Raw genomic sequence first — 68,059 nt, 5'->3', positions numbered from 1 at the left:
CGTCAAACTATAACAGCTTCGCCTGAACATTACGGGCGAATTATGTGAGTGCGCGGCCGCCGGCGTGATCGTGTCGAGGCGCAATTTATAAATCAATAACCCGAGTGGCGGCACAAAAGAAAGAGAAAAATCAGAGAGCAGAGATTCGTCCGCGGCACAAGTGGAAACACAAAGAGGCCATTGTGCGTGTGATTGGCCGCGGCTCTCCACCATGTTGGTTTCCATGTGAACACAAGACCCAGTGAGCGGGAAAACCTCAGAGAGCACAGCAACACGTCCCGCTGCAAACACACAACCGGAGCCTTCACACAAACACACACACACACACACAAACAGACACACACCATCACTATCTGTCCGTCACTGCTGGCGAGAGCACACCTGAAAGTTTAGGTTGTAAGAGAAGCATAAAAAAACGACATTATGGAAACTAAATACATAGAGAATCAGCGTAAACTCATCAGAGACACCTGAACAACCATCAGTGTGATGAGAATGAACTAAAAGTACATAATAACAAATTGGTCTTCGATGCCAAAATAGGGAAATTCAAATTACTGTATTTTCATGATGTCGCATTTCCAGTTACTTTTCAAATTGGAGGACACAGAAGCAAACTTCAGTGACCCGGTGCACATGATGATTTGTATTCTGTAAAAGAAGGAGAGTTAATAACACTGTGACATTCTTCCCTCTCCTTCCGTACTCAGCCAAATGAAGCCTGTGGGTCGCTGCTGGAGCTCTGGAGTTTTAAGTATCAGGTGAAAGGGCACTTCACTAAATCTTGGAGGACGCGTGGATTTGAATTAAGGACCGAACCACGTCGCTGCTGCAGAGCAACACAACCTCAGTGAAGCCGGGAGAGTGAACATTTGAATGCAGGGAAACGCGTCACAGTTAAAACGAAGAGAAAGCCTGAACCAGCGAGTTTCTCTAATCACGTCTTTGCAGAGTTCACACAGCGACTGACGATCGACTGACGGTTTGGATCTGATCTGGGGCTTTTGTCTGTGACTTCAAAAACTTGTCTGCAACTGTAAAAAGTACAAAACACCAGTATTTGTCGTTGTCAGTCGTTGATAGAAACTCGTACAAAAAACAAGACAGAAGACGGTTCGACATCTGAGTCACCGTGACTTCACACCTCAAACCTAAAAGCTCCTTATGTTTCCTGCAGTTAGACGGCGGCTGTCAGATTTGTGAGCAGGCGCGTGTTTCTGTTTGAACGAGCAGACGGTGAATCATCCGGTGGAGAAGCTGGAAATCCCTCAAACACACACCTTGAATATTTTTAACAGCCACAAAATTAAATCTCTGAACGGAATATTGTCAAAAACATCCGCTGCGTGAAGTCGCTCTCTGTCTGGGGCTGAATCTGTAAAGCAGAACGACGCGCTGCTCGATGAAACTCTTCAAATTATACTTTTAATGTTTCAGAGTGAGCAGCAGTAGGTGTAATAAATGTGATGCATCTGTGTTATCTAACCGTGGAAAGTGTGCATGTAGGTGTGTGTGTGTGTGTGTGTGTGAGTGTGTAACATCCACCAATCACACACACCAATTAGCCGAGTGAGGAAGCTGATAATTAAAGCAAAACAGATACAGCGTCCACCGCAGGAACAGCTGGTCTGTTATGCAAGCAGTTACTGCTTTGTTATTCTAACAGTGTGTGTGTGTGTGTGTGTGTGTGTGTGTGTGTGTGTAGGTGCACAAAGGCATGTGTGACACAGAGCAGCAAAACTGTGTGAGATCACACCTTCCTACACACAGACACACACTCACTCTGGGCCACAGTTATACAGGGAGAGCGATGAAGAGGTGGAGAGGAACAAAATGTAAAAGATCAGATCCTGGACCTCGGCCACTTATTGATGAATTTATTGACGAATCGTTGGTTAATATTTCAGTTCATATGTTGTTGGCTGAGGTTCATTTCTTTATTGGATGAACTTATATCTGCATGAGTGACAATCGATGATTCCCTGTGAAATCAGTGAAAATCTCTAAAAAATACCCAGAAAAAAGCAGTATTCACTTCTCTCTTGGCCAATCGGTGGTTTTTAAAAGTGGACGTAATCATAGGATGTATGTAAATGAGAAACCTGAGGTCGTATTCTGTCTGAAAACCCATGTGGATGTTATATATCTTTATTGCAGGCTCCCTCTTGCTGTGTTTCCAGCGTCAGCACAGTGTGTGCGATTGCAGCCAAGTCCGCGGGCTTCAGGCCGACACCGCTGCAGCTGTCACAGCAGCTGCGGGAGGATATTTGTTGTCACTGCATTATCCATTGTGTAGTGGTGAGACTCAGTGGGAAGCTCCAGTGCTTCAAACCCTTTAATGTGCATGAACCTTCCAACGAGACAGTGTGTTCCAACCCGTCACTGTGTCTGTGTGAGGCCGTGGCAGTGCGTCAGACGGCGAAATGTAAAAAAACACTATTTCAGTTTCCCCGATGTCAAGGCGATGACTGAGAACATGACGGTTGTCTGTTGAGGACGAGGCGACGCAGCGTCGGGCTTTGTGTTGAGGGCGATAACTGTCACTCTCACTGAAGAGCATCCAGAAGAACACACCATAAAGTGGAATAAGGTGAATGATTTTAGACGATCAAGTAAATCACAAAGCAGCAGCACTAGCACATATCTCCACCAGGCTCCAACAGGCCTAAACATAATGTCTTCTTCTTATAGTCATAATATTAAAGAAAAGAATTAGATGCAAAGACCTCCTGTCACCAGAAACTCAGAGAACTGTGTGTGCCGTGATGCTCCACCTGTTACTACAATATGTTTCCCAGGGTAAAAGCATCAGAGTGAACCAGAGTCTGACCTTTGGGAATCGATGACTCTATAAATAGCAGCTGCAGGAACATTGATTAGCAGCAAACAGAAAAAAATCCCCTGATTGAAACGAAACCAAATGAACCAATAACAGAATGAATGGTTTTTGAGGTGGAATTGATTTAACAGTTTAAAAAAAAAAGATCTGAAGGAATTGATTTTTGTTAACTATCTGACGAGACCTCTGTCAAACAATTTGATTTAATAGATGACGCGTGAAGCTGTTGAGTGTTTTCTGAATTTAAAAAGGTCAGATGTGGACGGAGAGAAGAATGACCAGAGCGGAATGGAGGCGTTTCTACGAATAATTTAGCGTCCGATCTGCTAACATGGAGGAGGCTGGGTTTATGTGCTATAATACAGTCAACCACCAGGGGGCGATCCGGATAATCAAGCGTCACTTTAGTGAGCTGTCATGTCGTCTAACTTCAGACGAACTACAGCCATGTCAGAGCATGTGCACACCGGGCGACACGGATTAATGTCACCTGACACACAACTTTGAATTTGAAGGGAATACGAAGACAGAGACACACAAACACACACACACACAAACACACACACACACGACACATACGCACACTGTCCTCGTCCATCAGCATCAAAGCTGCTCATTCTATGAATAAGAGGAAGACTCTATTTTCACCTGACGTCCAAGTGTTAACAGTAATAAAGACTGACGTGTGCGTGTGTGTGTGTGTGTGTGTGTGTCTCAGTGGGGTTCTAACCCACAGCTGCTCACTGTGTCAACAGCCTGTCTGAGTGCATCTTCACCACACACACACACACACACACACACACACACACACACACACACACGCAAACGCACACACACGCACATATCACGTGCAGATTGTCAGACTGCAGTCGGTTGCTTGGTTACAGAAAATGCTACGAAGGAAGAAGAACGATGGTGGAAAGTAGGAGCAGGGATTTCTCTTCTGACGGGAAGTGTTGGCAACGCTTTCCATGAACTGAAGGTGATCGACCCACTGGGACGTCCAAATGATCAGAATCTACTAGATGAACATCAGCTGTATTACAGAAGACTTGAAACTAGAGATTGAGACGTAAACTTCTTCTGGAAAACTTTTCCTGACGTTATAAAGTGAGAAGTAGAGTCATTTACTCAAAGACTTCTGTAGAAACAACCAGTGGAGTCGCCCCCTGCTGGTTATCGCCCTCTGCCATTTGTATTTAGAGACTTATGAGAACCAATCAGGAAGCGAATGCAACAAATGTTTTGCCCGTTCATTCTAAAACGCAGTTCTCAAACTAAAATGGGCTCCACGTTGTTTTCAAGCTCTGTTCTCAAAACACCCCAGAACGCTGCGGACGGCGTAAACAACAGTAAAGCATTTTCAAAGTAAACCCTCGTAGTGTGGCTGCAGCCTCCGAGAGCCGAGTCCTCTCCCGGTTACACAACTGCTCTGTAAACACGGATGCACTCACTTTTATTTATAGGTCCCTCCTCCTCTGTTTACCTCTGTTTGTGTCCGTCTTTGTGCTGTTTCGTTCCTCGACGTCCATTTGTCTTGTGATGGAGTTTTTCTCCCTCCAGAGCGACACCGTTCTCAATAACTCAGTTTTATATCTCAGGCTTTTTTCAGCCCCTTCCTATTGTCAGTGTGTCCTGCTGTGTATCTCTCTATCAAACACAAACACACACACAAACACACACACTGTATGGTTCCTTGCAGCATCTCGGCTGGTGACAAAACACCACTGCAGCTCTCTGCAGGTGACGCCTTCAGACACATCACTCACAACAGGGGCCCCACACACACACACACACAATCATGCTATTTGTCTCAACGGGAACTGACTGGAATAGTAGTACCTCTAGGCAAGAAGATGTGTGTGTTTGTGTGTGTGTGTGTTTGTGTGCCTGTTAACATACAGTATGTCACTGGGCTTTGTGTGAGTTCCTTTGTTTCTGCTCACTGACCCTTGTTTGACTTCACATCCTTAAATCCCCTCGACAAAATAAAGCTGTGCCATGTTTTCTGTGTCTGTGTGTGTCTGTGTGTGTGTGTGTGTGTTCATGGTTACAGCCCTCTGGTGAAACTGGCAGTGTCAGTCCATCAGCAGTTGTCGCTGACACATCTGGATTCAGTCAAACGCTTCATTTTGCTTATTTTCCTCCTCGACTATTCACTGCAGATAATATTCACTTTAATGAAGATACCTGTCGATGTTTTATTTTGTTAAGTAAATCTTTGGTTTAATGTCACTTTTGTGAAACGCCTCGGTTTCCATATGTGTAATGAACAGTTTTATTCATTTAACTAAAATATTGGCATTTATTGTTGTAAAGATGAACATCACAATATAGAAAAAACTAAAAGTTGTAACAGTGAAGATCTGATCTTTTCTTTGACATCAGCTCTTTCTCCCTGAATCATTCCAACGTGCTCTCGTGGGAATGATTCAGACGTAGGACACGAACCCTGAGTAAATACCTACTCAATGAAATGAGGGTGATTACAGCGAGCAGGAAATGAAAATACTACGAGGAGATCAAAGCGAGACCATTGATCGTGTTGCTCATCGCAGCTGCTCAAAAGGTTAAAGTAACAAACGGTCATCGCGTCAAGTGCGTGGATATTTTTCTCCGGCGTGATTCACTGTCGACTCGTCACATTACACAAGGTTAATATATCGATTGCCGCTTCGCTGCCTCCTAATGGTGGAGGTGTGAAGGACAGCGTGGTGACCAGGAAGCGGCGTACGAACACAAACATTAGATACACTTCCTCATTGTCAGGAACTAGAACGTCTGAATTATTTTTCTAACCGATAACGATAACTCATTAACTTTGGTTTTGATTGGTTATTTGATTCTGTAAAAAGCTATTGGAATGTCTTACACTCGCTTTGCACTCAGTCACGTTGTTAAATGTAATAAAACCGGTATTTTCAAAGTTTTGAAGAACAGTCAGTCCAACTCATCAGCACCAGAACACACACACACACACACACACACACACACACATTTCAAGCTTCACTTCGACAGCGAACGGTGACATTTTACGTTTCCCTCAACCAAAGCCTCTGTAGTCCATCAATTTGCTCCCTGCCTCTCTCCCTCTCTCCCTCTCGACCTTTCACCGAGACCTTTAATCAAAGCAGAGTTATTGCTCCCCGGAGCCGTCGCTAACCACCGGATCACACGTCCCGACAGCGCTGCAGGGATTTGGTGCGTCTGAAAAGTCGGTGTCCTCCTCTTAATCCTGCACTGAATAATGCATGTTTCTTTCTCTCTCTCTCTGCCCGGGAGAGACGGCAGCGTCACTGGTGATTCAGCGTGTGATCCCATCTGAAACTCGGCTCTTTAAGAAACAGTGTTCCGGGGAAGAGAAGGAGAACCGCACCCTGTGAATGATGCAGGATCCCCTCGGTGTGACGAGACCAGCGTCACCCAGGACCCGCGTCGAGATGTGTCTCCGCACCAAGTTCTGTTAAAACTAGTCTGGTGATGATGCAGTTTAAAACTTTCAAAGACATTTTTATTAATTTAATCTATTTTGGTGAAGATTTGGGACCTAATCGTGTAAATTTAAAACTTCTTTAGCCGCTCAGAGGGACAAACCTGCAGAGAATCATCTCAACTCTACAGCGTCTTAACTCCTTTCAGCTCGTTGTTTGGATTCTACTTCCTGTTTGGTTCACTCTCACAGCTCTCAGCCGTTACCTCCGCCACGGACGCCATGTTTTCACTGCTGTTGTGTGTTACGCAAATCAGATTTTCTTGTGACTGGGTGGAAGGAGGTGGTGTTTGGGGCAAAGGACGAACCCGTTAACCTTTGGAGCAGATCCAGGATTTAGAGTGATTTTGTGAGATCGAGCAGTTTCTCAAGAAATAATCTCCAGGAGGAAAATAGGCAAACGTCTAGTGCCAATATCTACAAACAGGAAATTAACATTTATCTGATCTCAGCTTGGCGGTGGTATGCCGTCTCTCTGGGTGCGGACAAAATTAGCAAGTAGCTGGCGAACAGGATTAAGATTCAAAAGAGCCAGAGACTCTGCTCAGAGGAGTTCGGGGAAAAGAAAGTCCACAACTAACCAAACTCAGCACAAGCACAGAATCACAATGTAGTTCGGCCATTACGTCACCGCATCCAGCAAATCAGCAGCACAATAACCTTTCCACCGCTGGGATATATAACATATAACAGTATATAACAGTATATCCAGCTATACGTCCTGGTATTAGTGCACCGCTCGTTTTCACTGTACAGTGCAAACAATGAGTAACAGTAAACATCGATGTGAGGCTTCGTAGGTGGATTTTCTTTTGAGCATCTTACTCAAGGGAAACCCGGTGGTTGTTAGGAGCTGGAGTGTGTGAGTGGGTGTGTGTTTGAGTGTTGAGGGAGAGGAGGGAGGGGGTGCGAAGGTGGGAGTCGTATTAGTCATCCACTGTCACTGCTGCGATGTTCCCAGCCGATGTGCATGTGGGGATTAAACCCAGCAGCAACTCAAATATCCTGTTTTCTATAATATTTCTTCATTTATTTCTAACACATTTGTTTCCTGCACGAGGAATCAGATGTTAAACAACGGCGCATCATGACATCGTCTATAGGACGGGAAGCGTAACGCACGCACCACTGCCCTAAATATGAGGTCGTTACACAACGGCGTCTCCTCAATGTGAAACGTTTGTCCTCCAGTGACTTTCACCACGGAGGAGGCGAGAGAACCGAGGCTCGTGTTGGAAGTGATGTAATACAGTTTGACTTTGGCGTGCGTTGTCGTCGCTGTATGAAGAAGAGCAGTGTGTGTGTGTGTCTGTGTGTTTGTGTAGTAGTAGAAGTAGAGTCAGATGGAGACAGAGAAAGAGAGAGAGACAAGTGCGACGGGCCAGCTTTCTGCCACAAAGCATACCAAACACAGCAAGATGATGTAACGGCTCCCAATTACCCATGGTGCTTTGCTGGAAAGATGAATGAAGTTGGACACGGAGAGGGCGTCAATGGAAACGCACGCGCGCTCACAGGCATTTCATCTGTATTCTCCTCATGTGGTGCGATTCACACATCGTCCACAGTACAAGAAACGGAGGAAAGATGCTTCAACTTTCTGTCCTTCTTCCATTTATCCTTTTTGGCTCGTGGGCTTTAACAATGAATAAAATAAAGGAGATGAAGAAAATGAGACAAAGGAACGAGAAGGGCTGGCGGAGCAGAGCGAGGGGGGCGTGGGCCGACTCGGGAGTTTCCTGCTCTGAAGGTGTGATGATGTAACGGAGCTGCGGAGAGAGAGAGAAACGTGTGTTCGTCCTTTTACACACAAGAGGAGGTGGTTCACAGCTGCTGTCACGCACACATTCAGTGGGAAGTTAAAAAATAAAACACATCCAGGACTGTGCCGGATCGTATCGCATCATTAGAGTCTGAATATCTTAATGTGTGTAAAGTTTACATTCATGTAGTAATACTCAGAAATCAAACTTCGGCGTGTGGAGGTGTTTTAATGACGCAACCCGATGAGATGAACTGACGAGTCAGGGTCTGATTCACTTCACGTGACAACACTGGTTTCATTACGACAATTACGGCAATCCCAGCGTCACCAGAGCAAAACGTCACGGGAAAAAACAATCATGCTGAATTCATGAGTTCTATATATTTTCTTATTGCTAAAATATAAATCATAATTAAGTATAAAAGCTTGTAGATTGTATTTTGGGAGGATTATCATTTAAAAGTAGAAATGTCTGATAATAGGTGTATTCTGCTCACATGTATATAAACAATATATTATTTCTATTACACCATCACCATCAGGCTTTCTGGAAAATTACAATAACAAAATGAAAAAGTGCCATTTGAATCAACTTTGGCTAATTTCCGATATCACCACTGTAATTTCCACTTGGGACTCGTTTTTACATGTGATTATCTTTGTTTTATAGAGTTCTGAGGATTAATTTGGAATCTTATCAGACAACAAATGAATTAATCATTATAACTTCAGCCTCGTGCAGTTCCACAGAGAGCACAGACGATGATGATGAACAGCGCTGGTGTTCTGATCCGTACAGCCGCTCTGTCTTCATGCATGGCGACAGATGTGGGGCCTATGTGTGTGTATGTGTGTGCGTGAGTAATGCAGTGTGATACCCAGCAGTGCAGCGAGATTGTATAACCACAATGCTGACCATATAGCTGGTCCCACACACACACTCAAGATGAAGCTTTTAAAGACGCTGTCACGCTCTATACTCTACTATACAAGCTGTCCCTTGTGTGTAGTCCTGCGACCTTGTGCGTCTCTGTGAGTGAGTGTGTGTGTCTGTGTGTGTGTGTGTGGTGCTATTTTCAGCCCAATACACTACTTACACCTGACCACTACAATAACAATCATAACAAGAGATTTCAAAATATAGATACAAATATATATTGTTTGAGTAATATATATTTATATTTAGATATATAATGTATATATACACAATATATATAAATAAAAACTATAGTTTAAGTCATGTAAATATGTATATATAATGTGTAGACCTATATAACAAACTATATAGGTATGTAAATAAAAATACATGTATAAACTAAATAAGAACTATTTATATTTATAGACCTTTATTGTTTGTATTACTGTATCCGTATACATGTATTAAATAAATATCTCATCTATAATAAATACACTCCTCCTTAACTCCTCCCGTGATTCACACACCGGCCGCGATGACGGAAACCGGAGGAGCGGAGACTTTGTGACGTCACGCCGGGAGAATGACACGCGCGGCCAATGAGCGGCTGAGGATGCGCAGCGCGAGGACGGAGCCGCCGACAGAAGGATGATAACCATGCCAACCGGGGGATGTAGCGCGCGCTGCTGACTGGGGGAGAAAAGAGAAGAGAGAGAGAGAGAGAGAGAGAGGGAGAAAGAGAAGAGAGAGAGAGAGAGAGAGAGAAGAGAGAGAGAGAGAGGGGGGGGGGAACCCGCAGCAGAAGAAAATATAAAGATTCACTCTCTCATTTAAAAAGTGGAGGATAACGGAGAACATTCCCTGCAGGAGGAAGAAGACGACAAGGAGCTGGTAATTCTCTCTCTTCTTTTATTTCCATCTGTGTGGCGTGGTCCTCCTTCATCCTTCCATCCCTCCTTCTCCCAGTCCCCCCCCCTCTCTGTCTCTCACGCGCCGGATCAGGGACCGCACTGCTGCAGATGAATGAAACTGAACAAGCTGTTTATTGTTCTGCTACACACACACGCACACAAACACACACACGCGCACACACTCTGAACAGTTCGTGACATAAAAAAAAAAAATGGGGGTGGGGGGCGTGATGTGGTTGCGGGATCGGGACTGAAGCCGGTTCCGCAGCGATGTGCCCCCCTCAGCTGCGGGACCGCTGCTGGTGACCTTCCCCCGGCTGCTTGCAGTCATTGACGGCGTGTGCGCGTGCGTGTGCATAAGCATGCATGAACGAGAGAAGAGGGAGATAGAGGGGGAAAAAAAGGGGGCGGTGGGGGGGGAGGGGGGTGTTGAGGTGGGAGGTGTGAGAGATGGGAGTTTTTTTTATTTTTTTTATGAATGGAGCTCCACATTCCTTTTGGCGCGCGCGTGCTGGCAGCTCGAGCTGGCTGAGCTAAAATTAGCCTCGTGCTGGATTTTCTGATCGTCCGCGTGCACGCGGGAGCAAATGTGGATGCGTATTAACGAAGTTCTAATAAACGCGGGCGCACACGCAGAAACGCACGCAGCAATGACTGGTCCGTGCACGCGCCACCGGTGAATAGGACAGCAGCTACCGCCGCCGCCGCCATGCCCCAGGACGTCATGCACCATTTTTAGAGATGCTCTAAAAATAGAATTTCTTGATGATGGTTTTGACTGGGAGGAGGTTGGAGCCGTTCTTCTGGTTCTGGCATCTTCTCGGTAGGAACGCACCAAATTTACGCTTCTCTATTTTTACCTTATTTATCTGTCGTGTATTTTAGGCTGCTCCGTCTGTCACGATGCTTTCAAGACAAAAACGGAGGGAACGTTACTATTTATATTCGGAGCCCTTTCTGGTCTTTGTGTGTTAATCAGTGTCAGCGTTGTGCGTTGGAGCCGCTGTGACGTGCGTGATCGGGGTCAAGTGCATGTTTGCTTTGGTGAATGAATGAATGGGCAGACGCAGGAGTGAATGAATGTCTCCTTTGCTCCTTTATCAAAAAGGGACGGACGTTAACATCTTCCTCTTCGCTCTTTTCTCCTCCTCCATCACGGTTTTGTTTTCCTTCACCTCCTTTTACTCACGCTCTCCTCTTCCACTTCTCCTCCTCCCATCATTTTCCTCCTTGACCTCCTTTTGCTTTTTTCTGATTTGTTGTCTTCTTTCTGGTTTGATCTTCCGTCCTCTCACATTACTCTCGTCCCTCGATGACGACCTTTGTGTCAACACACACTCGCATGATCTCTTCCACCTACTTTCACCTCTGTTATCCATCATTCCTTCCCTCTTACTCCCCCTTTCATCATTCTCCTCCTCCTCCTCCTTTCTCCCTTCTCCAGCTATGATTCTCTCTCTGGCCGCAGTGACAGCCATGAGCAGCGGCGGCGGAAGCAGCCTCAACTCCTCCTCCGCCCTCGACCCCTTTGACTCCTCCACCTCCTGGAGCCTGGCCGAGGACCCGTCCAACTCCTCCTCTGAGCCTGTCGTGCGAACTCTGACCCCCGATCTCCAGCCAGCGACCACTTCCGTTGCTGTCCAGGAAGTCAGCCCCTGGGATGTTGCGCTTTGCGTGACCGGGACGCTCATCTCCTGTGAGAACGCTCTGGTGATAGCCGTGCTGTTCTACACGCCGACGCTCCGGGCTCCGATGTTCATCTTGATTGGATCGCTGGCGGTGGCAGATCTCCTGGCCGGCCTGGGCCTCATCTTGAACTTTGTCTTCACCTATCTGGTCGACAACTCGCTGGAATACGTGACACTGTTGTCAGTCGCTCTGCTCATCTCGGCCTTTTCGGCGTCCGTCCTCAACATTCTCGCCATCACAGTGGACCGGTACCTGTCGCTTTACAACGCCCTGACTTACCACACTGAGCGGACGGTCACCTTCACCTACGTGCTGGTGGGTTTGATCTGGGTGTTGTCCCTCACGCTTGGCTTGCTGCCGGCGTTTGGCTGGAACTGCTTGAAAGACGAGTCGTCGTGCAGCATCTGCAGGCCCGTCACCAAAATCAACGCGGTGGCGCTCGCCGTCACCTTCCTCCTGGTTTTCGCCCTGATGATGCAGCTCTACCTTCAAATTTGCAAGATTGCCTTTCGCCATGCGCAACAGATTGCGGTGCAGCACCAGTTTGTGGCCATCTCCACCACCAAAGGTGTCTCCACGCTGTCGGCCATCCTGTGTGCCTTCGGGGCGTGCTGGCTGCCGTTTGCCATGTACTCCATCGTGGCGGACTCCAGTTACCCGGCGATATACACCTACGCCACGGTCCTCCCCGCCACCTGCTGCTCTGTGATCAACCCCATCATCTATGCGTTTCGAAACCCGGACATCCAGAAGTCACTGTGGTTGGCCTGTTGTGGGTGTGTCCCGTCCAACCTCTCGCTCCGACCCAGGACCTCCAGTGACGTGTAGCAGGGAAGGTTGGTTTCTGTTTGGCATGACGCTAGATGCTGAGTCAGGGCTGCATGAGGGAGAGGATGGCATGGGGAAGACGAGATCAAGGGGAGGAAGGTGGAAGGGTATGGCGGAGGAAAGAGATTTCCTCTACCCCTCATATCAGGGCGGATAGGCTGATGGTGAACGCACGTCTGGCCACGGTGGCGCTGGCACACGGAGAAGGGAGGACAGTGCATGGTCCACAAAGAGATGAGAGCTAACAAGATCATGTCCTGCCTGCTTGGAGAAACACCAACAGAGGCGACGGAGGTGGCGTGAAACCGACTGCAAAACAAAGACTAAGGTACCATCATCGTGGTTTAGTGGAAGCCGCAGGTGATGTGTCAGGTGACGCTTTCAACTGGCCTTCAGGGTGCGAGAGGCCACGCCCACTTCTCAAAGGGTAGCATACACGTCAGATGTGTTCTGAATCTCCATAGGACCTGAGTTTGGGGCGACGCTGCATGGTTATGCAATCAGAAGGAGAGAAGCGGTCTCAAAAGCCTGTTTGTGTTTTCACTGATGTGTTTTGAAATTAGTGTTGTGTGGATAAAAATACAATGAGCTAAATATACACAATGAATGACCTTGAGTTTTCTCAGTGAGCTTCCTTTGCAGTGCTCAGAGAGGAAAACAAGAATATCTCCTCCCGTGAAACGTCCATGTTCCCTTGATCTGATGCAAATCAAGTAATTAACGAGTTTATAGGTACAGTGTGAGAATAATTGGTTATTTAAGTGCCGAGGTTTTAACTAGATGGCATCATTGTTATAGGCAAAAAGGTGCCTTGAAGAAACGTATTCAGAAGAAGCTGGAGACAAAATGTGTTTGAGGAAAAACAACCAATCGTACGTCATCCCTCGTCAAGCGTTCGAATCCAAACAGGGATCTGATCTACCAGGCTCCCGATGCAAAGGCAGACACCGCCACGGTTGGAGGAAACCTAGAGAGGCAGCTCCATATTTAGGCCGGCGTGTGTTGTTGTCCTTGGCGTGATGAAATCAAATCTGCTCCCTGTCGGAGAGAAAAACCAGCTTCTCCGCCAGCTCCTGCGCCGTGACTGTGAAGCGGAGAGAGCAGGATTCAGCACCAAGGACAGCGCCACTGCAGAGCGCCGCTACCCTGGGAACGCTCTCTGCTGCGGGGGGGCGGGGGGGGGATGGAAAGTAGGCTACGCTGTTCTCTATGTACACCATCTTGACAGGGAGAGGAAGGGGGGGGGGGGATCGGAGCTTGATTGGAGTCTATTTTGGTCATTTAACTGCTGAAGTGATGGTTAAAGGTGGTTAAATTCCTTTCGGGGTCGTTTGGCCTCAGTCAGAGCGGCGAAGGTAAACGTGGTGACGTTCGTTAAATGTCTAATTTGGTCATAAAAGTTATCTAAGCAGAGGACATTCTACTTTCTGCTCGAACACCAGACGACCAAGGACAATTTCTGGTTTTCTCACTATTCTTCTCAAAAAGAGAAGCTCTGTCAGAAGATCTCAATGGAGCCAGAACAAAAAAATGAATTGATGGCTTTTTTTTTATACTTTCATGGCTTTAACGAGCCAATTGAAGAGATTTACTTCAGAGAGAACGGTCTCCTTATATTCTGTCATGTTCGTTTGGATGTACAAAAACACTGAAAATCCTTCAGCAATGTCGTAAAATGCAGAAACAGACTCCAACCATGCACACGACGTCCGTTAGCGTGACTACGACCTCGTCCCGTCTCTCCTCTCCTGCATCTCAGCGGCAGAAATTATGCATGAGAAAATAAATGTATGGCCCCGTGACTTCGAGCAAGAAGGTGAGAGCAGCCGATGTTTGTCAGAGTCTCACAGGATCTCGACGTTTATCTGCATCTGCACAACGCTGTCTCTAAATTTAGAGACAGCGTTCAAACTCCATCGCCTGATTGATTCTCCATTAGCCAGAGCTGAGCACAGTCTTTACTGAGCCGCTCATTTTTCATCCAGATGGCTTCAGTTGGCTAAAACCAAGATTTACTCAAAAAACAAAAACAATTCTAAAAGGAAATATTCATATTATTTTCATGGCATCAAAATAAATGTCCCATGTTTATATTCGGTGTCAGGAACACAGATTCAGAGATAATCAGATGGTCTTCGTCGCTCTGGCTCGAGTTCTACGCCTTCCAGTTTCTCTCCAAGCAGCCTGAATATTCACAACACACACACACACACACACAGACACACACACGGCGCCTTGGAGAAGCAGCACAGCTCTGCCCAGGGGCCCCTCGGAAGGCTCGGCAGGTTAATGAAAAGCGAGGTGACGTGGCGTGAAATAGAAACGCCAGGCGAGACGCGCTCCAACGCAACCTCAGGTCACGTCTACCACACACCCAATCAGGATGAAGTTATTTCCCACTGAAAGGCCATCGTGTAAGTTAAATCCAGCTAATGTTAATAGCATCTGGGTAATAATAGCGGCAGGAGTCGGCCCGGTGCACAGAGGATGTAGTGGAAGCTGGAGAGGGGGATTTATTGCCAACCTCCGTCAGCATTTCAATGATCCACTGAGATAGTTTTCACGCTGCACAACCTCACAGAGAGGTTCCGTGACTAAGCTATTGGCATGCTGCTAATATACGTGTGTGGGAGGTGTACTGGGAAAACAGTTCAAACTATAAAACTCATTGTTTTGTTTCTGTGATGATGGAGGAGTCACTTCCAAATTCAGCTCTTTCTACCAAAAAAAAAAAAACCACGACAGCAAAGAACAAACACACGGAAACTTTGAAAATGGCGCACATGAGAAAACAGGTATTACGATGTTTTTTTCTTTTTCTAAAGTGTAAATACTTAGGGTATTAGTGTTTTTCTATTTTTCTTGGCAGCAGCAAACAATCAGTTGTTTTTGCAGCAGAGCAACGGCTGCGCGACTCTGTTCGAGGATTTTATTTTGAAAAGACAGAATCGGGTGTCTTTCTTTTTTGGCCTTATCGGAAACAAAAAAAAAATAATTAAAAAAAAGATAACACTTCCGCAATAATGTTTAATTGTAATTTTTTGCTGTGTACAAAAAGCCACAATGAAGAGAAAGAGAGAGACGGACAGAGGTGGTCGATTCGCAAGAAGAGCAACAAATAGCACATTGTTTTTGTATTTGAAGGATTTACGACACGGCTGGTTTTCCAAAATGTACTCAGTGAATCGTGAGATTAGCTCAGTCTAAACGGACGTAGACTCCCCAATGTACGGCCAGTCAGAGGTTATCTGAAGGTTCAGGGGTCGCACCAGTTCAAACAGGTCTGACCACCTCTCTCTCTCGCTCCCTTTTTGCTCAATCACTGCATTGACGGAACCGTCTCACGGTAAAAGACTCGCATCAATTATTAAGTGAAATACTTTCAATTACCGTGGAGGTGGAGGCACGAGATGGATGGAGTAGTTGGGTATTTTTGGCAAAGCTGGATGAACTGCAGAAGTAAGGGTGGGTGGGGGGGGGGGGGGCTCAAGCTGATCGACCACACAGAGTTAATTGAATCCATTTCACATGATGCAGATCTTATTTGGGCACAGTATGAACAGTATGATGTGAGAGACTTGCTTAGTCACCTGTGTGTGGAGATGCTAGATGGGACAAACGGAATCAATACAACAAATACAGAATCTCCCCGAACAGCTGATCTGAGGTCATTAAACACAGCAACATCGCACAGCTGTATTTCAAACGCGTCCCCGACTCCGACCGTCCCATCTGGCAGGTCCACCCACCCACTGGTCGTTTTAACAATGAACACTCATCTGTGAATACGCCACCACACGGTCAACCAATCCTGGGGCAGGAGAGAAGTGACCACTCACTGTGTGTGTGTTTAACGGGTGTGTGTGTGTGTGTGTGTGTGTGTGTGTGTGTGTGTGTGTATGTGTGTGTTCTCCTCCTGGGATCATACCCAGTTGTAATCAAGCATCTCTCACTGTAAACACAAACACACACAGACTGGTTTTGTCAGCCACTATACAGGACTATAGTTCAAACCTTAAGAAAAAGAAAACAATACTGTACAAGTGAGTGTGTGTGTGTGTTATTTTTCTTATGCAATGCTGTACAGAAATATGTATATTTTTGTAATGTTCATCAGGGCATGAGTTACAGGACGTGGTCGCTGCTGTGAGTGTGAGTTTGTTGTGTGTGTGTGTGTGTTTCTTCCTCTTATGTGTTCTTCCTATGGACAAATGTAAAATGTTTCTTTGGGGGGGGGGGGGGGGAAAGATGTTTGTGTCAGATATGCTGAAAAAGTGCCATAATTTTCGACGTTCGTGTCTTATTTTTGGTTTGTGTACATACACGTTTATCAGAGGGTGAAGTCGTCCGAGTCAGTGAAAATGTAAATTGTAACAAACAGCTCTCAGTCGAGCACGAACCTCCGCCGAGGCCCGACAGTCCCCTTAACTTCAACCGTTTACAGATATCAGTCCTGTAAATATGACAGATTAAATGAAATATTAGGGTAAACAGGTGTAATACATCCACTAGAGGGCAGCGCAGAGTCGAGTTTCTGACAACAACAAACATGTCGACGATGGAAGAGGCGCTGCACGTCAGGGTACGTCGTAGGGTGCACGTCTACGCGCGGGCTGCGGCGCAGAAGCATGAATTGGGCCTGATTGACCTGTCAGAGTCATTTCTGGTGCTGGTATCTGAACATCTGTACAGGGGTGACGACATAACTTCCTTGGCGGAGGTAAAAAAAAAAAAAAGCTCAACGTGGTCAAATCAGCAGCAGGACTGAGGAAGACACGGATGTTATGTAAAAAAAAGGAGTTGACCTTGATGCTATTGATCACCACACTGAGCAAACTGAGGAGTGACAGCGATCGATTCACCTCCAAACACCGTGTTTCTTAACTGCAACTTCAGACTTTTATTTTGTCGAGCGGCAGCAGCAGCAGCAACAAGACAGACGATATTAGTGTTTCTGTAAAACGTCTCCTTGACTTGAAGTGCAGTGATTTGAAGTTGTTTTTTATAATAAAAAAAAGAAAAGACATGCACTAAACGAGAGAGACAGACAGAGGGGGTGAGAGGGGGGGGGAGACTGTGCGTGAGCAGCGTCGTACGTCACGGAGTTAGGTTTCCAGTGACGTCACTTTGTCTGAGTCGTGTCGGAGAAAGCAGGTCGTTTCAAAGACAACCTCCCCCCCCCCCCACCCCCACCCATTCCGCTTCCTCCTTTCAAAAAACATCCCACGCACTTCTTCCTCCCACGCTTCCTGCGGAAGACAACCCCCTCGTTCTTTCAGGCGTCTCCCTCTCTCGTCCCCTCATCCTTCTCGCACTGCCTTCCCCTCGCCGTTTTATCTCCCGTCGCTCCCCCCCCTCTGTGTCCAGCCCATCCCCGACACCTTCATCTCCTGCATCCCTCTTCCTCCTCTTCCCTCTCGCTCTCCTGTCAAACATTTTTCCATCCTTGTCCTGCAGGAAGATAGTCGGTGAGGCTCCGTCTAAAAATAGTTAACCTGAACGCAGATAAAAAGAATGAAAAGGGAAAAGGAGGGGAGGGAGTAAAGAGGAGGAAATCAACCCTCCCTTGACGGTAACATGTCTCCTGTTTTTCCTCCTCTTCCTCACCATCTCGCCTCGTCTCCTCTGCACACCCTCCATCTTTGCACCTCTCCTCAACCATCCTTCTTTTCTCCCTCTTTTCTGAGCACAAGAGTTTATAAAAAGCAGGGTTCAGGGTGCGGACCACCCGTCAGTCAGGCTAACGTTTCCCCTCTGTGACCTACAACCTGGCAACAATTCAGGCAAGCAGAGATTGTCAATCAATACGATAAAAAAGTTTTAAAAAATACCATTACAGAGCTAATTTTGTATCGGACCGAGTATGGCCTTCATTGTTTTATGCATCGATTCGGTTGGTGTGGGCGAGGAGGCAGCACGTGTGCACCACAGGGTTTGAATCCTCCAGGTGAGGGTGCTACTGACGCTGTGATGTCAGGGTCTTTGAATCATGTCTTTATTTCTACTGTATTTTCTTTCATCTTTCCTCTTGAGTTCATGTTGTGAAACGGGCAGTTACGATACAAAAAGTACCAATGCACTTTATAAAGATGGACATGTTACACATTGCACTTGTAAATGTCGAATGTAAAACCTCGAAGAGAAAGATTTATTTTTACTATTGTAAATAATTGAGAAGAGAAAGAAACAAATGAAAAAAAAAAAAGACTGCAAAAAAAACAACATAATAATTTGCCAAATAAACTGAGAACAAGAAAAAAGAGGAGATGTTTGTATCGTTGTGTTATTTTCTGAGCCGGAGTCGATCCTGTGACGTGGCTGTGTTCGTGTTTGTGAGTCTGTGTGTGGGTGGGTGTTGGTACAAGTGTGTTGGGGATTGTGAGTCAATATCGCAGGTCACTGTGGTGTTAAGGAAAAGCCCGAGAGGCAGCGATAAAACGGGGAAAAAAGAGAAGTGCTGCTGAATTATTAAACCACTCCCTGCTTGCATAACAGCAGAAGGACGAGAAACGACGAGAGACAGAGTGAGAGGAGGGAGGGAGGGGGGGAGAGAGAGAGAGAGAGAGAGAGAGAGAGAGAGGGGGGGGGGGGAAGTGAGAGAGAGAGAGAGACAGAGAGAGAGAGGTGGGGGGGGAGAGAGAGAGAGAGAGGGGGAGGGAGAGGGGGGGGAGAGAGAGAGGGGGAGGCTCGGGGAGAGAGGGAGAGAGAGAGAGAGAGAGAGAGAGAGAGAGAGAGAGAGAGAGGACACACAATGTTCATGTAGAAGAAACCACAGGAAGCCTTGTGATACACACACGCACACACACACACACACACATATATTATCTAACGGTAAATCTTTTTCAGTATAAATAATGAACCAATCCGGTAATGACTTTTGCTGAATCTATGAAACAGGTGAGGATTTTAATTCCACCCTCAATGAATCTAATTCACTCGTGTGAAGTTTGACCTACACAATTAAACATGTGTTTTATGTTTGACACCTGACTCACCTCTATTCAGTCCCTACATGGCGGTGGAGAGCTCCACCGTGTGGCCAGAGGTGAGTACTGCAGAGACAAGTCGTGAGGGAAAAGACGCAGCGCACCCCCCCCCCACACACACACACACACACACAGCTCACTTCTTTTACGTCATTACAGCAGCTCGAATAGAATCAAGCTCAAAACAAGCTCATCTCTAAACCCACCTATATACACTCCATCACTCTATCGCTCCATCACTCTCTCACTCCATCACTCTCTCACTCCATCACTCTATCGCTCCATCACTCCATCACTCTATCGCTCCATCACTCTCTCTCTCCTCCATCTGCTGCAAATCACCTCAGTTGATATACCTGCATCTGCCTGTGTCTGACTCACTTACTCACACTCTCTCACACACACACACACACACTCTCTCACTCACACACACACACTCTCACACACACTCTCTCACACACACTCTCACACACACACACACACACACACACACACACACACACACACACACACACACACACACACACACACACACAGAGCATCAAACATCTGAAACCTGTGAGCACGATTTCCTTCTTGTGGCCAGAAAATGACTCATGAGTGATTTATTAACACGTCTACCGTTCTGACAAGTTCTAATCTCTGCAGCAAATTTCAAACATCGTCCGGTGACTCATTTAAAAACGCACAATATATCAGATATAATCAACACAATAACAAAAGATGATGTCGTGAAGCAGTGTGGGATCAAGGTTTTTTTGTCATTTGACATTTTAATGATGGAATTTGTACATATTATATTTTTAATGTATATTTCCCAGATTACCTTGAGAACCCACAGAGGTTCTAAGCTGTGAGGTTGGAGATTTGAATATAATTTGTTCTGATCTGTTAAAGCTGTTTTATACCAAAGCTTCCTCTTCCAGAAGCAACTTGGTAAATATGACAAAGTGTAATGATAGAAAAATACAACGATTACAAACCTTTCCAAAGAAATGACAGATTTTAAGCCGCCCTCTCCTGACCCTGCTTCTTAAAAGGGTTTCCAGCCGTCTACTATCATTATGTGAATTCCTTAATGCTTCAAAAGTGCAGCCATCAAGCCTCTTCTCAGAAAGTGCAGCCACAAAAACTTCTAAACCTAAAATTGTTACGTTGACAACGTCTGTTTTCATCAGCCCGACTTCAGATACTGAGCTGAGTGTGTAAATAAAGCTGTGGAGAGTTAACACATCCACAATAAGTGCGGAACGATTCCATTTGTCAAAACTGTGTTTAACATGCGTACGGACGCAAATTAAACTGAAATAATATACAAGAGCACAAGGAAAAGAGCTGAAGCGGCAGAGCAAGAAATCACAGTCCAAGCAAACGAATCTGAGCACAAGCAGGAGCTACTTCCGAGCGAGAGCCTCACAAAACCTGAACGTGAAATCAGGAAGTCCTGCTCTCAAACTTCTGAAATTCAGGTTCACAACAGTTTTCATTCACCTGCACAAACCACGTCCCATAAAAATGCCCAAATGTGAAACTCTTGGGAGTGAAATAAACTCAAAACATGCAAAAATGACGTCAGTAGCAACTTAAATACTCAAAAGATTTAAAAGATATATCTCTGATTTAAACCGCTTTTTAAAATAAGAGTTAAATTCATAAATGTTCAGTGATAAATCACGTTCCAGGAGCAAGATTCAGGTCTAAGCTGTTTGTTTAGGGTTCATCATTTTTTATCAATGGAGAAAATCAAGCGTTTCTCCACATGAGAACGAATCAAACACCGCGACTCCTCTAAACTGTTTGTGAGTCATCTTGAAAATTGCTCGCTTCCTTTTTACGTCACATAAATCAAAAGCATTTAGTAAAAAAAAAAAAAGGCTTAAATGAGGCTTTTGATTCCAAAATTAGACGCAGATCAAATTTAGTCACAAGGAGAAAAGAGATTCTGACTCGTGTGTTTTAACAGATATCATCTGAGCGTTATCATGCGTCTCTGGTGCTTTTTGGATTTTTCCACTGACCTCTTCTCCCTCTGCTGTGTCACCATCTGTGTCCTGAGATGAGTCCGAGCAGAACCCGCCGGTTCCTCCTCCGCCGGCCAAGGCCCGGAGCAGCAGGGAGCTGGAACCATGGCGACACCGGTGGGCGTGTCGCGGTGCTGAGGAAAACAACACAACACACTGACGAGTGCTGGATCCACAGGAACTGGATGAGTGACACTGCTGAGTGAATGTTATAAATATAAAATCTATAAATACACACAATCTAATGCGTTTGAAGTTATGATGATACTGAAGATGAATCAATGCCTGTGACAGGAAATGATCACATCCTGTGTGTGAGTAACAGATCAGTGTCAACGTAGGACGTCGGTTCAGAAGATATTTGACACATACGTGACTCGAGCTGTCAATCAATCGGATCTGAATGAAGAAATAACCCGAAACCTCTCAGGTGAAATAATAACTTTAGCAAATGAAAGTTCATGAAGGAACCTGTTGTTTGTAGTAATTAGCATCAATTTCATAAATAGGCCTTTAAGAGTTGAAATCTAAAGTTGTTCTGTGTGAATAAAACATAAAACACGAGCTATACATATTCATTATGTTATCACAAAATAAAAATGATACGAGTGAATCCTCAGTTTATTCCAGTCAGATTTATGAAGGTTGGACAAAGCTGACTCAGTTGTGAAGTGGCAGCACTGCCCCCTGCTGGTTGTACTAAAGTCAAACTTAGTAAATAAGAACTTCACTAAGTAGAGTTTTAAATTAACCAGGTTTTCACCACACAAACTAGTTTTCCTCTCATTGTAAATTAATTATTAATTAAAAAATAAATAGACATAAATACCTGAAAGATAAATCTGTTGAGCCTCAAAAAGTAATTTACACAATGTACACATTACTACAGTGAAGTAGTATTTAGGATACAACGCGTTTATTTGTTTGTTTAAGTATTACTGGTTCAATGTGATTCAGTAAATAGGATCATTAAATATTTGATATATTAAATCTGAGGTGATTGATTCTGTAGAAACAAAGGAAACTGACTTACTGAGCGTTGAGCTGTGAGTCACAAACCCGGAAGTAAAGTCCAAACAAACAAATCCACGTGAGGTCGTAAAAAATATCCAGAATCTGATAGAAACATTAAAAAGAGTCTAAATGTGTGAACACGTGTTAAACACACGTTAAACACACGTTAAACACACGTTAAACACACGTAGAGGTAAAGTTCGTGTTGAACAGATTTAACGCAGAGTCCGTGGAAACCACAGCTCGTGATGACGTCTGATTGGACACTGACATTACAGGTGAGTCCCAGAACTGGCGGGAAATAACACCGCAGACAGGAAGTAAAGTAGCACCGGACGAACTTGTGCGGTCATTTCAAAATAAAAACAGGAAACAGACAATTAAAAGCAGAAAGTTCACAAGAAGGTAGAAATCATGACTGGAGGTAGAAACATGTTTTTTATACAACACTGTGACACCACGTTAAAAACAAGAGGATAATAAAAACAAACAACTAATTATACTTTATTTATATTGTATATTATGTCTCATGAACTAGGAGGTGGACACCAATATCACCAATATACAGTTTAAATGTCCACCAACATCATGTAAAGTAAGTGATGCATTAAAAACATTACATATATCTGAAGAAACACAGGACAAACAGTTGAATTCACCATTTATTGTCTATAGTTACATGCATACTTGCTAACAGTTGCGTTTAATGTGCAATACACAGTTTTATTTTGCTTCGTCGTCTAGGTTATATTACTCCAAATGTATTTTTTTTTTTTACTTTACAGGCTTTTCTTTACCAAAAGTCTATACAACATGATTCGTTTCTCACATTTTCAACACGATGACGTTTCTTCACAAGTAGCCATAGATACATAAGGTTTAGAGGGTTTGACATCTCTGCCTTTGGTGCCTCAGGTTTCTGTTATTTATTTTTTTTTTTGTTGAGAATATTAAATAAGGATTTGCTGCTTTTTGTCTCCCAGGTTTGGTAACTGTGGTTTTTTAAGTTTCTGAGAAATGGCAAGAACCAGAGTTTTGTCGGCGTGTTTCACAGTCACAGCTCTACATTCTAGGACACGGAAAGGCCATGAAGTGCTCTGATCCAAACACGCCGGCTTTATTTTTAGCACTGACTTCATCTATGGCTCTTGCATAACAAACAAAACCACGAGATAACACAGTCGTACCTGGATTGTTATTCCCCCAGATTTTGAGTCCGGCTCGGACCCATTTTTTCTGGCTGAAACTCATCCCAGGTCTCGAGCACATCCACATTTTAGCTGTTTGATATTTGCTCTTTTTTTTTTTTTTTTTTTAATTCAACAATCACGTCCAGAAATGCAGGTGTTGGCACAGTTTCCTTAAACAATCGAGCGAGAACCAACCGGGAGCTTATCGACACGTCCGCGCTGTAATTAATATTCTTCTCCAGCGTGCAGCTGCTGAGCGACACGTTCGTTTAACTACCGTGTGGTTTTATGTACAGAAAACTAAACATAATATGGTGAGAACAACAACTATGCACTAAAAATAGTTTCAGATATTTGATATATTCACCTGCTCTCTCTCGGGTTTAGTTTAGTCATTTCGATGAGCTCAATTGGCCAATTAGCATTAATCTGCTAATTTCATGGTCAAGTAAATCTTTCTGTTTCTGTGTTCTCTAAATCCCATAATTAGTGCAAGATGGCGGCGTTCAAATCAGAAATATTTTTGCTTAATTCCTGGAGGTTACGTCGTGTCGATCATCTTTATATACAGTTTATATTATATATAACAGAATTCCTTCTTTTCATTTTTGATGTGAAATTTAGAAAATAGTGTGACTGTTTTTCTAGAAACTGTTTAAAGTGCATGTTTGGCTCAAGTCAACACGAATGGACAAATTAAAACAACATGAAACAGCATCTGTTCACATGTTTCATGTTAAAAAGACAAATCCATGTCTCACTGTCGAATAGCACTACACTTCCCAGAATGCTTTGCCTTTAAGCTGTGGCACTATCTGCAAAATCGTCAGAAATCACTGAAGCTTGTGAAACCGAAACAAATGGAACATGTAAAAACAGAGTTAAACGCTGATTGATTCATGTGATTGTGGGATGTTTGCTTTGGCTCGAGATTAGATTCGTAAATCACCTGGAACCTGGAAAAGAAAAAGTTGGAATCATCCTTCAACTCGCTCTCCGGCCTTCGACAGTAGAAAAAAACCCTCAAATAAAAAGCAAAGTGAACAACTCACCGCAGCACGTTTCAAAAAATAAAAACCACATTATAAAAACACCACAGTCCAATCAGCTCATACTGAAAAGAGAGAAGAGAATATACTGATATTACTGTTGCAAAGTCTCTTATACGTATGCATTTATAGTCCGGGGGGGGGGGGGGGCTGCGTTCACAAAGCCTCACATGAAAGAGCGGATGTGACCTTTGACCCCGGGTCGGGATGGCGAGCTTTTGCGAGTGTGGAAGCGTTTATATACGACCAATACCACAGCACACAGTCACTGGCTGAAATGTAAAACTACAAAAGACCAAAAAAATTAAAAAGTAGAATAAAAAATACAGCAAAGTAATGAAGCTCGCTCGCTCGCTCTATTGTTTCGATGCTATGATGTGAACGATGAGTAATCACTGAGCTCTCTGACGAGGCGGCTGCTGGTGGCGCTTGTTTCCCCCAAACCAGCGTAGTCCTGGCGGGTGGCGTCTATCATCACAGTTTCTATTACACGACCGGACTTCACCAGGAGGAGTGAGGACGACACCGACTCTCTGGGAGTTTGGTTTTCTGATCGATTTTAAAACACGACGAGAACCAGAGACGACAAAAGGTTTTGATTTTAAAAATGCAAATCATTATGTTTGAGCATTTCTTTCATCTTCTTGAATAATAACTTTTTTTAAGTGTGTAACCACTGTTCTGCATAATATCACTTTAGTTTTTTTTTAATTTCTGTGGATTCGTCAATGCTGATCTTAGCAAAACTCTTGATAAAGATTATACTTTAAAATATGAGGTTTAAAACAGTTGCTTTCTAGCAGATAGGAGAATTATCCAAAAAGCTTTAAATTGAATTTGTTATATTGTTAAACCTGGAAATATTCTCATTTTCATTTCTTTCATACGTGGACAAATCGAGATGTTCTGCAGATTTTGACCAAACTCCCACAACTCAGGCGTCGTCTCTTAACGAGCGTGCACACGTTTTATAAACTGGCGCAGCCCTGCGGAGCGGAGTCGTCCGCCAATAAAACTTTTTTCCCTGATTATCAAACGACTTGTCTCATAAATTCTTTTCTCAACATTTGGCAGATAAGTGATTGCACTATAATTATTCTTGTGCTGTACCATGTGTTTTGTAAACTCTTTCCTCGCCCTCGGACTCACCGGGGCCCGGCTTCACTTTCAGAGCCTCTAATATTGCTAATAATTATAAATTTTAATATGTATCGAGGGAGTTTGCTTTTCACAGCTGAGAGTTGGTGGTTAAGAATGAGTGGACGGGGGGGGGGGGGGGGGGGGGGGGTAGTTGAAATGTAAGTGTGTGATTACTGTGCCGTACACTCCGGGTGGTGTCGTCAGGGGCAACCAGGCGAGCTGAAGCAACCGACCTGTTGCTGTTGAAGTGTTTCATGTTCACAGAGGCTGGAGAATGTGTGTGAATGTTTGTACGATTGAATTTCATTCATCTTTTTACTGTTTATGATTAACGAACCCCTTCACCACCACCTCAGTGTCTCCCCCTTCAGGCTCCCCCTCGTCATCACCACCACCCACCGAGCTCCCGTCTCCAGCTCACTTCCTTTGACCTTTAGTCGGACCACTCGTTCTCGTCGGCATCGGAGTCGTCGTCGGACTCGCTGTACTCCACCGCGATACGGCGTGACAGGATGGTGGCCACGTCGTTGCCCACGGGTTCTCGCTTCGCCTCCTGCTCCCTCTGCTCCTGCACCTTCCTCAGCTGGATACCTGGAGCGGAGGGAGGGAGGGAGGACGAGCAGATGACATATGAAATGATTTATTTATTCGATGCAAAGAAAACAAATAAAAGTAGCAAAAAACCTCCCGTGAGACTTAGATAGATCTTCACACACACTTACCTCTACGTATGGCCGCCAGCAGGTCGGAGCGGGCATCGCTCATCGGGACCATCCCCGGCAGGGCTGACTTCCTCGCCTGTGCCGCCGCATCCAAGGCGCACTGGCCCACAGGGGACGGGTGGGTCTGGTGGAAGATGAGGGCTCCTGGCGGCGGTGGCGGTGGGGCGGCGGGGGGTGCGCCTGAAGGAGGGTGGGAGGGAGATGGCACGTAGTTGGCCGGGGGAGGAGGAGGGGATGGGGAGTAAGGGCGGGAGAGGGTGGCAGAGGTCGGGGGGACGGCGGAGGCGGCAGCGGCGCAGGGCGGGGCCGTGGTGGAGTCGAAGGCCGTCTGGGCAGAGGGGATGGTGGGGGGTGGCGGGGGAGGGGCAGGTGGGATGTAGTACTCTGGGATGGTGGAGGGCTGAGCACTGCAGGGGGCGAGAGAGAGGGGGACAAAATGAATTCTACATGTGCATGTCTACACGTCTTATTAACAATCAGAAGTTTGATTGGCACACGTACCCTTGTGCAGCTCGGTACTCCTTAACCGACTGCTGCCGCGGCCCGTTAACCGTTGGATCTCCGCCAGCCTGCACGGCGTGTCCAGAGGGGGTCCTGCCCAAGGAGGCGACGTGCCTCCCCGCCGCTGCGGCACCTCCGGCCCCCGGGGGCTGGGTGGCCGGCCTGAGGCCCCGATCCAGTGACTGAGTCTGGGCCGCGGCGCTGAGGTGGTCCCTGGCGTGGTGGTCGATGGGGTGGGCGGCGCTGGGGGCCTGGGTGGAGGGGTGGTTGGGGCTCGCTGGGTACGAGTCAGACGCCATTGATCTGTTGGAGGGAGAGTGAGTTGTTGAAAGTACGTGACAGAGTTTATTCTTACATTTTCTTATTCAGGTTTGAATCTGCAAATCACAGTCAAATTCATAATGTTAATTTATTCATGTGCTCCAACTTGCCTTCTCCAGAAGAGGGCAGCATAGAGCTTAAACCAGCAGCAGAACGTGCACACGGACAGTGTGTGTGTGTGTGTGTGTGTGTGTGTGTGTGTGTGTGTGTGTGTGTGTGTGTGTACAGTACCTGCTATCGGGGGACAGGGAGCCTTCGGACGACATGCCGTGGTACGGGGAGGGCGTGAGCCTCGCGTCAGGTCTGAACTCTTTGTCGTAGGCCAGGACGTTCCACTCCTGACGCCGGTTACGAGCCTTACGCACCTTCAAAGAAACAGCAAGTCACCGAAATGTTTTCACCCACAAATCATATCTGTGACCTGAAGAATATCTTTGATTGAGACGTTCATCTGGTAAATGAGTTTCTATAATGTGACAGTGTCTCATGTACCTGCTCAGGTACAGAGCAGCAGCGGCACAGCTCCATCTCTCTAACATCAGAGACAGCTTTAATACAGTGTCTCCTACTGTCTCCTCTTAGGTAAATGGCTTCAATACATTTTCACTGAAGGAGCTTTCAGAGTGATTCAGGATCCTCAAGGTTCTCCTCCAGTTTTAGTCATTCACGTTCCAGAAGAAATTCCCTCAAGGCCGACTTGAGATATCATGTTCAAGAGGTCAAATACACGCTGACCACCTAAATTGAATTAGTTAGAGTCTAAGTGAACATTTGTGCCAGATTTGAAAGGACTCTCTGGAGAGAGAGACGTTCTTGAGGCATCGTGTTCACAATGAGACAGATGCTCTGCTTTCGACATCGCCCGCGAGCAGGGTAATAATATAGATATCTGTGTGTGAACGGTTACGGACCTTCTTGACCTCTCGACCCGGGTCCTCCACCTGCTTCTGCTGCTCCTGGAACAGAAAGAGACAAACCCAGATCAGACGAGTGGAGAGATAAACTCATCGATTACTGATTCCTGTGGTGCAGCGGGAAATGAAAAGCAAGACCCCGTCACCAGCGCCTTCACCAATGGGGTAAAAGTCCCACACGCACACTAGTCTACTCACCACCCAACCACTACCAGGTAACAACGACTAACGCTACACAATGGACGACAAGGGAGGAAGCGAGAACCAACAAAGCAAACACAGAGGGTGAGGCGGCAAGCTAACGCAACACACGGACACAAACAGAGGGAGTGTGTGTATCTGTGTGTTTTATTGTGTATCAAACAGAACCAGTGACTTGTGACGTGTTTGTGTGTTTGGCTCTGTGTAAGTCTGTGTCTTACCTGCGTCCTGGTGAGTGAGTGATGTGTGTTAGTGGGGTGTGCGGGGGGGAGGGGGGGGGGGGGTAAAGTGAAGGGCGATATGGGGCAGGTTAGGGGTCGGGGTTGTCTTACAGAGATGGACAGGGGGCTCCTGGGTGGGGCCTGTCTGGAGTGGGGCCTGTCGGGGTGGGCCGGACAGCCCTATGGAAACATGGGAGAAAAACAAGCTGGAGCATTAGACTGAGCAGAGGAGGAGGAGGAGGAGAGGAGGAGGAGGAGGAGGAGGAGGAGGAGAGGAGGAGGAGGAGGAAGAGGAGGGTGCGTGGAGGCCACTATAGATAAATCAGAGAAAGGTAGAAGAAAGACAAAAGGGAGAGACAGAGGGTTCGATCTCTATTTTTCAAGAGGGAAAACTACTCTTTTTGTTTTGAAGGGGTTTTATTCTGTCGTTTCCAGGTTGAAGGAGGAGGACACAGAATATGAGCAGCGTTCAATCGAACAGAAACACTGACGAAGTGCAGCGAACACATACAGCAGCAGCTGTTCAGGGGGGGGGGGGGGTAATAATGAGAGCCAATGGAAACAAGTGGTATTTGTGTGTGACTTTGAATCAAAGTGGACACTTCACTCTCTATGCTGGATAGGTTGAACTGAAATTACAATCTCCCACAGCTGCTTACTGGTAAAACGTCCTTTCAGCATGTCCATCAAAAGTCCACGGAGGACCACCTTCCACGATGTTAGCAACAAAGACGACCACGTTGTGGGTTGCGGGACACGCCCACTTTCAAGTTTATGTTGTTCAAAGTTAATTAAACTAACAGGACGTTAAAGCTGGACGTTGGATACACGCACAGAACCAGAGGGAGACTTCTGTCCGTGCTCTGTATTCATAAAGGTTCATTCATCTGTGCAAGTCTTCTGAGAGTTTACAGATATGCACAAACAGACTAAATGGGGCAGTACCACCTGAAACTGTGGAGGGGGGGGGGCAAAGTAGCCAATACTTCAAGTGAGACGACCACAAGACGTAAGAGGAGACCGAAGCAGCTAAATGGAATTCAGCCTTCGATGACGAGACTGTAGCATAAAACCTGGGATTATATATAAGAGGCAACATCTAATGTTTGACATAAAAACTCTTAACAATTGTATTCCCCCTCTTTTCTGTGGATAATGAACCTGCCCAGCTGCTGCTGCATCAATAACCAACTACAACAACGAAGCAAAGCTAAATGAGAACAGTTATAGGAATGCGAGAAATTAAATAACGGCAGAAAAAAAACTAGGTAGGAAAGGAAAAACAGATTAGCAAAGTAAAGCAGAGGAAGCATTTCTTTTCACAACACACAGCAAGTGACACAGATACAAACTTGTAATCTTACACATACTTCACATATTTGCTGTGTATTTAATAGAACAAACACACGCGCACACAACCGCACCTTCTGTCGTCGCTTCTCCTTGCGTTTGTCCTCCGTGGCCTGCAGCATCTTCTCTTTCCACAGGTTGAAGAAGTAGGAGGGGTCAGTGTAGAACTTCAGCGCGTCCTTCTTGTCATCTCTGCGTAGAGGGATGGAAAAGACAGATTTGATTTGTGAGGTCAGCACGACTGTGACTTTTGACCTTTTTGATCGCCCGAATCTAATCAATGAATCTGTGAGTCCAACTGAACATTTGTGCCACATTTGAAAGAATTCCCTGGAGGCGTTCCGGAGATATCGCGTTCACAAGCTTTCACAGGGACCTCGACCCTTCCTGAACCCTAAATACTTCAGATACGTGGAGGAGGCTCATCAGAACTCTGACCACTGACCCGTATGGACTGAACCACTGACCTGTATGGACTGAACCACTGACCTGTATGGACTGAACCACTGACCTGTATGGGCTGAGGATGTTCAGCGGTGGAGGTTTGTCACAGCGATGGTAGATCTCCACCACAGGGTTGGGGACCGAGGTCCTCGACACCACCTGCTGGTCCTGGATGGTGCTGCTCTTGAAGGCCTTCCTCATGTTGATGTCCTGCAGAGAAACTGGAGGCAGAAGAGGAGGAGGAGCTAAATTAATTTATGATGTTCACTATTTATCGCTTCATTCTCTGAACAACAGGACGACGAAGAGACGCGTCGTCCATCTTTATCTATGACTTCAGCGTTTGGGCTTCACACCCCGAGCAGGACGTCAGAGGAACATGGCCGCTGTGTTCACAGGGTTAATGAGGGTGAAGGTAGATGTGAATAAATGTGTTTTATTTTTCGATGAAGTCAAACCAGAAACGACTCCACAGAGAAGAGGAAGGAGCCCGTTGGTGTTTTATTGATTCTCTGAATAGTCAGAAGAGAGAGATTGTAAAAATCTAACGGGACGAGGAGCAACGACAGGAGATGAGTGGGATGGTGCAAGCCCGTTTATGGAATATAAAATAAAGACAGCTTAAATACTGTATGCACACACATACACACACACAACCACACACACACACAGACACACACAAACACACACGCTGAGTAGGTGATAATAGGACAGCAGGGACAGATTAGTCTTAGAGCTTGTTGCATCAGCTTTACACACACACACACACACACACACACACACACACACACACACACACACGCAGCGTGTAGGACTGTGTGACAATGTGATGTGCACACATGTGACAGTGTGTGTGTCAGAGGCAGAAAGAGAGAGTGAGAGACGGAAAAAAATACGACACGTATGTGTGTCAATCCCTTAACCCCAGAGGAGATTTAACACGACTGCAATACTATCCAGGATCTACCAGATGGCTAAACACACACACACACACACACACACACACACACACACACACACACACACACACACACACACACACACACACACACACACACACACACACACACACACACACACACACACACACACACACACATCAGCTCAATGTATAACAAGGTTAAACCATGTCAGTGTGACATATGTTCTGAGGAGTGATTTATTGACCGCTTCTTTTATACAGTATGTGTTCATGTGTGTGTGTGTGTGTGTGTGTGTGTGTGTGTGTGTGTGTGTGTGTGTGTGTGTGTGTGCGTGTGTGTCTGTGTGCAGATTGTGTAGCCGGAGTGTTTGATCATTCCTTCCTAAACTTCCCTCCCTGCAGCCAAATGAATAATCCACAAAACTAGCAGCTAATGCAACTTTCATTCAGACACAACTTCAAAGAAACCTCTCTCACACACACACACACACACACACACACACACACACACACTGAGACACACACACACACACACACACTAGCTCCTCGCTCTCCGTCTCTAATCGTATTTACTCTCGGATTCCAACATTCCTCTTCCTCTCTGCACAAACAAATATGTTGATTACTGCTAATGACCAGATTAATGTAAGAAATTGTCTAATTACATGGTTTTCACCGACCTGACAACATCAGTGTAAGTGTGTTTTAATCGTGTGTGGAAGGACGTGCAGTAAAACATCTTGTTTCTTTAAACCCAAGTAAGATGAAGAATATTAAATAAATGAACAGGTCCGATGTCGCTCTGCCTCTGCGTTCATGTTTTCCCACGAACTGAGCGTGAAAATGTGATTTTCACGAATCAGCAGCATGAGAAGTGAGGAACTGAACCGTCTCGCTTTCTGTTCAGGGTTTAATCTCTAGAACCGACGAGGGAAGAGCTCACTGGTGAAAGTCTGTCAAGTGTTAAACCGAGTTATGAAGAAAACGCCAATTACCTCCGACGAGGAAGTTATGTTTTCACCCCTGTTTCTTTCTTTGTTTGTGAACATGATTACACAAAAGCTACAAAAGATTACTGTCCCTAAATCTGGTGGAATGATGGGACATGAGCTAAGAAAGAAGCCATTACATTTCGGCGTGGATTCATTGTGTCTGAAAGCAGCTTTATTGTCTCTAATGACTTGATTCCTTCCCTGTGTTACTGTATCTGTAGTTTTTAAAGGATTGACGGGTATAATCCAGCTCTTACTTTGAAATGTACCCTTCATGTGAGGACAATAACGCAGTTAAAATGATGACAGATGAGCGAGTGAATGTGTGCGGTAGGAAATGAAGAACAGACGAATGGCTGGTGCGTAGGCGGAGGAGGAGGAGGAGGAGGAGGAGATGGACAGAGGAGGAGGAGATGAAAGGAGAGCACGAGGGGGAGGAAGAGTGGGAGAGGAAGAGAGGAGGCGGAGGAAGAGGAGGATGAGACAAAAGGACTGCTGATCGTTTGCTTTTCACCCCCGTCAGTGCTGCTGCTGCCGCTCGAGCTGATCTGCAGAATGACGAGGCAGTATCAGCGAGGAGAGAGGGAAAGAGGGAGGACGAGAGGGGGGAGAGGGTTCCAGGAAAAAGAGTGTGAGAAAAGGAGATAATGAGAGAGAGAGCGAGAGAGAGAGAGAGAGAGAGAAAGTGTGAGAGAGTTTGATAGACACAGAGAAGAGAGGGAAAGGATCAAAGGATGAAGAGAATTCAGAAAAATAAAAAGCGAGGGAACTAAAACAACAAGTCCCCATAAAGTGACTGTATCAACAGATGTAGGTCCCCACGACATGAGCAATACTCTTTACTCCACAGTGTGTGAGAACCTCGACCAACCAGGACGAGGCAGATTCAAATATTAATGATGATGAGGGTGATGATGATGATGATGAAGAGCGAAACCCACCTTCCTCCACGGTGGAGTCGAGCTGGGTGACTTTCACAGCCAGCTGGTCGACTCGCTCCTGGAGGCTGCTCATCCTCAGGTAGAAGCTGTTGGCCTCATTAAACAGTTCCCCGAAGATGTCCTCTGCATGGCGACCTGGACACACACACAGACACACACACACACACACACACACACACACACACACACACACACACACACACACACACACACACACACACACACACACACACACACACACACACACACACACACGGTTAGGTCTGATACTGGGACTTCATTTCCCATTCACCACTTTCTTCTTTCATCCTGGGAAAGTTAGCAGGGAGGATTCACACTTCCTCGTTCGCGCTGCGCTTCACATCTCAGCGTTTAATATCCACAGAGAGGAGAATCAGCAGGGGGCGCCGTTCTGAGGAAGCAGCAGGAGGAGATGTTTCCACAGAGTAACTGCAGGTGAGTGAACGGCTTCAACTGAAATATCTTTATTTTAATTCTACAGACATGAATCATTGATGAAATAGCTTCATTACATGAGCCTGGCACATACATATCTGTATCTGTCTGCCAATATGTAAGCTTTTATGTTTTTCAGAATAAACAATGCAGAAAGATTTGCAATCATTTTTATATTTTAGGTCAAAACTTATTTGTATTTATAGTTATTTCATCTAGTTCTTCTGTTAACTGGTCAGATTGTGAGGAAACTCCCTAAATCATGTTCAACAGGCCAACAACATGATTTATGAGGTCACCGTGACCTTGAGCCTTTGACCTTTTACCACCCAAGTCAAATCAGTTGATTCTACTAGTCCAACAGATGTAATGACATTTCCTGAGACGTGTTCTGTAAGGTCACGGTGACCTTGACCTTTGAAAGTCGGACAGAAAACCGAAAAACGCCTCCGGCTGCTGGCTGTCACCGCCGCAGAGGCATAATAAAAAAGCTTAAAAAAAAATGGATGAATGGAAAGATAATTCACAGAGATGAAGGTCAGTCGATGCTGCTCCTCCTCCTCCTCCTCTTTCTGTCTCAGGAGGACGAGCTGCCCCCTGCCGTGCACCTGTAGGACCCAATACTCAAAAATCTCCTTTCTGAGTGTGTGACGGAGACAGATTTATTTATGATTTATTTGCCAAAATGCAGAAATGCCTTGAATAACGCTGCCAAGAACGCACACATGTAGACGGGACACCTGCCTCAGCGTCTCTCCTCCAGCCCCCCCCACGACAGATGGAGCAGAGGAACAGCGCTCACACATTTGCACCGAGCTGTCGCCGAATTGAAATTTAGCCTCTGACAGTTAATCAAATGTAAAAGCTGCATTCCCACTGAATGATCAGTTTCCTGGCACACGGGCCGATCTCCCCTCCCGTGTTTCTACACACACACACAAAGAAAAGGAAACCGCGACATCAGCGGTGAACATTCACAGATATGAAGCAGCTAAAGGAGTTGAAGGGGAAATTGAAGGATCTGCACCTGCACCCTGCTCACTGCAGAATGCTGACTCACCAGGCTGCAGCTCGATTAGAAGAATTAAACACAGCGAGCACTTTGGCAGCGTCTCTACTCGTGTGCTACTGTATCTGTAACATTTAACCTTAACCGGCGGCTTCACTCAACTCAACCCGGGGAACTGCAGAGATCGAATCAGCTTGTGCAGACGTGGCTTCGCTCGCATGTTGAGCGACTTGTCGACAAGAACATCGCTCTGAATTCATTTGTAGTTTGGGTGTGATGACAGATGGAGATTCAGAGGCTGTCAGTCATGTTGATTAGTTACATGTCTGCAGGTCGAGTCCTCAGACCCACCGTCAGAGAGTCGAGAACAAAAAACGTCCCTTTACAAATGAGGTTGTGAGCAAACATCTGTGCTGAACTCACTCAGACTGCCCAGCTGTTTGATGATGGCTGCCAGGGTGCTGTTGGTGACGCACTCCAGCTCGCTGGTCACCCCATCTGGCAGCGCCCCCCGGCACAGGTGCCTGGGCTCGATGTTCCTCTTCACCAACGGCATGCTGGTCTACGGCTGAGAGAAAAAACGACAGAAGGGGGAAAAACACGTTGATGATTTATGGTGAGAATCAACCGACCCTCACTGCGGCCCTGAGACGTTTCATTACATTAGATCCCAAAACTGTGCCTGAAGCCGCGTGTCTGAGTTCTGCTGTGCACCCTCTGACACGTGTGAACATGCTGTGTCTCGTTATTCAAATTCCCTGCGGAAAATAAGTACATTAGCTACACCCCAGCGACACAGATCGGAAAGTAAGCTGTGGTTAGTTGGTTAGTTGGGCTCAGTCCTGATGGAGATGACGGTGTCATGTCCGCCGTGGGGCGCAGTCGCTCATCACGCTGCCTAATGTCAGCGTGGCTGAAAGGAGCCAAGAGCCAAATGAGCCGGAAAGAGGTTTTTAAATGGTGCTAACGAGCCGCGACTGTAGAGAGACCACGAGGGACAGAGAGAGAGAGGGAGAGAGAGAGGGAGAGAGGGAGAGAGAGAGAGAGAGGGAGAGAGAGAGAGAGGGAGAGAGAGAGAGAGAGAGAGGGAGACAGAGAGAGAGAGAGAGAAAGAGAGAAAGAGAGAGACAGGGAGGGAGAGAGAGAGAGAGAGAGAGAGAGAGAGAGAGAGAGAGAGAGAGAGAGAGAGAGAGAGAGAGAGAGAGAGAGAGAGAGAGAGAGAGGAGAGAGAGAGAGAGAGAGAGAGAGAGAGAGGGAGAGAGGGAGAGAGGGAGAGAGAGAGAGAGAGAGAGAGAGAGAGAGAGAGAGGGAGAGAGAGAGAGAGAGGAGAGCGAGAGAGAGCGCGAGAGAGCGCGAGAGAGGGAGAGATGGAGAGAGAGGGCGAGGGGGAGAGAGAGGGAGAGAGGGAGAGGGAGAGAGAGAGAGAGAAGACGAGAGGATGAGAGATGCTTTTAGAAAATAAACTCAGCTGATAAATCTACTGACAAAGGTGAAGGATCAATGGCCAATTAGGAAACCAGTGGTTTAACCCAAGATGGACGGCATGGCAGCTCCCCAAAACTGAAGCCAAATCACGTTGATCGCCCCCCCCCCCTTACAGCAAGACGGCAAAGAAAAGGATTAGCGAGAGAATAAAAGAGTGAGAGAAAAAAGAAAGGGAGCAGCGGAAGTTGTACGAAAGTGAGCGAGCGTTCAGCGAACACGTGAGAGGAAACTGCTCCGCTCCGTTTGGACTCTCTATGTGGGACAAGCTCGTTATTTTGGGCCATGATTGTGTGTGTAAGTGTGTGAGTGTGGTTCAGAATTAGAGTGTGTGCGACTTCCTGGTGTTGCACGTGAAAAAAGAGTGCACGTGTGTGAGTGTGGGCGGAGTGTTCCCAGGTCAGTGCTTCTGGAAACACTCCCACGTTTTTAATATAATCACTGGCACAATAATTATTTACTTGATGAAAAAGAATGCGATGCGCTCGTCCTCTTTACGTCTCTCTCTCACGCTCTCTCCTGCTCCTCCTCCCTCTAACGGCTTCAGACATTCAATTACACAAACCACCTCAGATTGTGCCGGTTTGTTTTCGGAGTGTCATCGAGCTTCCTTGATTGTGCGTCCACTTGTGTGTGTGTGTGTCGCCCCCCCCTCCTCCAGCTGTAAATAATCTAACACCGCGGCTGTTTAATAAAACATACACACCCCTCCTCATCCTCCATTACCGCGGCAATGTACTTGCTCTTCATCTCTTATTCGTCTGAGCCGTCTGAGCCTTCCCCACCTCCTCTCCCCGGTTTCATTAATAAATCAGAACGGTTGAATATCTTCTCCTCCAACTCCCCAGTGTCCATCACAGAGGAGGTATTCCCCGTCTCCTCGCCGATCTGAGAGTGTGTGTTTATGTCGGAGAGTGTGTAGAGAACAGGGAGAGTGTGTGTGTGTGTGAGGGATGCTGCCGAGATGCTGATGACACTTGTGATGTAGGTTTACACGCATGAAAGGACACACACAGACACACACACACACACAGACACACACAGACACACACACACACACAGGTCAGCTGCAGGGCAAAGTGGCCTCAGCCTGGTGGACTACATGCTCCTACAGACAAAGATGACAAATACAAAAGGAGGTCAAATGGAAGGTCCCAAAAATTGTGCTGGAAAGATTGCGATGTGATTGTTTTTAGGGGGAAGATCTGTCACTGTAATAAAAGGTTCATGCAGCAACATCACTGGGATCAGTTGATTTCATATGAAGAAGGTGATCGAGCACAAAGGAGCAGAGACGGATTTCTGGGACACTTACGTTAACGGTAAAAACATTTGAATAATTCGAGCTCTTGATTTAATGATACGTTCTCTCAGATGAATAATTTGTGCTTGCGATTTGGCATAATTTATCAACTTCACGTCGTTTGTCTTGTCTCGCGTGTACACCTCACACCCCCACTCCGCACCTCTATGGTTTCATCTTGAACTCGGACGGAGACACGGGGGATGTTCAACAAAAAATGTGCCTTATCTTTGAGATCACTTTGTATTTTACAGGATAAGAAACATAAAAAAACGTTAATAAATTACCGGCCAGTTAAATCTATTAGACCCATAAGTGCCAACAGCAACATTCCAGACATTAAAAGTAGAACCTGACCCTGAAGAAGATGCATTTCAGGGCCTGTTTGAGTCGTGCGACGCTATTCGAGGCATCTTTGAGGACACCGAGGGAAGGAGAGAAGATTAACAAGACGACGAGAAGGTGGGGGGGTGGGGGAGGAGGGGTTGCAAAAAGTGTGCCGCCGGAGCCCTGGGAACGTCGCCATGGCAACGCGCTGAGGAATCCGCTCCGCTGCTCAAGAGTGGAACTCGGCGCGACTCCGAAAATAGTATGAAAGAGACGGAAAACAGAGGAGAAGGGGGGGGGGGACAGACAGTAAAGACAAAAGGAGGGGGGGGGGGGGGAGAATGGACAAACACTGTGAGAACTTCAAGTAGAGACTTTAAATTCAGAGCAGGTCTCCACAGGATTTATCTCCAGAGTCCGACACCTGCGACTACACGACGCTGGATGTCGTTTGACAGTTTGGGAAGTCGAACTCTGACGGGACGCTTCAGATTCAAAGACTCATGACCGAGATGAAACGGTGTGAGGACGCATGAGTTCCTCCGTCAGAGAGCGTCAGCCGCTCCATCGGAACATAAAGAGGGCGAAGAGGTTTTACACGTTTTACACTCGCATCCGGCTGTAGCTACATTCCTGCAGAGGTTTCTGTCGAGTCATCGCTTCACTTCTTTGCAGAACCTCTTCGTCACATGGTGCAACGACCAGATTCTGTACTTTGACAAATTCAGAGGGTTGTAGTTCCTGAGAGTTTATTCCAATTTCGAGTATTCGCTGTTTAAATATGTGTATATTTATAATAATTTGGTCAAATGCTGTACAGTAATAATGTAGAAGGTGTTTGGATCCCTGAAGGATCTGGATCATTGACTAACATCCTCGTCCGTGACACCATCCAAAGTTCATCTTTTGTTCGACACACACTTCTCTGTATTTACATTATCTCCGTGCACAGCTCTGATGGCTGTGGGTATAATTACAGATGTAATCAGATAAGACGTGATCCCTCTGATCCGAAGCCTCCGTCTCTGAGGAGGAGCTGAGATCATCGGCTGCTGCACCCGAACGTCTCCACAGGGTTCACGCCGGGAGAAGAACTCTGGGTTTAAACTCGAGTCTAAATGCACCGAACTACTTTGAACTATATTGTTTCATTTCTGGGGGGAATATAATTATAAATAAGTGAATAACTTCTGACATGTTCACATGAATGGCTTCATATAGAGGAGGATGGTATAAATTACTGCCCTAAACCAAACTAATCATTCCTGCAGGCGGTCAGCTAATGCTATTACGCTCCGTCTGCTCGGCCACAGACTTAACACACGCACACAGACACACACACACACACACACAACACACACACACACACACACACACACCTCCCACTGAGCCTCGGTCTGCTCTGAGGGAGGTTAGCCACCCCCCCCTCCAGCCTCTCACACTCGTCTCCGTTCTCCTGCTCCATAGGAGGCTCTTTGTATAATCACAGCTAATTATCGTTCTACAGTAACTAATGGAAATGACAAGCCCTGGTTCTTTATGGAGATATAATTAGATATTACGATGCACCGGGGACCGACTTACATTCTCACTCATGCAACAGCTAGCTGGTGCTGCACTGTTTTCACAAAGGAGTGTGAAAGCTAATGCTTGATGCAAGAATATATATATATATATATCTATAGATGTTCTTTAAAGGGCAATGTGCAGCTTGTGGGAAGATCTGCTGCACTTTAGCTTCTTGTTTTAAGATTTAACGCTTTCACACTTATGTTCCGATATTGATTCCAGCCCCAAACTTCTTCGTGTTAGTGTCTCTAAAACTTCCGGAGTAGTGAGGACGTCGGACGCATCAGTAGCAGAGATGATGCATTTTCAAATGAAAACGTAGTGGTGTGTACGTAGCCTGTGAAATACACATACACCCCCCCCCCTCCCCTCGTCCGGCCCCATGTTGAGTTAATAACAACCACTTTGAAATCTGTGTGTTATAGCAGCTCGTAAAGGTGGAACTGGTGGAACTGGTGGAACTGGTGGAACTGGTGGAACTGGTGGGACTGGTGGGACTGACAGTCGGTGAGCACGCAGCTCTGACAACAGGAGGCTAAACCAACACAGACGCACAGAGCTGATGTTTTATTCAGAGTCAGAATTACCCCGGCTCCGCTCTGCGGGCTCGGGGAAGCTCTCCGCTTGGTCGTGAGCCAGTCGTCGGCTCACAGAGGCGTCAGCGAGCGAGCAGCAGAACAAAGCGGCAACCGGAAAAATAAAAATCATAAAGACAAACGTCGGGGACGAGCGCTCGGCTGCGTGAAAAACCTGAATCCTGGACAAAACAGGCGTGTTTGTGTTCGATGTTGAAGAACCAGACTGTGGGTGATCATTTGAATTTCAGCTGCAGTGATTCCAGCTTCGTTTTAACCCCCCACCCCCCAAAACACAGCCTCCCTCCTCCGTCTGGCCTCCTTTCTCCCTCCATCCTAAACTCTCCCTCCTCCTCCTCCTCCTCCTCCTCCTCACTCCTGCCTCTCTCTCTCTTTGATGTCTGTATTTGTTGATGCTCTTGGGTGAGGAGCCATTGTACAAAATGATCATAATTACAATGGCCTCCCCCCCCCCCCCCCCACACACACCCTTCTCGCTAATCCTCCCCAAAAAACAAATTATGCAAAGCAGAGTGGGAGCGGAGACGACGCAGAGATTTCTACGCTTCCTCTCTCCAGCTTTTTCTTTCTCCTTCTTCTTCTTCTTCTTCAAGAAACTGCAGCAGCCGCTTGTTGAGCCGTCCGTCACTGAACGTGAGGCAAGAAGAGCCGATATAAATATATAAATAACATTACAAATATAAATATAACTCCCTGATGTTGGTTTGGCATCAGCTCTGTCAGCCTCTGGTTTACTTATTCGTTTTTATAGCTATTACAGATTTTTATTAGTTATTAGTTAAAGCTCCTCGGTTATTTAGCTCCGGCCTCGTTCAAGTGAGATTAATGTCTCATGTCTCAGGGAGGAGGTGCGAGACGCGTGGGCTCGTAAAACCAAGAGAGTGGAGATTCTCTTCCCTTGTCTCAGCTCATTAAATGCAGATTCACACTTTATATAACTGACACTTTATCTTTATGTACATGTTAAATGTTACGGCAAACATAGTGTTACGAAGAAGTTGGTCTATGAGGATTGGATCCTCCAGTCGGGTGAAAGACCCCGCAGAAGAAACCTGGAAGGTAGACTGACGAGGTTCCTTATAGAGTTTGTTAAGAGCACAGCCACAGGATTGGACATAATACTGAGTTGTATTTGCATTGTTGAAACAAGACTCCAGAAGCGCGCTATATAGAGAACTTCTTTAAGGCACTATGATTCATGTTCAGATGAAGGCAGGATATTTGAATGTGTTAAAAAAAAAAAAAAAGAGATGAAATTACCAAAGACCAAGTTAGTAAAAGGAAATTACTATTGGTTATATTATATAGGGGGTATTACATTATTTTGAAGATGTTTATATTACTGAGTTTCCTATTTGCTCCTTACGATAGCGTTTTGGAGATTGATTGAAGACTTAAGGTAACTGATTCTTAATAAAAAAAAATTCTTTACATGGGTAAATGAAAAATTTAAAGATTTGGATAATGGAACTGATCTGAGTAATCCTAATATGAACGTCATGCGAAGGAACTATGGTGACACAGCACTAAGTCTGACACAAGTGTGGATGAAAGAATGTGGGTTTCCAACTGGGGGGGGGTTTAGTATAAGGCAGCTGAAACAGCTGAGACTGAAGCTAGAGGAGAAAGAAAAAAGTAAGTCAGGCCAGAAAAGTAAAATCTTACATTTCAGGCAGATAGGAAGGTATGTGGAATGTGGTTAGAAGAATTGCATCAAAGGGACAGAAAACACCTCACAAGTGTCTCAGCGTCTCAAAATGCAGGTTTCCGACCTCGACTCTTCCCCGCCGAGAAGACGACAACCAGAACAACACCAAGCTCCACCAGAAGCGGATGTTCCGCAGGCAGGAGCCCAGGCTCCACAACAACCTTTTCCAACTAATAAAGTTCCAGACCCACAACTGCTCTCTTCACCTCGCACCAGACAAGCGGGCAATATGGACTGGGACAGGATCCAGCCCAGATCGCGACGGTTGAAGTGACCTGATGTTGCCCGCCTGTTAAAATGTACAGGCATCAAGTGGGACTCGGGAAGAACTTAATAAAAACGAAGAAGTTAATTAAACATGAAGAAAAGAAGAAGAAAAGAGAGACTGATCTGCATAAAGCCTCAGTGACAATGTTCAGAGGTACATCGCGGACGCAAAAGAAGAGGATTTCAAGGAAGGAGGGGAGACGGCAAATGGAATGATGATCGGGACATTTGTTTTCACTGTGGAGAGAAGGGGAGGCGGGGATGGAGGAGAGGGAGGAACCAGCAACTTTGAACAGAGAACGAGACAATGAGGAACACCTCGCACATCTAGAGGGTGAATGCACCACACCAACACAAACAATTATTACAGAAGTAAAAGATTATTTAGAGAAGTAAAGACAAACTACTGATAGGAACACATGTTAAATATCAATGAGATGTATATGCTAATATGCCAACGCACTCACTCACAGTGCTAGGGAATGAGATTATATTCCTTTTAGATTCAGGAGCAACACGTTCAGTCATCAAGAGTGATATGTTTGACACACATCCTAAAATGAGCGAATGAGTTGTTAGATCTGTGTTGGATTCAGGAAGCACCGTGGTTGAAAAATTCATGACTCCCTTAATATGAGGTGATATTATAATATAATATAATATGAGGCATCACTGAAAAATTCAAGTGTTCATTTTTGCTATCCTCATGTTATCCAATTAATTTGATGGGAAGAGATGTAATGTGTCTTTTGGAGTCGTAGTGGTCCGAACGGCTGATCTGGATCCACCACAGATTTAAACATGCATTAAGTATAATGCTGCTTCACTGTTATATGCGTATGAATGGAAGCTCTGTTCATCTGTCGTCACATCAATCAACACTGATCTAGTGGATAAGACACATTCAGTCACACTAAGAACAGACTGCACTGCACTCAAACACGAAGGGAGAGATGCATGTTTGGAAAAAAGATGGTTTAGAGAAAGTTGTGTGAAAGAGAATTTAACGCTAAGTTGCATGTTGGAATGAACATAGATGTGCTGTTTCTGTAATTTTACTCAAGCCAGAAAATAAGTCACCCTCTCAGTTCCTTCGCAGATGTTCAGAGGATGTTTTCCTTTTTGGACGTTCCTGGTTCACACTCACATGTCTTGCTGTCAAAACACAAAAATGATGAATGGCAAGACTTGGGACCATGGATAAAAAAATGTGTCAATGCTGACACCTGCGCCTACAGAACCAGTCTGAACTGGTTCTGACAGACAGCCTTAGTCCTCCTATATAAGATGCTTGTATTTGAGTGTCCTGCATCTTCACTCTGAGATCCTTGTGACTCTCTGCGTTGATCCTTTCTGCAGAAAGCCCCTGTTAAAATACACGTGGATAACTTTGGTGGTTTCCAGCCTCTTGTATTTCCAGATCACACCAGTTTCTGACACTAGTTGATTTTCATGCTTCGTGAGTGAGAACAGAAACCAGTGGAAAATATGTACATTTTTACTTTTTAAAATATCAATAGAAGTTTCTGTGTTTGTTTCTTGCGTCGCTTGGAACGACAAATTTCTCCCGAAGGTAAAACCAATAAAAATAGATGTGATCCAGATGAAATACTCAACGTGGGTTTTCCTTTAAAAAGCAGCTGCACCCTGAAGCCTCGTTTCTACCGAGGACATTTAAAGGGTCAAATCTAAATATACGAAACATCTGCATGAAAAACAGCAGCGACTGTGGAAAGCAAGTCACGCTCGTTTCTGTTCCACGCTCCTTTATTCTCTGCTAATGTGGTTGGTAAACAGGTCAGCCACGGAATGAGGGCCACGTTTCTGAACTGCATTCATGTGTGTGTGTGTGTGTGTGTGTGTGTGTGTGTCTGTGTGTGTGTGTGTGTGTGTGTGTTGTGAGAACGCTCCCTGTGCCCCTCTGCGACCCCGTCCCTCACAATTAAATCTGTCGGCCTCAGCGCGATTGCAACAAGTCATCCGGCAGAAGCATGTGACCTGACAAACACACACGAGCGCACACACACAGAGAGACAAACTGGGTGGACTGGTGCGGGGCCAGTGGGCAGCGGGGCCCGGGCGCCGAGGCCCCGTCACGTTAGCGCTGGGATGTGACGTGTCACCGTGTCCCAGATTCTCTGCTCCCACTTCAAACTGGGAAGAGGAACTGGAGACTGAGGCTAAATCCACAGTAACACAAGGTTTCTGCAGGTTTCAGGTTCAATTTAAAATTAAAACCAACATGAACGAAACCAGTGTCAAGTACGACAGAGATGAAGGAACATCAGGATCCCAGAATAACTAAAACCTCCCATAAGTGAAGATATGGTGAAGTAGCCGAGGAGATTCCTTGTAGTTTTATTCCAGTGTGTTAATATCTGTATCACACACACACACTCACACACACACACACTCACACACACACTCACACTAAAGCCTGTGGCCAGAGATCGTCGCACAATCGATAGCTTTGTCGATAAAACCACCAGCAACACACGAACACCGCCCATAGCAACCATCGCCGTGGCGAAGCAGCCCAATCGATCACCATGGGAATGAACGAGCCTGGAAATCGCTGAGTGGGACCGAGGTTCTGGGGCGTGGCGTGAAAATGTGAGAGTAATGGATGAGGGGGGGGAGAATTTATCGTGTAGATTGAATCTCACACAGAGACACACACAAACACACACACACACACACACACACCTGCAGATTGAGGTACACAACCGACAGTTAAAGCAGCAAAGTCAGAGGTGGAAAAACCGTAAACGAAACAAAGTTCCTTAGAAAATATGTATTTCCTGAGAAACAATAAAACAGTTTCTGCAGTTTTCTGAAGCTTCGGATTCTGAGGTTCCTTTTTAACAAATGGCCTCAAGCAGAGAAGTCAGAGGCAGAGAAATGGAAGATGGAAGCATGTCACCTGTGTAATGTTATGAATTGTAATGAATTGAACACGAAGTTAATCAATATTGAAAACTGTCGTTAGCTGCAGCTCCACATGGAACAAAGAGAAACCTGATTTAACTGGAGTTCAACAGATTTGTCTTCAGACTTTTGTAAGTGCTCGGGAAAGTTGGGAACAGAATTACTTTCTAATCTGCAACTATGACAAACATTAATTTGTCCTCAACTTAAAAGCTCACCTTTAAATTGACTATAGACACATTTTTGAGGTCAGACAAACGGTTTACGTCAGCCAGTGATGCTGAGTCGGGAAAAACGCAGAGAAAGGACAGAAGAACAAAGAAAAGCTCAAAGGTCGATGAAGCAAAAGCTCAAACACGAGTCGACCTTCAACAGACGGAGAGAACTGATCCTGAATCAGCTCCTTACACAGACATGTCTCAGTTTATCTGTGACTTATTATCATCGATGTGCATCCTGCAAACAGCTGTGACTCTTTCCCACTTGGTCCAAAACAATCACACATGTCGGCCAGACCGAGGTTTCCACCACAGACACAGACACAGACGGTGGAAACACAGAATTAAAAGTTCCTTGTAGGAGCTTTAAATAAAAAAATCGGTTTAATCTACAAGTTGCTTTCACCTCGTTCATCTCAGAGGAGCTGGATGTTTTCAGATTCTATACTTAGCAGCTCTAACTACATTAAACACAGCATCTGTCAAAGGGAGCAGAGTGAACCAGAGTGTGTGGAGGCCTCACGACAGACGGATCCCATTCAGACCAGGAGCAGCCCCGCAGCTCGTCTCTAAGTGGTCCCATCATTGTGAGTGAGGAGTCCCGGGCCGTGTCCTCAGAAACAACTCAAAGCTTCGGCCACAACCAGACGCACAGAACACGTGTTTGAAAGAAAAGAAATCTGTTTGAATAATACGATCAAATCCCACTTCCTTCCACCTGGAAACCTTTAGGAACATCACATCTGGTTCAGAGAGGAGGTCCAGTAACGGAGCGAGCTCCCCCGGGGGGGGGTTAGGCAAACGTCCATGGGAAAGAAGAAACGTGCACATCTGGAAAACGTATAATGTGTCGAGAGGCTGGACGGACGCCTCCTGAGTTTGAAAGCTCGACGCTGAGCTCTGGAATCCCGATCATCCTCCTCCGTGTTTGGAGCAGGAAACAGATCAGCACCGTTACATCTCCATGGCAACGACTCGGCGAGCGGCCGGCACACAGACGTACAGGGAATCTTCCATCATCAGATCACACAGCCGATGTTTTTACTCCTTTAGTCATTAAACTAAAAGCCTGAGTCGGACGTTGGGCCGAGCTTCGGTTTCAGTCTGTGCTCAGGAGGGAAGGAGAAGAACGGAGACAGATGTAAAACAAATGTTTGAGTCCAGCTCCGGAACAGGAAGTCGTCGTCCTGTTGGATTTGACTCAACGACAAACGGAAACTAGTCAGACATCAGAAAGACGGAGGATTGAGTCCTGTACAAACACCTGAAGTACAGTTGAACAATGTGTTCACACACATGGAAAATGCATCGTCACCGGTGAATCCCTGCTGAGTTGTGAGTTACGGTCGAGACATCAACAGAGAAGAGAAGAAGAAGAAATACGAAAACCAACCAGGAAGTCTTTGATAAAACATAAATCACGCGTCGGGAAAAAAACTAGACAAATGCACTTTGTGGCCTCAACAGAGAAGAAGCTGCACAACATCACAATCCTCTGTCTTTACTTCAATCCCTCAAGTACAAAGTGTGTGTGTGTGTGTGTCTGTGTGTAGTTATGAGCGTGTGTTGTTTTCCTATTTGAGTGTTTATGTCATTTCCTTCCTCGAATATTCGCTTATGTAAGGAATCAGTTCAAGCTCCACTGAGCACCGTCAGTTATGAATACAACTCCATACCGCGCACACGCACACGCACACACACACACACAGACACACACACAAACACACAGCAGACTTATTATTCAATCTCTGTTCAGCAGGCTGGAGTCTGGACTTCTGACTGAGCAGTTGATATTTTCACAGTTTCACACGTTGACGTCATTTCACACTTTACACGTTTGTGTTGTATTAAAAGGTTTCGTCCGTTAAAATGTGAGAAAACACTTGATCATCACAAAAAAAAAAACACACATCTTCAGACGCCTCCGTTCATCCGACCAACGGACAAACATCCAAAGAAGTTCATGTGAAATGCTACAAAACTAAACTGAAAAGTCAATTATCAGATATATTTCTTATCAATTTACTGCCCGATCGACTTTCGTGTCTGCAAACGTGGCAACTTGTGACATCGAAAACACACGGGATCCTACATTTCCCATCATGCACCTTGGTATAACCTCTTTTCTGGTTCATGCATCAGATCATTTTTCAAACTCCACATAAAAGCGACACACACGTGCACAACTGGGAGATGAAATCAGGGAATGTTGAATCTTATTTTAATTGATAAATTGAAATCGTGCCTCCAGCAGGAGTTTGGACAGAGAAGCAACAAGAGGCTCGATTAGAACATTAAGAATAAATATAAATTATTAGATTTCCTATTCATTCTGGAACAAATATGTCAATATGTACTATGAATCAGAATCCATGCAGAATATCAGAAATACACCTGCAGGCTCCTTGCATGATATTATATATGAGCAGGTTCCAGGCCTGTAATTCAGTTATGTAGTATTTCTTAGGAGAACTTGTTTTGTCAAAAGAGGCATTTTGAGATAAATGTAAATATAAAACATGAATCAAAACTATGCAGGAGATCAACATTACACTGTAGAGACACCTGTTGGCTGCGTATGTGATATATATGCAGATGTTCTCAGTCATATCTACATTTAAAGACGCCTCTCACATCTGCCAGAGCACAGGATGATGTCATATCTGCAGATTGAAGTTTCATTCTGCAGTTTGAGACACGTAGAGAATCTGAAAACTCACATGAATCAGGACATATCTTATATTAACGTTCATGTATTTATATTGTCTCTGCATCTGGGAATACATGTTAATATATACACTCCAAAAAATATAGCTATAGAGCGGATGATGTCACTGCTCTGCTCCACACACGCACACACACACACACACGCACACACACGCACACACACACACACCTGATCACTGCCAAATACTGAGACACGTTCATATAGCAGGGGGGGGGGGGTAGAGAGAGAGAGAGAGAGAGAGAGAGAGAGAGACAGAAGGAGAGAGAAATAGAAAGATAGAAAGATAAATAGATAGATAGAGGGGGGGGGAGAGACGGTCACGATGAGAGAGAGAGAGAGAGAGGAGGAGGAGAAGAGAGAAAATGATGAAGGGTCGAATCCCGCAGACGAATTAGACTCTAATCAACACGCACGCGGATCAGCTGCCCATCAGTGCGCTGTGTTTCGTGCGTGCGCGACGCAGTAACAATAACAAACGCGCCCTCCCTCCCCGTGCACGAGCAGACATGTGTGTGTCACACGCAGAACAGATTAAAATCCCGGTCACACGCACCTGTGCTCACCTCCTTCTTCTTCTTCTTCTGCTCCTTTATTCTGCTCCTCTCGTCTGCTCCTCTGCTCCGAGCGTCAGGGCAGCTCCTCCATGGTCGAGGAGGAGGAGGAGGATGGAGGGATGGAGAGAGGAGGAGGAAGAGGAGGAGGAGGAGGAAGAGTGGAAGCCTTTGAAGTGAGGAGACGTGGGCCCTGGTCGCAGCGCAGCGCGTGCACTGGATCAACGTCGTTTCCAAGGCAGCGTCCTCAGAGCGCGCGAGCTTATAGACACCGAGTGTGACTTCCGGTCAGCGTTTCAACATAAAGGTCTGAAACGTCTCAATGTGTCACTCAAACACAACATGGACCTGAAATAAGAAAAGATAAATACAGCTTTTCATTTCATGAGCTTTAACGAGTTATTATAATTAACAAATTCATTGCTTCTGATTTTATGGACACGTTTATTTTTGCAAGTGGCAACTGTTGTGTCCATTTTGCATAAAGAAAGAAAATCCTCATATAGTTTGAGACATCAGGAAATTACCATTATACGATTTACATACGTATATTAATGTGGGAGATGCAGCGTGAATTCTATTTTCTACTTTTCTTTTCATATTTAAAACATGTTTTGTCTCATTCAGATCAGTTTTTATTCTTTAAAATTAATTTCTCACTTTCCTCTTGTGATTGTTTTGTACCTGTGTTGCTAAGCGACTGCACAAATCATTCATACAGCTAACGCTAACATACAACATGCTAATATACTCTAATATACTCTAATATACTCCCATATGCTCCCATATGCTAAACAGCAACACTCACACATTCATATAATAAAATAAAACCATTGTGCAGTAGTTGTTCAGACTGGTTTTATTTTGAAAGCACACACGTCTGTATTTCCGGTGCCGTCTCTCACTAACTCGACACAGATCAGACAAACGGAGCTGCAGCAGAGAGGCGGAACCGCGCATGCGCGTCCGAAACCCTCCGGATTCTAACGGTGACGGTCGAGGCCACCCCCCCACCGCACCGGGCAGAGGGTCCGAGCGCCCCCCGGTGGAGGAAGAGGAGAGCTGCACACCTGATTGAGCCGTGATTCATCCAGTGTGTGTGTGTGTGATTATATAAAGTAAACAGGGATTGAACATAGATAAAATAACAGGTAACGACAGAATCTATAGATTTAGAGGCTAAAGACACGTCTAATTTGAGATATAGGGAACGTGAACTTCAGGATGTAATTAAAAAGTTAATGTCGAGAATCGTAACACAAACATATCTTAATTATTATTATTGATAAAGAGAATTAATGCCGTATGTAAATATATAAAATGATAATAAAAATCTGCATGAAACAGTCAGAACATGTTGAACTGAATCAAACTGAAATCTAAGAAGGAATAAAGCAGAAATGTGTAATAAAAAATGTCTTTGAGAAGAAAGATTCATATGTGAGGAACGTGTGGTTTGGTTGTAGAAACTCAGGCTATAGACACGTAGAGTTATGTTTATATAAAACATATAGTTAAGAGCATTAGTGGCTTCACTATAAATGAGGAAGTGAAAAGCTTAATGTTCCTGAAGAATAACTGTTTCTTTACAAATGACTAAAATGTCAACATCACAAATTATGATCCAGTCAAACACTGCAGGTATTTATGGGATTGAGTTCCAACATCCTGCTGTTTCCCTGCTCCACCACCTGGTGGCGCTGTTTCCTCATGTGTCGCTGTCCATGGTGCTGAACTCACTGAGCCTCGGTAATAACTCAAAGATGCATTTACCTGTAGATTCTTTATTATATTCCACAACATTTCCTCCTTCTACAACCTCAGAAATATCACACACGTGATCTTAAAACTCAGATTTAGATAAACGTATATATATATATTTATATATTTAAATCTCTGCCAGGCTGAATTAGTCAGATTTAATCTTTACAGGTTTGTCTGAGGCAGCGTCACGAACCAACCAGAGCTGAGCATGAACCTTCACATCTCAGATCACTTCACTGGCTCTGAAAGACTCAACTTTAAAATCCTAGAACTGGTCTATTGAAGGTTTTGGTTTCTTCACAATAAAACCACTTTTATATGTCTTACGACTGATCCACGACCTGTTGGTCCAGAGGAAGACGTGAAGAAGAATCAGCTCCAACATCGAGATCTAAATAAAACAAGACGATGGTGAAAACCTGCTTAATGTGATGAACTGTGGTCGATGTGGAAATAAGTCGATTGTCCACACGTCAGAGTAATATTTTAATAAATAAATAGCAGCATCACACAGAAAAAAAAAAAAAGAAAATATACATTGTGTGGATGATGTTCGCTGTAGAAACTCAACGTGTGTTTTTAGACAAACATTCACAATTAAAATGGTATAAAAAAAAAAACAGCCACTGCAGAACAGAAGAGGGTTCAACACGTAAAGGAAAGATAAAGCTAAACCACGAGTGTCAAGTCGTTCAAGAGCGAGATGAACCGACGCCAAGCGGGGGGGGGGGGCGGACGTCCCGGGTTCAGGGAAGGTGCAGAGGGGACGTCAGGTTCGTCAAACTCTGGGACAACTGCAGCTCTGGTTATCTGACAGAGACGCTCACTGACAGAGTTTCACAGTTTCACAGGATCTTTTCCGGTGTCATTTTTATTGAATCCTTTCGTCGGCTGCCAGATAAATTCAGGATTGAGTTCGAGATTCTTTTAATAACAACAGAGCTTCTAACTCCGAATGCACCAAGCTGAGATTCATGTTTCCAACCGACTGCTAAGTCGAGGCCGGTAACTCAGGGAGACCAGGCTGCTGCCGTCTGGGCCTCGAGGCTCAGGAGCGTCCTGGAGATACTGGTTTTTAAATAATTGATTTAAACATCTGCCTGATTTTTAACTGGTTTTGACAGATGTTTGATTTTCTTCCCCAAACTTCCAACCCGACGGTGCCTCGTTGTTTTATAGAGACTTTGCTGGATTTAGATTTAGACTTTTACTTCTTGTTGAACTGCAGATCATCGTGGCTCTGGACGTTCTTGGGAGAAAGGGAAATCGGAGAAGCCATGTTTAACATCGTGCTCAGGTTTCCCAGGTCTCATCGAACGTGTCAGAGGGAAACTTTGTCAATAAGCGTCTCCTAATATGTCTATACACACCAGACCTGGATCCAATTATCACTGAAACCTTCTCAGATTCTCTCTCAGAGCGATTCGTCCTCGATCGGTGAAAAGACTCTGAATCAATCTGAGGCAGTAATTGGATCCAGGCCCGCTACACACACAGGTACACAGGGAACATATAGTTATTACATTGCAACATACGGAGTTGGCCGGCCTGTCGCTCTTTGCTCGCTCACACCTCCGAGGATCAAACCTGACCCGTCCATCTCAGTTCAGAGAGTCCTCTCTTCTCCGGGTTCCCTCATGTTGTGTTGTTGTTGTTGTTTTTGCATTTTAAGATGAAATGGCTGCAGGAGCCGCATGCTGTTGTCGTTTGTTCTCTCTTTCCTTTCAGGACGGTTTCAGTCATGAAAAGAGAGAACAAACGAGGGGGTGAGGCAGAGAGGACCTTTTGAACGGACACGTCGAACATGCATGATATTTGCCGGCCGAAGCTCGGTACCGGCTCGCCAACGTTAGCTCATGTAGAAGTCTCCGTGTGGAGAGAGGAGTGGTGACGACCCCGGGGTCGGTCTGTGGCACAGAGCGGGTCCATTGTCCAGAGGAGCTCAGAACCAGGATGAAGCCGCTCCCCGGGTTTCATCCTGGTTCCGACGCGGCCGCAGACGTCAGGCTTCGCTTCCGTTTGGTCCAGGGGAGGATTTGAACTTTGACCTTGACCTGAGGGAGGGGCCACGTGATGATATCAGTATTGTTTATTCTGGGGGAGTAACACCGACTTGGATCAGTTCTCAGTTGTGGGGAAGACTCTGTGATGCTGTAAAAATATAATATGAACATATTGCACCTTCTTTAATTTGAACTTAAAGTAGAAAAGAATAAAGAATAATCTTTTGGATGTTCAGACTCCAGTAAAGATCTTTTCCCATAATGCAACTACACAGAATCAAATTAAATCCCCTGCCTCCTAAATGCAAACACATCCAGTTTTATTATTATTATCCATCCATCTAGTATCTTTACTGCTTATCCTTATTAATCAAATGCTAAAAACATACATTTTCATTTATTTCCCCCTTTGAGGCCAATTTGTTGCTGATAATAAACCTAAATATGCGAATATCTTAAATCTATTCCCTCAACAGTTAAACGTGGCTGTGAGGTGGCAGGTCTTCAGCTGACGGAGACGTGCGGAGGAGGAATTACTCCCGTCTGTGTCGGACGTGCAGATAAAACGTTCCTGATGGAGTCAGAGGTTTGTCTCTTAGCGTATCGACTTCCTGTCGACAGATCTAAGACGAGATCTAAAGGTACGTGGTCGTCTCGGGGGACGTCCTGACCGTCGGGCTCAGGGTCTCTGAGATCCTCTAGAAGCAAAGCTCACTGATGAATATGCACAAACTGTCATTTCCCCTCTGAGGGCGTCACTGTAGTTTTGTCTGGAGACATTTTGACCCCCGGAGACAGAAAATCACGCGGCTGAGGGATTTTATCTGAGAGGGAAAAGATTTATCTGAAGTCTGACCTTGATGTAAACGCTTCCAAAAGTAAAAGTGAACGAGAGAGAACTCCGAGTCCTTCGCAGACGCCTTGAATCCCAAACAGCCGAGATTCTGATATGTGATCTGTTCATATTTCAAATTATTTAAACTTTAATAACTGACATCACTGCAACACATTTATTGATAATTTTGAAAGTTGTTTTTCTCGTCTTTTTTCTGTCTCTGTTCTTTTTCTCCATATCTTTGTAAATGTGCGTATATAAATAAAGGTTTTCTGTATTGAAAGATAGTTGTGATATTATTGCATCCCCGTGTTTTTGCAAAATCTTTACGTCTTTGGCTTTTCTGATGTTATTTGCTCATCTTGTATTAATTTGTGTGTTTGCTTATTGAAACAATGTTGGTGAAATAAAGGTTTGTGTGATTTCATGAAGGCAACTCTGATATTAATGACTTATCGGTTATAATAATCATAAAATCATTATATTTAGTCCCTTTAAATGATGAAAGGAACTTTTGTGCCCTACGATCTTTTGATTCCAAACGTTACTGAGTTAAAATAACAACATGAACAAACTGTGGATTCTGGTTTGGAACGAGAAGCCGGAGCCTGAGTGTCTGCGCCGGGTTTGCAGCTCCTTCGGCCCCTTGTCCTGCAGTGTCACGCCACCGCCACCAGGTGGCACTGTGAGTCCACCTTGTACATTCCGTCATCTTCGAGAAAGTTTCCTCCTTCAGAGTGAAGCTCGTGTGTCTGGGAGATGATTCATGCTGGAGAGGTTTCATTCAGACACATTTGTTACGACTGCTGGCGTCGAGCCCGACCGGCACAAAAATAGATTTGGTTAAGTTCGCTCAGCGCGGAGCTCAGACTGCATTTAGACTGTGGGAAGGCGTGAAGTCGCAGTTCGACCCCGGTGACCTCAGCGGTCGGTGCTTGACTCTGTGAATCTGGATCTCCGCCTTCGACCCCATGAAGTGACCGATGACGCCTCCATCGTCTGTTCGTGGTGTGAAAACCAACATTTTGGCAACAAATAAAAAAACTACAACGTCTGGAAGGTTCGTTCCAGTACACTGGTGGAAATCCCACAGTTTCAGGTTCGATTCCCTACACACTGATGTGAGTGCTGCACCTCTGTGTGGGGGTAAGGCTCCTCGTTCCAGGCTTTCACAATAAGAGTCCCTCCTGCAGGATCGAGGCCCTGGTGAAGGCTGCAGGCCGCCGATGAAACGCTGCTCGCTCCAGCGTCACGAAGAAGACATGACACGCCGCGGCGTGCACAGTCACACGCTGCTTGTGAGTTCCGTGGACGCAGGATTGTAGCTGACCAGCGACAGCTCCGTCTCCGTCTCCGACAGCACGCCCACGTTGAAGCATTCCGAGAGGCTGTGCGACACGATTCCAATTTGCGTCTCGTCGTCCGTCGTGTCCTCCGGGTCCACCGCCAGCCTCCCGTTGTCCCCCCTGCTGCCGTTGCGACAGTTACTGTTGCGGTCCACGCCCGCTTTCCCGTGGCTGCCCATAAGCAGCGGGGTCACGGCGTGCGAGGGACACGGCGGCGGGACCAGGAGGGTTTTACAACTCTGTCCGGCAGCGGGCCCCACTTTGTACTGACACCTGATGTAGCTGGAGAACGCTCTCCTGTAGGTCTTATTGAAGAGGGTGTAGACCAGGGGGTTGACCCCGGAGGAGATGTACCCCACCCACACGAAGACGTTGAGGAGGTCGTGGAGCAGCGACTCGTTGCAGGAGCCGCCGCACAGGACGGAGGTAACGTTGGTGATGAAGAAGGGACACCACATGATGAGGAAGAGGAAGAAGACGATTCCCAGGACCTGAGAGGAGAAGAAGAACAGAGAGAAACAGAAACAGATGCAAAGTTAAACAAGTAACTTTTAGAACCTTGGATTGTGCTTCAACTCTGCAGTAAAGTTAAACCACTGGAAGTTAACAACAGAAGATTTCAAGTGACTGTTCGATTCCACCTTGAACACTTGTTGGGATTCAACCCCAGAACCACCTGCGGACCTGAGACGAGCGCCCCGGCTCGCCGCCGCTCTCCATTCTCACCTTGGAGGCTCTTCTCTCGTTCTTTATGGCCTGCATCATCCCCCGTCGCCCGTGGCTACCCGACGTGTCGCTCCGCCCCGGCCCGGCGGCTGGCGAGCTGAGCTGCGACGCCACCTCGGAGCTGGGAATGATGCTGATGCTGTCTGACTTGGAGGTGCTGAGCAGGATGCTGGGCTCGGCTCCTTTCAGACAGCTCAGGGTGTTTCGTCTGCTCGGAGGGGGCGGGGACTTCACATCTGTGGGGGGGGCAAAAGAGACATGAAGGATCCATGTCACCTGTCTTGTTTTACCAAATTAAAGGAGACACATGATGTTTCTTTGTGTTTCTTTCCTCTACTGTGTCATCTGCAACGTGTTACACTGAATTACTGCCCTGTGGTTGTATCCTGTATCCTGTAGAACATTTTGCAGATAGTTTATCTCAAAGATTTGCTCAAACTCCTGGATTGGAAACTCTGGATGATTCAGCGGCCGGACGCCTGATCGGTGTTTACCTTGTGAGTCTGGCGGTGCAGTTGTGTTGATCTGAGGAAGGTGGAAGGTGCTGGACGGAGGCTGCAATGTGTGGGTCATTGCTGGCGTGTGCAAAGGCTGCTGGGAGGAAGCCTTGGCCTCGTATAGGAAGACAGTGGCCTGCCTCTGGAGCACCTGCAGAGGACGGAGGGAGGGGGGGGGGTTGTTTAACCCTGGCTGCAGAGGGCGCTGTACAAGTTGTATTGCGTTGCTTTGAAGGAGTACCAGAGTATTAGTGTGTACCTGTATGGTGAGGCAGTACGTCACCACCATTATGACCAGTGGGATGAAGAAGGCCACGAAGGAGCCAATCAGCATGAAGCGCTCCTCGTTGAGGACGCAGCTGCCGTTGACGAAGACCTTGTCCTCGTTGTGGAGGCCGATGACGGGGATGGGCATGGACACACCTGGACGGACGAGACAGAGGACAAACTGGGAGTTTCAGGTTTATTCTTTTATTGCTTCTAATCAGTTTTCTGCTTCTGTTAATGGTTCCCATCACTCTCTCTGTTTGTCCCAGACCGACTCACGTTGACAGGTTTGTATTTGTAACACAGCAGGTTGGTAATAACAAGACAAACACTATCACAACACTAAATGTCGTACGACTCCTCCAACCAGTCCCACTTTCAGTCTACGTTCATTTTATGTAAAACCTTCACTGCAAGAAACTGAAGCTGAAATATTCTAACGTCACATTATTAAAAGATCCGCTCCGATGCTCTAATGTCCCGTCTTCTTGGTAATAAGCATCAGTCACAGCTGAACAAGCTGCTCCTGCTTCATCTGAAGCTTAATTCAAACCAAACACTGAGGGTCAGACTCATCAGCTGGAAACACACGAGGTCGTTTCAGAGTAATGACCACGAATCGAGCGGAAAGATGCAAATCGTGACCAAACTCCAAACATATTATATATATATAAATATAACACATAGAGTTTTAAACAGGCTACATCTGTTATGTATTAATATGCTGGTAGAGTTCTTTATATAAATATAAGAAGTAGGAGGTGAGAACAAGACTTTAGAGGCTGAGATGAGTTTGGCAACGATCAACAAACAAGTTGGTTGGTTTTTAATAACCTCAGAGTCTCTTTAACTGATCTCAGTTCAGCTTCACTCTTCAACTGGAGCTGGTTGTGACAGTTGAAGCTGACTCTCAGTCAGTTCTTCTCACAGGAGATGGAACCCACTCAGCAGAGTCACAGAGAACAGACGCTCAGGGAGAGAAGGAGGAAACTTTCTCATGTTCACACTCACACATCAGACTCACTTTCATCAAGCTGCTGCTTTCAGGTGGAAAGTTGCATAGAGTTGATTTAAAAAGGTCAAAACAAGGTGCAACGACATTATCTCCGGTCTCGGTCAGTCCACGGTGTCGGCTGCTGTAATTCATTCAGGATGAAGTGCATCAGTTTCTCCTGCACAGCCGGTGATCGGCCAACATCAAAACAAACCGTGCACCAGCACGATCTAATACATTCGTTTAAATCGACTGCATGCACACACATGCACACACATGCACACACACGCACACACACACACACACACGCACGCACGCACGCACGCACACACGCTGCCTAGGAGGATGAATTAATTTCCATTAATTGAAAACGTTTTACCTGAATGTCCAAATAACCTGTGGTGTGCAAACAGTTCTGACTAATGAGTCTGTCCAGTGATCTGTGTCGAGCCAGGATTCATTCACTGCGTCTCCAACAGAGTGTGTGTGTGTGTGTGTGTGTGTGTGTGTGTGTGTGTGTGTGTGTGTGTGTGTGTGTGTGTGTGTGTGTGTGTGTGTGTGCGTGTGGAGGAGACTTTAAAAATCTAATTCACCCAAACTCCATAAAAGTAGCACATAGCTCAGCAGAGAGTTTCTGATTTAGAGCCCTGCTGTGTGATATCTGTCTCTGAGACGTCCTCTTGGAATTCAGTGTTAACGACACTGGTCTTGTAAAACCAACAGAAGGAGACACTGGTTTAGACACAGGTTATATATCTCATGTGGCCTGGGAACGACCTGGGATCCCACAGGAGGAGCTGGGAAGCTTTGCTACCGTCATGACAAGTTGCTGCTGTGACAAAACCATGAACCCTGTAGTTACAGAAACTTGTGTAATGTCCAGTTGCGTGAGCTGCATTTGCTCTGGATCTACACATCTGGATCTACACATCTGGATCTACACATCTGGATCTGCGGTGTGATTCACAGCAGAGCGGCTGCAGGGATCTTCTGTTTGGCTGCTAATCCTCCAGCTCTGATCAGCGGGAACCCTCAAAGAGCCCGGACCACAGCAGCGTGGAGCAGCGCAGAACCTTTCAGAGGGGTCAAGGAAACACCAGCAGGAGAACAGGAGATTTCTCAGGATTAAAAAAAGGAACCGTTTGTGGAGGAAGGACGAGGGAAGGTGGTGAAAAAACCTTTCAAAGTAAAATACCTCTGGTTTTAACCCAAGGACGACGTGTTTCTACGCTGACGTAAAGAACGGCTGCTTCACTCTGTGCTTGTTTGTTCGGTTCAGCAGTGAAAACTCCAAGATGGATTCCTGCAAACTTATTATACACGATCACCAGAGTTTATGTGATTTTGAGGCGAGATAGCAGCTGCACAAGTTTGCTTAAAGCTGCCGGCTACACAAATTATTCAGGGACCTTCACTTATATATATTTCATCAACCCAAATCCTAAATTTCAGCCTCGCCCAGCAGGATAAATACAATCAAATAATAATGTTGTTTTAGTGCGAACACTGGGTCATAAAGTTTGCAGAGATACTCTCTCTGTTTCTGGGATTTATACCCACAACGGTTTGTTGCTTCACCTTCTCTGCTGCAGTTTCAGCGGTTTCTTTAGAGAAAAGCAAAAGGTTTATTCTTTATTATTTAAATTCTATTAGAAACGATCAAGCATCTGGATGTAATGTGGGGATTGAACCTGTGAACATGTGAAGACATCGACGTCCTCCTGAGGTTATTACACTGAAAGGATTGCTCTAACTGCAGGGGATGGGGACTACAGGCACAATAAAATGAAAACAGTGAAAACCGAGCGTCAGAAACGAGCTCACGAGTGAATCAACAGCTCTGTGACGACAGGGAGTCGCCTTTTTTAATACGTGTAAATATATAATTTAAAGAGTCAGTTAACCCAAGTTACGCCTTCGTCTTCTACGCGTGTGGCTCCTCTTCTTCATCCTGACATATTTGTGTCCCTGCTGTATTCTCACTTGTGCTCGCTCAGAAAATTTCAGGAAAATATTGGGTGAACATCTGAAAAGCAGCTTAAAAGAGAAACCTGCACAAATCCATTTCTAATATGGCAAGAGGCAGATCGGGGCTGAAAACATGTCCAGGGTGTAACCGGCCTCTCACCAAATCTAAACTGGGATTAGCTCCAGCTCCCCAGCGACCCCTAGAGGACAAGTGTTATAGATAATATACAGAGTTTCTATTTGGGGAAAAAAACATGTGTCATCGTGCATTCTGACCTATAGATATGGTCCAGACGGCGGCGATCTTCATCATGGCTTTGGTTCTGGAGTTGAAGCGGCTGTGCTCGATGGGGTTGCGGATGGCGACGTATCGGTCCAGCGAGATAGCGCAGAGGTGCATGATGGAGGCGGTGGAGAACAGCACGTCCAGGTAGATCCAGATGGGACACAGGGCGCTGGGCAGGGGCCAGGCGTAGTCTGCAGGGAACAGAGAACAAGAACCTCAAAGGCGGAAGAGGGTTGACTCAACTTTAATCAACCAGAGCACATCACAGCACAAGTGCTCTTTGAACGTAATGAATTCACAAGTTCCCACGAGGTTCGAATGCATCACTCAGATGATGAGGATAATTATTTAAAGTTGTTTACAAGGACGGTTTTACAGTTGGAGACGAAAGGTTAAGATCAGATGATTAGTTTAGACAGAGATGTTCCCTGTAGGAAGGTAAAGCTCTGAGAGATCTGTCTGCACAAACTTATATCTGCTGATAGAAGATAAAATGAGATGAGATAAGATAAGATAAGATGAAATAATCTCTTTATTAGTCCCACAACAGGAAAGTCTACAGTGTAAAGAGTAAATTAACAGCAATCAAATTCCATAGTTGTTATATCATTCATCTCAGTCTGAACCGACCACCGGAGCTGAGAGTGAGGCTGTGTTGATCCCTGAGGATGACATCCGTCTCCCCCCCCCCCCTGCACAGGGAGGTTAAAGGTCACGGGCTAGTGACAGCATTAGACCCTGACGAGCTGCTCGCGAGTCAGGCTCCGCCCCCGCTGCTCTGCAGGATGAACAGTGCGGGTCAGTGGATAAAGAAACCAGTCCTCCCTGTCACTGCGCAGCACTGGGCCAGTGGGCCGCCCGGCACCGCAGCTGAGGAATCTAACACAGATGCAACTGGGAGGAGTTTGGCAGAGAGCAGCTGCAAGAGAATACAATCAATTAAAATTCCATCAGTTGGTCTGATTGGAGATGAAGCTTTGCATCATGGGACTGGTTTATCGACCAGCAGCAGAGGGGCTGATGGGAGAGGAACATGTTCAAGCATGTGGCCGGTGAAGCTTCACGCTGGTTCTTCTCTGTAACGTCCGAAATGTAGGTTTACAAATCGGATGTAACTTCAAATACTGAAGTGAAGTTTAAAGGAGACACATTGTTATTATTCAAAAATGCTCCAATGTTCAGAAAACGCATCGCTGTCGCTGCAGCTCCTCCTTTCAGCCTCTGTCTCTAATCACTTCTTAGTCCTGTCTCTTTAAAAAAGCATGTCGCCATTTTGAAAAGGAGAATCTTTAGAAACAGAGACGTGTGTTTCACCTGTGATCAGTGAGAAGAGAAACTAAGTGAAGAGGATCCTCTGCTCTGCCTCCGTCATGTTTCCAGCTGTGACGGCTTTTCTAACCTGGACGTACACGTCGAGTCGGAGTCTTTCTACGCCTGCAGCTATTTATATGAGAGCGCACACACACACACACACACACACACACACACACACACACACCTTAATGTGATGCATGTGGAGTGAATCATGGGTTCATGTGTGTGCGCTGAGTGGGAGGCAGCTTGCATAACTTTTTAGAGGTCAAACACTTAGTGAAGGGATGACACACACACACACACAAACACACAAACACACACACACACACACAGACCCACACACACAAACACACAAACACACAGACACACACACAGGTGTTACTCAGCTGACTCAAATCTACTGTGAGAGCTACAGCGAAACATACAGTCAACAAATAAACAATTTTGTCTCTTTAAAATTTATACAAATTTTCCTATTCTATTCTGTCCTCTCCTGTCCCATTCTGTCCTCTCCTGTCCCATTCTGTCCTCTCCTGTCCCATTCTGTCCTCTCCTGTCCCATTCTGTCCTCTCCTGTCCCATTCTGTCCTCTCCTGTCCTATATGTTCTAATCTCTGTGGCTATCCAGCGAACACATCAGTAATATCAGTTTACTGCCCCATTCTCTCTCCCTCTCTGTATCTTATACCACAGCCCTCTCAGTTTGTGTCCTGTAGATATTCATGTTTCTAATCCATCAACGCAAAGATGACACATCTCATTTAAATCCACTGTCAGTGTGTGTCTCTCTGTGTGTGTGTGTGTGTGTGTGTGTGTGTGTGTGTGTGTGTGTGTGTGTGTGTGTGTGTGTTTGCCATCTCCTCCTGCTCTAACCTGTTCTCTCAGACCTCACCTCCCTCCCTCCTCCTTTTTGTTTCTTCTCATTGTCTTCACCGCTCCATCCACCCTGCGCTATCTCCTGGTGTGCTCTTATTTTGAAATATCTTCTCATAGTACATTAGAAATTCCTGCATTTGTTGATGTGTTTGATTCCTCACTTCATATCATCAGATATCCCCCCCCCCCTTTGCAGGTAAACCTATTGACAGGTTTTGGAGCTAAACCCTCGGCCACTGATATCATGATGCACACAGTTTGAGATACAGTTACACAACTCACACACAAATAACATTGAAACGCTATCAGCACCATGGATATCTAACTATCTAACTCTACAGTGCTAAAGGAGTTGGTTCTGCAGGGTTTGGACAAACTAACTTGAGACTTGTTGGGTCTAAGTGCAGATGTTGCTGATGTGAAAGCAGATGAACGAGGTTGTGAGGTTGTGTTGCTCTCAGTGTGTGTCTGTCTGACGATGGAGAACCGGTCGAGTTCGCCTGATTTGATGAAGACGATGATAATCATTATTCCCGTCCAGAGAGCATACACCTTATTATCATGCAGTGTGTGTGTGTGTGTGTGTGTGTGTGTGTGTGTGTGTGTGTGTGTGTGTGTGTGTGTGTGCGTGTGTCATCACTCTGGAGGCTTAGACATCAATTCTACATTATCATCATTCTGTTTATTCCAATTAAAGAAAAAACAAAATGTATTTGAGTGTGTAACCACTGTATGTGTGTATGTGAGTGTGTGAGAGTGTGTGTGTGTGTGTGACAACTGTACAAGTAGCTAAATTATGATCATCATCATCATCATCTCTTATCATGATTGCAATCGTCATCATCATCGTAATCATCCTTTCATTAGGGAAATATGAATGATTCACTGTCGATTTAAATAGTGAGAGAACATCCTGTGTGTGTGTGTGTGTGTGTGTGTGTGTGTGTGTGTGTGTGTGTGTGTGTGTGTGTGTGTGCGTGTGTGTGTGTGTGTGTGTGTGTGTCAGTCAGCCGTGGGGATCAATGCAATCAAGTACCAGTCTGCTGGATAACCCTGCGACTTTAGATGCAGGCACCGTTTTTCTATATTTTTGTGAGTGTCCGTGCGTGTGTGTGTGTGTTCATGTGTTTGTGTGTTTCTCTGCATGTGTTTGTGAGACGCACAGAAAAAGATGGACTTGCCGGAGCCTTATTTATTTCTTCTGTGTGCTTCTATGAGAGATTGATCACCGCAGTGAGCAATCAGCAGCAGCAGCAGCAGCTTTAAGGAACAGACGGACACAGGGCGACTGCGTCATTTGACCAAACTCAGCTCATTAATCTGCAATCAACCTCTTCCTGTCCTGTTTAGTATTCCTGAGCGACGCCAGCGACAGAGCAGAGGGTGTGAACGCAGCAGGTTCAGGACTGAAGACAGGAAAGGGAATAAACATTTCATTTGAGCACTATGTGTAAATCTATGGTTAACGTTTCATTCCAGCCTCTATTTATGTATTTATGCTATTAAACGATTATCTATTTCTTTATGTGTTGACCCTAGCTCCACAAACACTACATTTCCCACAACTGATATATACAACCTATGAGTCAGAAAGAGGGGAGTTGCATTCTGGGTAATGTAGTCACCAGGTTGTGTCAGGGAAGAAGAAAATGGGGAATAAGATGATGCTTCTTATTTTAAACTGTCCACCGCGAGTTTGACAGGATCATCGGTGGACAAAATCCATTTTAGACTAAATAAACCTGTTGACATCATCAGGGTTATCTTTTCTAAACTCCCTCCGTCCATTTATTGTCCAGTAACGATATCATCTGCGTTGACATTTCACCAGAATCACAGCAACTCTTCTGTTCGCAGCCGAACTCAGTGAATCCAAATGTTTCCTCTGAGAAAAACAAGACGAGCAACATGTGTCATCGGCTGATAAACGAGAGGCAACGTCACTGTCGAGACGCACGAGAATCTGAACTGAAAAACAAATCACTCAGCACCGACTGAGCCCGATCACCTGTCCTACACATCGACCGGCCTGTCGTGGTGATGAGAGCGTGTTTATATATTCTGGCAGCTGATTAGAAGGACGTGTAGTGTCTGTCATCCCGGACCATGATGTCCTGTCACATCACGCCTGTGCAGTTCTGCATATTCAGACCAAGATCTTGGACCAGATTAACAACAGATGTGACGTTGGCTGAAATTAAGCCTGATTCCTCATATCTTTGGTCCAAGGATTTGTCTGTCATTTGTATTTTTGACCTGATTTGATCAGACGGAGAAGAGAAGCAACTCTGATATGGATCAGATCAATTCATTTAGTTCGAATGCTTTAGATTTAAACTTCTCCAGAATGTTGTGAGCTGAAAACTAAAGTGCTCAAAGTTCTTGGAAGTCAGTGATGTCGGTGGGTTACTTTCAAAAACTCTAAAAGTCATCGTCTGTTGATCTGCGGCTCTGCAAGATAATAACTCTCAGCTCTGTGACACGGACACTCCCAGGTCCCCAGTGAGTAACGCACCTCCTCTGGTGCCGAGACGTGGCTGAAATGTTGAGAGGGAAACAGCCCTTCTCTTTAATTTCATGTTTTTACTCAACATTGGAAAATGAACTCAACACACGGCCTGCGATACGACAACCCTCCATCCTATTAAGCTAATGTGGGCGTTCGTGCAGAATCCTGGCGCTGATATCGTAAGCAAGAGCTGCAGTTGATGGATGGTATGATATCGCAATTATCAAGTTGGCATCCTGTGGCTTTTCGATTCAGTCGTGAAACACAAGCGTGAACGTCTCCAAGAAGCAGAAATCTTTCCAGTAATTGCACTGAAAAGTGTTTTTAAAAATAATGACAGGGTGTATATCACAGTGGCAACAGCTGGTGAGTGGGTGGATGCTCAAGTTCAGGGGAGAGGGGGGGGGGACACACACATTTATAGGCATGTGTCTCTTCAGAATTAGAAATCTATCTTTGCAGAGGCTGAACATTGTAGATGAGATAGAAGAGAAGAGGTCTGATAGGCAGCGGTGGTTGTCGACACTCACCATAGAGGATGTTGATGAGGGAGACTGGCATCACCAGGATGCCCACCAGCATGTCGGCCACCGCCAGCGACCTCAAGAAGAAGTTGGTGGCGTTTTGCAGCTTCTTCTCCAGCGACACCGCCAGGATCACCAGGATGTTGCCGCCGATCGTCAGCGCGATGATGACGAGTATGAGCAGCGCCGGCCAGTTCTTGTCCTTGATCACGGCCCTGGCGACGGACTCCTGGGTGAAATTGTCCACTCCTGCACTCATGGCCGCCGCACCGCCGCCGACTCCGAGTCCGACGCTCCCCCACGGCAGGGTTTGGTTGAGGTCCAGGGGGTTGTTGCTCGGCCAGGACATCCGGCCTCCGACCTCCAGAGAGGAGGTGGTGGTGCCGAAGCCTCCGAGGAGAGCGCCTGCTGGTCCGCCCATCCCGACGAGCGACCCGTACCCGAACGGAGGTTGAACGAGGGCGGTGTCCCGTGGTTTTAACTCCCCTCCTTCACCAGCAGGGGGAGAGTTTATACGTGTGTCTTCCAGAATGCATTATTACACAATGGCGGGCCCAGAAAAGAAATGGATAGATTGATTGGGGGAGGAAACAGGGGAGGGGGGGGGAAGGGAGGATTTCAGAAAAGTGTTCTGGAGTTCCTTTCACGTAAAGTCTCGCTAGCTGCAAACTCAAATTGTTTGCTTAGGGTTGAATCGGCCATTTCTTGCCAACAAATCATTGGCTGACGACTTCTGTCCGGCGTCGTTTCTCAATGTTCAGTTACATTCTCCACACGATGGATCCGAGAGCGTAAGAGTTCCCAAGTTAGAGCTGAAAACGGACTCATTCATTTCCATGGCTGGTGTCGGGTTCATCCTTCAGTGTCTGAAGTCGGACGCAGATCTCGCTGGTTCGCTTGGTTGTATCCCAGCTGTAGAACGTTGCTTTCTGGTCGTTCAGGTCAGAGTCAGGTTGTTCTATGGAAGGAAGAAACAACAGCAAAACAAATAATCAGGTTATTTCCCCTTGAATGTCCAAATTGTACAAATCTACCCCGTCCCTCCTTGTATACTCTTACTCTCCACTTCCCTCTACATCTACACATGCATCGATCTTTCCTCCCTCACCAAACTGATTCATGTCAGCCATCCTAATAAACGTTTAGGGGAGACAGTGACTATCAATGTCACTATAGTCGCTTAAAATGAAGTGAGGGGGGGATAAAATGAAACAGAAGCCTTGATGTTTACACTCTCGCTCCCCGTGTGTGTGCTGGGCGAGCACAAGCACCGCATGTCCTCTCTATTTAACCTTACCACTCTGACAGCTCCGGGATTTAACACCTCATAAATGTCTTCAAGGAGAGGTGGGGGAGTCAGAGTGTGTGTGTGTGTGTGTGTGTGTGAGAGAGTGAGAGCGTCTTTAATCCAGAGCCTGAGACACGGAACAGCGCTGAGACATGTTTTTTAAAGGAGACGTATTCTAGTTCATATTTAATTAGTGTTGTTACTTGGTTTTCATGCTGTAATGTTCAGAAAACACATAATTCTCCTCAGACTGTCCAAAGCTGCAGCTCCTCCTTTCAGCCTCTGTCTGAAAGGCTGTGGGTTTAGATCCTGTTTCCTTCGTCTCTGACCTGAACCCGACGAAGATCATTAAAGAAATGTTTTGTCCGAAAACCGGTGCTCAGGTGGAGTCTCCACACTTCACCACAGACTTTACACTCACAAAGGGAAAAAACATAATACGCACTAGACGAGAGAAACATCATAAAAAGCAAAGACATCATACGTCTCAGAATAAAATGCAAATTTGTGTGTATGTGTGTGTTTCTGTGTGTGTTTGGATAAAAACATCTCCACACGCAGTCAGACGTCAAGCTGAGACAGTTTATCAGGTGTCGAGTCTATGATGATACAAACAGAATAGAGGAGGCTAAGTGTGTGTGTGCGTGTGTGTGTCTGTGTGTGTGTGTAAAAATCATTCAATCACAAAAATGAAACATCTGCTTCTTCTGTGTGGGCACGCTACATTTCTATATTGCATATTGCATCTCTGTGTATTGTCTGCGTTTGGCGTTTGTTTGTGTTAATTACTGTTTGTGCATAAATTAACTATCTGTGCAAACACAACAATCATTCATTGAGATTATCTGTGCGTAGACGTGGGCGGGTGCAGTTGTGCGCTTTCAGCAACAAGTCGTCACAGGCGACCGACAAACTACAAATAGTTTCAGGTCTTTTCCGGCCTCTTGCAGAACGACCCTCGGTTCACTGTCTCCTGATCTGTATCGTCCACGGTTGAAGGAACAGTTTGACACTTTTATATTAATAACTACATCCTAAGTTTGAATGTAGATGACGTTGGAGCAGAAATTAACCATCTGCTGTTTTGTTTGCAGGTATATGAAAACTGCATATGACTAAAAAAACGAAACTAGGACATGAAGTTGTAGAAAATTTGAGTTGTCATATTCAGCCCCTCTTGAAAATTGCAGGAAAAAAGTGAGTAGTTCAGTGCAGGAGAAACAAATCATCTGCCTCAATCCAAAGCATCATTGTCACACAGGTTTAATCATCTAACATTAATAGTGGATGAGGGGCTCGGTCTAATAAGAGGAGAGTCCCACCTCCTCCCACCTCCTCCCAGCTCCTCCCACCTCCTCCCACCTCCCTGCCAGTCTCCAGCATCATATTCCCTTCGTGAGGCTCCGGCTTGTTTCTGTGTTCCTCCTCCAGGAAGCGAGGTGGAAAATGTTTTACAGTCACAACAACAATTATAATGCGCAGCGATGATGTGATTGTTTGGATGAGCCACGCGTGCACCGGCTCTGCGGGCTGCATCCCATCTTTGGTCTGGAACTAATGAAGTGTGTGTTTTCGTGCCAGGTTTGCGACTCAAATTAGACGATTAGAAGAGGACAAGAAGACGATGGTTTCATTAAACTCACGCGGTTGGTCACTCGGAGTTCGTGTGTGCCGCCTCCTCTTCCTCCTTCCCTTTAATCTGTTCCCTCTCCTCTCAATCACTTCTCCTTTATCTCTCCAATCTATTCTTCATCTAACCCTCCACCTCTGTCTCTCCATGCTCCCGTCTCCTCCTCCTCCTCCTCCTCTCTCTTCATCCTCTCTCCCTCGCTCCGTGATGTATGGCTGCTTTATCGGACCAGTTAAATGGCTGGCCTGCAGTGCTGTTTAGTTTCCTGTGAACTACGCTGATACCCTCCCGGAGAGGAGGCGAGAGGAGGCGAGAGGAGGCAGCCTGTCTATTACACAGAGTGCTGCAGAGGTGATAAACACACACACACAGATTTCCGACATGTGCATTTACACATTTAATCCTCATCTATTCTTATATCTAGTTGTTCTCTTACATTGAAAGGTTATTTTTAAAGCCATAATGTTTGTGCACCATCATTTAGATTAATGCAAACAGCAATCTCCATAATGACCTGAGGAAACCACACAACTCCAGCGTTTTATTGACTCTACGTTGTCCTGGTCTTGTTTATTTCATGCATAAACAAGACCAGGACAGATAATCGATAAATCCTGATAAAAAGTCTGGTTTGCAGACGCTGCACTGTGAGTGTCCTGCTGTGGACAAAGATCCATATATTTTGCTGCTTTCAGAAATGCACTGAAGTCCGAACGTCCTCCT

General features: G+C 45.7%; 3 protein-coding genes and 3 long non-coding RNA genes across 12 annotated transcripts in view; 2 read left to right on the top strand and 4 right to left on the bottom strand.

Annotated features, from left to right (window-relative positions):
* Positions 1-9,615: 9,615 nt before the first annotated feature.
* On the top strand, positions 9,616-12,750 carry gpr185b (G protein-coupled receptor 185 b). Its single transcript, XM_034568677.1, has 2 exons — positions 9,616-9,901; positions 11,366-12,750. The coding sequence occupies exon 2, from the start codon at positions 11,368-11,370 to the stop codon at positions 12,436-12,438; it is 1,071 nt and encodes a 356-aa protein (XP_034424568.1). The 5' UTR covers positions 9,616-9,901; positions 11,366-11,367; the 3' UTR covers positions 12,439-12,750.
* Positions 12,751-12,958: 208 nt separating this feature from the next.
* Positions 12,959-24,646, top strand: LOC117751772. The gene is made up of 3 exons (XR_004611916.1): positions 12,959-12,968; positions 13,890-13,900; positions 23,946-24,646. It is a non-coding gene; the product is annotated as an uncharacterized LOC117751772 (long non-coding RNA).
* Positions 23,109-25,175, bottom strand: LOC117751773. The gene is made up of 2 exons (XR_004611917.1): positions 24,517-25,175; positions 23,109-23,976 (listed from the first exon to the last, which is right to left on the bottom strand). It is a non-coding gene; the product is annotated as an uncharacterized LOC117751773 (long non-coding RNA).
* Positions 25,176-26,102: 927 nt separating this feature from the next.
* Positions 26,103-48,756, bottom strand: zgc:109889 (uncharacterized protein LOC553542 homolog). 6 transcript variants are annotated; one of them, XM_034568667.1, is made up of 12 exons: positions 48,512-48,756; positions 36,810-36,814; positions 35,256-35,397; positions 33,368-33,502; positions 30,580-30,733; positions 30,143-30,260; positions 28,830-28,898; positions 28,294-28,338; positions 27,614-27,747; positions 27,062-27,364; positions 26,561-26,967; positions 26,103-26,429 (listed from the first exon to the last, which is right to left on the bottom strand). In XM_034568667.1, the coding sequence occupies exons 3-12, from the start codon at positions 35,386-35,388 to the stop codon at positions 26,272-26,274; spliced, it is 1,656 nt and encodes a 551-aa protein (XP_034424558.1). In that variant the 5' UTR covers positions 35,389-35,397; positions 36,810-36,814; positions 48,512-48,756; the 3' UTR covers positions 26,103-26,271. The 6 variants fall into 6 exon arrangements, with proteins under 6 accessions (XP_034424558.1, XP_034424557.1, XP_034424559.1 ...); XM_034568666.1 differs by lacking the exon at positions 36,810-36,814 and having other exon boundaries at positions 35,256-35,400; XM_034568668.1 differs by lacking the exon at positions 36,810-36,814 and having other exon boundaries at positions 35,256-35,400; positions 48,522-48,756.
* A 4,881-nt stretch (positions 48,757-53,637) lies between these two features.
* On the bottom strand, positions 53,638-65,121 carry htr2cl1 (5-hydroxytryptamine (serotonin) receptor 2C, G protein-coupled-like 1). 2 transcript variants are annotated; one of them, XM_034568665.1, is made up of 7 exons: positions 64,888-65,121; positions 64,425-64,850; positions 59,186-59,386; positions 55,940-56,103; positions 55,678-55,831; positions 55,184-55,419; positions 53,638-54,948 (listed from the first exon to the last, which is right to left on the bottom strand). In XM_034568665.1, exons 2-7 carry the CDS (start codon positions 64,837-64,839, stop codon positions 54,397-54,399), a joined length of 1,722 nt encoding a protein of 573 aa, XP_034424556.1. In that variant the 5' UTR covers positions 64,840-64,850; positions 64,888-65,121; the 3' UTR covers positions 53,638-54,396. The 2 variants fall into 2 exon arrangements, with proteins under 2 accessions (XP_034424556.1, XP_034424555.1); XM_034568664.1 differs by having other exon boundaries at positions 64,425-65,121.
* Positions 65,122-65,151: 30 nt separating this feature from the next.
* The window catches only part of LOC117751771, a 27,823-nt gene continuing 24,915 nt past the window's right edge, over positions 65,152-68,059 (bottom strand). The window contains exon 3 of the long non-coding RNA XR_004611915.1: positions 65,152-65,376. This is a non-coding gene — a long non-coding RNA (uncharacterized LOC117751771). The remainder of the gene's footprint in view (positions 65,377-68,059) is intronic.

Source organism: Hippoglossus hippoglossus, chromosome 18 (assembly GCF_009819705.1).
Source record: "Hippoglossus hippoglossus isolate fHipHip1 chromosome 18, fHipHip1.pri, whole genome shotgun sequence".
Taxonomy (NCBI): Eukaryota; Metazoa; Chordata; class Actinopteri; order Pleuronectiformes; family Pleuronectidae; genus Hippoglossus; species Hippoglossus hippoglossus.
Note: the sequence above shows the minus strand (reverse complement) of the source record. Positions and strands in the feature narration are given on the sequence as shown.

What these genes read in the sequence shown, in the direction of transcription:
- zgc:109889 (XM_034568667.1), bottom strand. Translation starts at nt 35,388, where the DNA reads ATGCCGTTGGTGAAGAGGAACATCGAGCCCAGGCACCTGTGCCGGGGG. An exon ending in CGACTCCACCGTGGAGGAAG is followed by an intron (nt 30,734 to 33,367) that starts GTGGGTTTCGCT and finishes TTCTGCCTCCAG; the next exon opens with TTTCTCTGCAGGACATCAAC. An exon ending in GGAGCCCCCTGTCCATCTCT is followed by an intron (nt 28,339 to 28,829) that starts GTAAGACAACCC and finishes TTTCTGTTCCAG; the next exon opens with GAGCAGCAGAAGCAGGTGGA.
- htr2cl1 (XM_034568664.1), bottom strand. Translation starts at nt 64,839, where the DNA reads ATGGGCGGACCAGCAGGCGCTCTCCTCGGAGGCTTCGGCACCACCACC. An exon ending in CCTCATCAACATCCTCTATG is followed by an intron (nt 59,387 to 64,424) that starts GTGAGTGTCGAC and finishes TGTTCCCTGCAG; the next exon opens with ACTACGCCTGGCCCCTGCCC. An exon ending in ACGAGAGAAGAGCCTCCAAG is followed by an intron (nt 54,949 to 55,183) that starts GTGAGAATGGAG and finishes TTCTCCTCTCAG; the next exon opens with GTCCTGGGAATCGTCTTCTT.
- gpr185b (XM_034568677.1), top strand. Translation starts at nt 11,368, where the DNA reads ATGATTCTCTCTCTGGCCGCAGTGACAGCCATGAGCAGCGGCGGCGGA.